General features: G+C 39.5%; 1 protein-coding gene across 1 annotated transcript; it reads right to left on the reverse strand.

Annotated features, from left to right (window-relative positions):
- Positions 1–10,850: 10,850 nt before the first annotated feature.
- Positions 10,851–50,456, reverse strand: LOC131900451 (zinc finger protein 431-like). Its single transcript, XM_059251661.1, has 4 exons — positions 50,331–50,456; positions 16,010–16,136; positions 15,744–15,804; positions 10,851–14,590 (listed from the first exon to the last, which is right to left on the reverse strand). Exons 1-4 carry the CDS (start codon positions 50,454–50,456, stop codon positions 12,757–12,759), a joined length of 2,148 nt encoding a protein of 715 aa, XP_059107644.1. The 3' UTR covers positions 10,851–12,756.
- Positions 50,457–72,089: the final 21,633 nt, after the last annotated feature.

A 72,089-nucleotide genomic window follows, 5' to 3' on the forward strand; every position in this document is an offset into this window, starting at 1 on the left:
CACTCAGACCCAACTGAGTAAACACACAGAGACTTATATTGCTTATAAACTGTATGGTTGTGGCAGGCTTCTTGCTATCTAGTTCTTCTATCTTAAATTAACCCATTTCTATTAATCTATGAGTTGCCACGTGGCTCGTGGCTTACCGGTGTCTTTACATGTTGCTTGTAATGGCGGCAGCTGGCAACGTCTCCCTGCCTCAGCCTTCCACTTCCCAGAATTCTCCTCTCTCCTTGTCCCACCTATACTTCCTGCCTGGCTATTGGCCAATCAGCATTTTATTTACTCAGAGCGATATCCACAGCATGTGACCATAACTGCTTGTAATATGTGAACAATGAATTCCCATTCTTACACAAGCACCTCTGCAACACCATGCCATACAAAAAAGTCTGGGCTGCACTAGAACACTCATTCCCCTGTTTCTTTTGCCTTCTCGCTGAGCAGACAAGCTCCAGCCTGGAATGACTGACACACTTGGCTTAGAGGCAGGAAATAGAAGTTGGAAATGATGTAATTATAATTCCCAAAATTATGTTAAGAAATTGAAACAGGCTTTATGGCCATGTGCTCCAGAGACTAGAGATTTGTATTATAGCACTGCAAGGACTACTTACACCTTTTCTTTCAGGTTAAACATCTTAAACTTGGGAAATAACAGTTTTGTTAGTCAGGATCACACCATTATATCCAGATCTTCTATTTTGGTTCAACTAAAATAACTGCAGTAATTTGGTTTCATGAAAGTTCAGTTCTTTAACCAGACTCTTGATTGCCTGGTTTGTGGGTTGTCAGGATACTTATTGATCATCTAACATTGATTACTTCAGTACTCATTGCTAATGTCATCTACTGTCATAGCAGGAAAGCTTTCACCCTTTTTCTTTCCCTTCCATTTCTGTGCTGTGTCTAAACCGGATTAAAGTTGGTCTGTGTACTCAATTATTACACAGGTCTCTCTTTACTTGTAAGTTCCCAATAAATGCCAGAGTTTGGAGGACACTCATTCACTGATTTATTTTTCCTTCTCACTGACCAGTCAAGACCCAGACTAGAAGGAATGGCAGGACTGTCTTCCAAGCCCTTGACAGCACAGTCAGGATTAAATGATCAAAGCAATCTCAATTACATTGTGTGAGGAAAGCCTGAGCTGCAGAAGAAAATGCTCTAAATAGAAATAAATAACCAACACCTGAGAAAAATGTGAAGCAATCCTTAATGACTGGGAAATAAAACAAACAACAGATTAGAGCAGTGATACAATTAAAGAAAAATCATATTTTAAAAGTGAAATATAATTGACATTTTAAAAAGATAAATATAATTGAAAAACATATAGCTATCCTGACTTTAAAAAGGAGCAGGCCATTTGCTGGTAGGAGACTGGCATTAATGAAGAACTGTTTCACCTTGCCACTATGTGCAATATTATCTGCTGAGCTTTGTAACCTGACACACATCTACAGCCAATGACCTGTTACTCAACCCTTTGAGCTGATTTAACAGAGCAAAACAGGATTGAACATATCTGCAAAGGAAAGCCCCCTAGTTGGAAATTCAGTATTCATTGGCTCAAGATAACCTCCCCAAATTGTACACCCACCAATCTGGCCTGCCTTCATTTATATAACATGAAATAATACATGATGGGAAATTACAAATCACTAACCCTGCCACAATCAGATCCTATTTCATAATGGTAACTCCAGCAGCTGATTGCCTATTCTATATCCCCCTGCGGCGCACATAAGAAATTATTCTTCCTATTCTGTTCTGAAGGCAGAAGCCATGTTTCACATGTAAATCTCTTATAATTACTGCAATAGACAATTAACTACATGACTCAAAAGGTAATTTTAAAACTCACTGGTGGTAGAGCCCTTTGTAGCTGTCCTACAATTAATGTCTTCCTAGAAATAAATCACTCCATATCCTTAAATGAATGATTTATAAACAAAAATTTATTTAGTGCCGGGTGGTGGCGGCGGCGGCGGCGGCGGCGGCGGCGGCGGCGGCGGCGGCGCACGCCTTTAATCCCAGCACTTGGGAGGCAGAGGCAGACGGATCTCTCTGAGTTCGAGGCCAGCCTGGGCTACCAAGTGAGTTCCAGGAAAAGGCACAAAGCTACACAGAGAAACCCTGTCTTGAAAAAACAAAAAAAAAATTTTTTTTCAGTAACAGCATGTATCCATCTCTGGCTAAGGCTACAAGAGCAGACTAGAACAGATTTTGCATTCTATATATGATATAATCCTTAAGTCTCTTTTAGGATCAGAACTCAGGTTATCATTTTGAACAATTTAAAGAGGGAAAGGAGACTGCAAGTCTAACCACTTAGACAGATGAGGACTTACAGAGAAAAAAATCTATCTTTTAGATCATAAGTTATAATTTACATTTAAAATATGTATCAATACATTAAAAAGATGCATTATTGTCTTTAATTCTCACACATACAAAGGGCAGAGAACACAAATACAAAAAAAAATCAAGGAAAAGTCAACAATCAGTACTGTGGATGCTATTTTTACATGAACTTTCCTGCTGAGCTATTCTAACCTCAGACTAAGGCTACTTTTTCTCTGAGCATGCTGCCTCAGAGGAGTCACATAGTTGCTTCCATGCAGGAACAGAAGGAGTTCATTTTAACTAGCCTTGCCTGCTGTCTGTCTCAGGGCTGTGAAATCACTGTAGAGAATTCTATATTTTTAAGATTTATTTTTATTTTATGAATATAGCTGTTTGCCTGCAAGTGTCTGTGTGCAATACCTGCAGAGGCCAAAAGAGGGCATCAGATCCCTCGGAACTGGTGTTACAAGAGATGGTTAGCTACCAGGTGATTTCTGGGAATGGAGGCTCTGTCCTCTCTAAAAGCACCCAGTGTTCTTCTAAGCCATCTCTCTAGCTGCTTTAAAAAATTTTTTTATTAAAATGTATTACATCATTTTCCCACTTCCATGTCCTCTCTCCATTCCTTAAAAAATTCTTCCTTGCTAATTTTTAAGCATGTGTGATTATGTATGCACAAATATATTAATAAGACCTGCTGATTCCATTTCTGTTGGTTGTGTTTATATGGTTTCAGAGCTGAACACACAGCATTGGATAAGCAATTAGAGAGTGCATCCCTGCCTGAGGCTAATTCTCTCACCTACAAGTGAATTCTACTCTTTTATGAGCATCAAGAGTTTGACCTCAAAGTGACCTAGGCTGCTTTAGTCAGGAAATATCGAGTAGAAAACCTGGGGTGTTAATATCTCAGCTGACACTTGCTGGAACTGTGGCCCTGAAATTCTGGAGCTGTAGGAGAGACTATGGACACTGTACTGGACCAGTAACAGCCTCCTTTGGTTCTGAGGGCCTTACCCCAAAACAAACTGACCACGTTCACCTTGGATGTCGTTGAAATCCTGAAATTTCTGCTTCCACTTTCTAAATACCATGATTACATGTCTGTGCCACCACACCTGGCCTGGGTGGCTTCAACTTCATTTAGTGAGAATGACAGGATGAGCAGTTACACTTACCCATATTCAAAATCAAATCTATGTGAGCCTGGGTTTCATTATCTGTAGAATAAGGACAAAATCCTACCCTTCTCACTTAATGATTTATGCAGAATCAATGATAAAGAAAAACAATATTGCTCAGAGTTGGAAGACAATGAACTTTAAGGCAGGGGGCTGCATTTGATGGGAGTCTTTTTCTGTTACTGTAGTTAGGACCAGAGCCTGTAAACAAAATTCTAAACAGCCTTAGTAAATAAGAAACACAGAGCCAAATACAGAGGTAATGGCCAAAGAGATCAGAGCAATAGCCACGACTAGCTTTAGTTTACCATCAGCAGTAGCTCCCCCAGAGAGAGAGCTTCTTCCTGCCTGACTTGTGTTTTTATTACCTTTCTGTTCTGCCTTCTCATTGGCTCTAAGCCCAGCCACATGACTTCCTCATCACTGCCTGTCTATATAGACCTCCAGGTCTCTATGGTTGGTGCTGGGATTAAAGGCTTGGGTCACCATTTGGCTGTGTCCTTGACCACACAGAGACTCTGTCTGGCATGTGATTGGATTAAGGGCGTGTGCTGCCACCCAACTTGGCCCCAGTTGCTGGCCAGTGGGCAGGGCTCCCACGGGAAGGTTCCCCTTCTCCAAGACCTCCCAGCAGACCCTGCAATCTACATGCCCTGCCCCCACACCAATCCGTCCAAGACCCCTCCACCAACTTCCTGAGAATTGGAGACCAGCCCCCAGCTCCCATCCGGACCAGAGCTCCCATCAGGACCAGAGGTGAGTGTCTGGGGTCATACTAACAATGCCTGCCCCTAGGTCCCATCCCTGGGCCCCAGCCGTTCCCAGGGAAGACCTACCCAACTTGGTCCCAGTTGCCAACCAGCAGGCGGGGCTCCTGCAAGAAGGTTCCCCTTCTTCAAGACCTCCCAGTGGACCCTGCAGTCTACACGCCCTGTCCCCACACCCATCTGCCCAAGACCCCTGCCACTTCCTGAGAATTGGAGACCAGCCCCCAGCTCCCATCTAGCCTAGAGCTCCCATCTGGCCTAGAGCTCCCATCTGGACAAGAGACCTCCCCAGCGGACCTTACAATCTACACATCCTGTCCCCACACCCATCCACCTGAGACCCCTGCCACTTCCTGAGAATTGGAGACCAGCCTCCAGCTCCCATCCGGCCCAGAGTTCCCATCTGGACCAGAGGTGAGTGTCTGGGGTCATACCCAGGGAGGCCTGCCCCTAAATCCCATCCCTGGGCCCCAGCCATTCCCAGGTAAGACCCTCCCAACTTGGCCCCAGTTGCCAGCCAGTGCGCAGGGCTTCCTCAGGAAGGTTCCCCTTCTCCAAGACCCCCCCAGCGGACCCTGCAATCTACACGCCCTGCCCCCACACCCATCCACCCAAGACTCCCGCCACTTCCTGAGACTTAGAGACCAGCCCCCAGCTCCAATGAGGCCCAGAGTGCCATCCTGGCCCAGAGAGAGCTCCAATCCAGCCCAGAGAGCTCCCATCCAGCCCAGAGAGCTCCCACCTGACCCATACAGCTCCTGTCCGGCCCAGAGAAAGAGAGAGATCTCATTGGACAAAGTGCTGTCATTGGACCAAGAGTAAACTCAGGAGACAGGGAATCTGCCAGCCCTGATTAGACCAAGAGTGTCAGGGACAAGGACAGAATCTCTAATTATTGGAAAAATATGGACCCCCGATAAGACAGGGAACTAGAACATCTTACGGTCAGGTTGCCTAGCAACAGGACATTGAGTCAGAGCCCTTGACCTTTTCACCCTGTCAACATCCTGCATAAATATTCTACACAAACATCCTGTTAGCTTGCCCCACCCTATGCAGATAACAGCTTCCTCCTCCCCCCACCCTGCAGGAACTATATAAACCCTCCTGGAGAAAAATAAAGTTGCACCTTGATCAGAATCTTGTCTTGGTGTATTCCTTTGTGTCTCCTGTCCCTATCATTCAGTCCTTAGGGTCGTCGTCGAGTTCCCATTGAAGCCCTGCTGGCCGGGGCACAAGAGTGGCTTTCTGAGAAGTAGAATCTGCCACCTCTCATTGGACCAAGAGAGGCTTCCTGAAACGCCGAATCTGTCAGCTCTGACTGGACCAAGAGCCCTGATAAGACCAAGAACGAATCCATGAGGAGATGGGCACACATCAAGGCAGAAGTACATACAACAACATAAAGAGCAATACAGCATCACCAGAACCTAGCCCTCCTCCAACAGCAAGACATGAACATCACAAAGTGGAAGAAGCAGAAGAAAGCAACCTTAAGAATAGCATCATGAAAATGCTAGAGGCCTTTAAAGAAAAAAATCAAAAATGAAATTGAGGAAAAGATAAACAAAAAAGTGGAGGAAATCAATAAAGAAAATGAAAAGTCAAACAAAAAATGTGAAGAATTGTATAAAAAACTAGAGCAAAAGACAAAGCAGAAGAAAACAATAAATCCCTAAAAGAAAACCATGAAAAAGCAATGAAACAGGTGAGGGAAACAGTCCAAGACTTGAAAAGGGAAATAGAAACAATGAAGAAGACACAAACAGAGGGAATGCTGGAAATAGAAAATCTGAGTAAACAAACAGGAAACACAGATGCAAGCATAACCAACAGAATACAAGAGATGGAAGAGAGGATATCTGGTGTAGAGGATACAGTAGAGGAAATGGATTCGTCAGTCAAAGAAAATACCAATGCCAAAAAATTATAACACAAATGTCCAAGATCTGATATTCTATGACAAATTAATGTTTAGAGTGAGTTCTAGGTCAACCAGGGATTCATAGTAAGACTATTCTTTAAAACAAAAAAGGAAGATAGATAGAAAGGAAGAGAGAAAGATTTGGAAAGAAAAAGAAAGCACATTATTAATGAACACTGAAAACATGATATTTATTCAATTGTATTAATTTGGAACAGTGATGGAATTATAAGGTAACTAATCCTTGGGGTCCTAAGAGGTTTAGATAGAAGGCAAAAGATAAGCAAAAATAAGTAATCTAATAAAGCTATATAATTAATTTTTCCCATCTCTAAAACCCTCCCCAATTTTCAACTTGGGTCTCTCTTGCTATGTGGTCAGATAAGGAGTAAATGTTTCTTCAGTAGAGACATTCTCATCCTGAAAACTCAAGTCTTTTTCTACCACGCGATTCCCAGTGAAATTGGAATATCATGGGTTCCACTATTTTGCTAGGTGTTAGCAAAGGAAATGATATAAATCTCTCTCTAGACTATCCTTATTTTTACCATGCAGGCATGTTACAGGAATACCAGTTTAGGAACTGAGGAGTCTTAAAGTACAAATAGGGGCCAAATGTGGGGGCTACAGGGTACTGTCATTTGACATAGCTGCCAAAAAAGGAAAGAGTGGAAGACTTGGACATGGCTAATCCACCAGAGATGAGTGGATATAGAGAGCACAGTAGGAGTCAGCTTGTTCCCAGGTACTCCTCAAGCATTGCTCTCTGAACATTTGATCTTTGGTTCTTACACCCAAAGCTCCCTCCCTAACAATTTCTTCATACTCCACAGCTCTTGGTAATTTCCTTAGTGCCCTACTGCTGTGGGATGTATGGCAAATGTGTTGCTAATTAATCAATAAAACACTGATTGGCCGTTGGCTAGGCAGGAAGTATAGGTGGGGCAAGGAGGAGAATAAAGCTGGGAAGTGGAAGGCTGAGTCAGAGAGACACTGCCAGCCACCAAGATGAGAAACAGCATGTGAAGATGCCGGTAAGCCACGAGCCATGTGGCAAGGTATAGATTAATGGAAATGGATTAATTTAAGCTATAAGAACAATTAGCAAGAAGCCTGCCACGGCCATACAGTATGAAAGCAATATAAGTCTCTGTGTGTGTTTACTTGGTCGGGTCTGAGAGGCTGTGGGACTGGCAGGTGAGAGAGATTTGTCCTGACTGTGGGCCAGGCAGGAAAACTCAAGCTACACCCTACCCTTGGAGTGACTTCTGTTTAAGTCTCAGGATTTCCTGAGAACCTGGATGTCATCTAGAGTCACCACAATTCTGGGCTCCTAACTGAAGGTTGTGCAGGCATCAGGGAAGCAGACTATCTCCGAAATGCTGGGATTACAGGCATCCAACTCTAAGATCAACTGAGGAATGTTTTTAAAATGACCTATCTTTGGATCAGAGAATTTAACAATTAAATAAGATTTTAAAAAGAACCATCAGTTTTTGATGAACAGTAATACTTCTTGAAATTCTATAATTAATAATTTAAACTGAAAACCTTTTTCATTTGTTCTCAATAACTAGGTAATTTTGTTTTGCTTTGTTACTTACATCCATGTAAAAGTGTTTGAACTGTTTGTGTGTGCATACCTTTGCCATGATGTGCTGCTGCTGGCCACAGGAGAACATAATGGAATTCAGCTACTATCACAAAAGCTACTACTTGGAAAAGTCAAGGATTTTTCTGAAGGTCAAGCCATGGCTTAAGAAGTCTTGATAAAGCTGGGCGGTGGTGCTGCATGCCTTTAATACTAGCACTCACGAGGCAGAGGCAGGCAGATCTTTGTGAGTTCAAGGCCAGCCTGGTTTACAGAGTGAGTTCCAGGAAAGGCACAAAGCTACAGACAAACCCTGTCTTGAAAATCCAAGCTCCCCCCACCAAAAAAAAGTCTTGGTGATATTTTGGCTTTTGTATTTATATTAGCTGGTTCCTAAAATGATTTTCTTGTGTGCTCCCAAGAACTCCTAACAGCATATTTACATAATGTACCTATCAAGCATCCAAGGCCAAATGAAACAACACCTGTCTCCTAGGTCAGGAAGGTAGCTTTGTTTCTTGTGCAATTTAGGGTGAGACCCTCCTTTCTTATACAACCATACAACTAGATCCCTAACTTCTTACCTAACCAGTTCTAGGAGTGCAGATTGAGTACATAGATCCCCTTTTTAATATACTAACTAGTCATTAGCACTCAGTTGACCTCCTCTTTTACCACTCCCATTTTGGGTTGTAAAACACAGCTTGATGGTCACTGCCTAAGGAAAATTCTTACCTGCCTTTATAACCCTGTAAGAATTCAAGCCTGATGACCTTACTCTGGCAAAGGATCACTATTGCTTGCAATTATTACTGAACACCTCAGAGACTTGAAAGGACTGAGGTATAAGAAGTTGAGGATGGAAAACTGAGAGGGATGTGGGAGCCCAGGTTCCTTGTGGCTTTACCCACCAGGTCCGCATAGAAAGGATGATTAGGACCATGGGCTTGAGTGCAGGTGTCTGAGAATGTCTGCAATTGTCTGTACTGGGGGGGGATCTTTTGCTCCACCCCTGCTGCAGGCCACAGGCCATAAGAACTCAGCTGGTTATGGCAAAGTCACTACCTGGAGGATCAGAGAATTCCTCCAGAGGAAGCCAAATCCCAAGGAGTTTTTGGTGTTACTTGGCTTGTTATATATCAGCTGTATTGTTATGAAAATCATGTGTGCCTTCATAGTTTTCCAAATTGACTTTTCCCTAAGAAGGGCTAACAGTGTGGACTGATCACTCTCTGGACATACACATTCCAGGTATTTGGAGAACAGCCTCAGGAAAGGCTTTCTCTGGAATCAGATTATCTCCCTTAGCCACTTTCAAGGACTACAGGAAACACCGCCCGGGGGGCATCCAATATTCAAGGACTAACAATGATAGCAGCCCACAGGCAAGTCTCCTGACTTAAGGTAAATTCCACAAGGAGACACCGCCTAGGAGAGGTGGGCGTTAAGTAATAGCTTTACACAATTTAGCTCGGACCCTCCCTATATATACCGGGACTTCCAGGGCAGAGGATGGAGAAGAGAAAAGAGAATGGAAGAACTAGATGGATAAGAACTTGAGAGGAACGAACTGAGATGGGGAAGAACTAGATTGAAGGACTAAAAGAGAGGACTAAAGGAACGAGATGGAAGATGAGGAAGAGCCAGATGGGGAAGAACAAGATGAGGAAGAGCTAGATGAGAGAGGAGACGGGAGAGGAGCTGATAGGGGAAAGAACCAGATAGATGAGAACCTAGAAGGGACAGAACTAGATGAAGGAATTAAGATAGAACCTAGAGGAGACAGTAGATAAATATAGAGAAATCAGGCAAGAAAGGAGCTAGACATGAGAGCAGAATAGAAGCTGTGTAGAGAAAGAACTATCACAGAACAATAAAGTGTATGAATTAAAGAGTTTCGTGTACATAGATTCATTTCTTTTCATCAAAGATTAATTATCAGCTGGTTGTAGATTCTTCCCGGACCCTGGGAGGGGACTATTGAGGGGCTGGGCCCCTTTAGTCCCCGATACACCTCTTGGTGTCTCTATAAATACCCTGAGGCAGAGACAGTCAGGGCCAATTGGAAAAGGTTCCAGGCCCTCTCGAGGCTATCCTTTATTTTCGATCTGTTTACCCCCACAATATTCTCTGCAATAAATCCTTCTATCTAATATTTCCTGCTACTCACACTCAAGAAAACTCTGGAGAGCTGTGGGGTTGGTGGGTAAACGCCCCACAGAGGGATAAGGATTTCAACCAGAGTGACCATGTGGACAAGATGGAGGATGAGGAAGAGCCAGATGGGGAAGTACTAGCTGGGTAAGAATGAGATCAAAAGGACCTAGATGAGGCAGAATTAAGATGAGAGAATTAAGATAGAACTTAGAACAGTAGATAAATATAGAGAGAAATCAGGCAAGAATGGGGCTAGTCATGAGAACAGAACTGAAGCTGTGCATATAGGATTTTATCTCAGAGGAATAAAGTAGATGGACAAAGAGCATGGTGTACTTAGATTCATTTCCTGAAAATAGTTCTCACCATTTGTACTTTCTCTTCTGAGCCCCTGGGAAATATATTATTAAGGCTGGTCCTTTTAATAATATACAGGAATGTGTATATGGCAATGACAGGACAACTTTTGGTGTCTATTATCTACTTATCCTATGTAGTTTCTGGAAATGAAAGCAGGGGAATCATTCAGCTGCAAGTGACCTCAATGACACTAATTTGGGTTTTTAAATTATTTAGGTATGTGCTAGTGTGGGAGTGTGCATATGCCACAACGTAAGTGTAGATATAAGAGAAAAATTTGTAGGAGTGATATGGGTTTCTTAAGAGGTTGAACTCAGATCATGAAGCTTAGCAGCAACCAACTTCACTCATGGAAACTATTCTCTGGCATTCATTTGTGGTTCTGAGAAAGTGTTATGAACTAGTATTTAGTCCTCATAATAAACTAACACATTCCATTCACAAAAAGGAAAAAGAAAACAAAAGAGATAGCAGTATATCATCTTCATTTGGAAATAGGATTTATTATTCAATTTCTCCTGTTTTTCACTATGCTTAAATGAAAATATTTCTACAATCCAAAAAGACAATATTTTACTGATGTAATGTTTCAACTAATCTTATCTGAGCATCAATGAGACAGCTCTGTTGGAAATGTCTGTCGTGTGCAAGACTGTAATCTCATCTTGATCGCCATATGAAGTTGAACAAAACCACAAAGTTGTCTTCTTTTCTCCACACGTCTGTCATGGCCTAAAAAATCCCATAGTTACACAAACATACAACAGAATTTTGTAAAAAATAAATCTCATTGCCATTACATTACCTGGCATCTCTGGATAATTTCCTTAGAAGGCAATACTTCAATATATTATGCCAAATGGATAACTGATGAGGACATGAAGATGTACGGAACTTCAAATAATATATACATATCCATAGTACATCAAGTTATATTGTGAAATATACAGTTGATTGCTGATTATCCTACTTTATTACATCACTTCCACATAAATGAAAATGTTACTTTGGATACACATGAGACATTCAATGTTTCTTATATTCTGGTCTATTTTTAATCATTTTAACATTAACATTCTTAATATGTGTTGACAAAACAGCAAACATTGGGAGTATATTATCTACCCTTAGACTTGTACTCTGGAGATTCACACATGAGGATCATGATTTCAATTTTATCTTTGACTAATTACTACCATCCAAGTGGGGCTGGATAACAAAAAACATTTCAAGGGAATTTGTGAAAAAATATGAAAAAATAAAATCAGGAATAGAAACCCATCACCCTTTCACAGACACACTTGCTTGAAAATATGATCACATACTGCCTAATATTTAAATAAAGATGTACCACTTAGATGATGGCCATCTCATTTTATACACTGTAGCAGAAAAATATCTCTCACTAACTGAAAGCACAATAGAAGAACAAAAGCCACAGAAGGAATATATGGACCACAAAATAAACTTCAATAAATGAGTATATTACACACAGAGTACAATAAAATATCTACCTCAAATGTTGCAAAGTAGAAGCCACAATGTCTTTAGTGAACTTTGTTAATAATTTACTTACTTCAAGGCTATGATGAAAAAGGTTTTTTTTCTTGAACCTGAAGACAAATGTGATGTCTAAAGTTTTTACCAAATTATTTATGTACACAGGGTTCTTTTGTATGAGTTCCTCCCTGTTTTCTGATATCAAGATGACATAAAAAAGCTTTAGAATATTTATAGGGCTAGAGACATGGCCAAGCCCTTAATAAAAGTCCATTCCCAGGACTAAGGTCAGGTTTTTGACAACTTCCAGTAATTCCTGCTATAAAAAGCTCCAAGGGTCTTCTTTATGAGAATCAGAATGCACATGTACCTACCCACACAAAGACACTGACATTGCATAACTGAAATTAAAACAAATATTTAAATGAATATTCACTCATAAATGTTTATCTCTTGTAATTCCTGTATCATAGGTATTGAGGCATCTGAAGGCTTACAGAGTTTTTCTCCATCATGAATTGGTTCATGTAACAGAAAGCAAGCATGTAGACCTAATGTCAGACACTTGTTTCTATGCCACTTTCATGGGTGATCCTGTATTGCTCTGGAACCATGGGCCAAATTAAACACTTTCATAAGTTCACATTGATATTATGTTATATCACAGCAATAGAAAAGGCAGTATTACACCTGGATTCATTATCTCATGTAATTAAAGAGAAGTATGAAATCTAAAAACCAAATACAGAGGGACACTATAATGCTTGAACAGATTGCTCATACCTGTGAGATTTTTTTCTCAAGAATAATCTTGTGTACTTGAATGTAAATGTGCTGGCTGAAGATCTTACCAAATCCTTTATTATCAGATTTTCTTTGGTATGTAGTTTTTCAGATCCTCAAAGTCTAATGTTATATTCAAAGGCTTTAACAAACCAATTCCACACTAACAGTATTACTCTTATAGGGTTCCTCTCCAGCATGTGTTTTTTTATGTATTTTAAGATGACTATGTTGTGAATAGGCTTTACCACACTGATTACATTCATATGGTTTCTCTCCAGTATGTGTTCTTCTATGCAATTGAAGACTACTAAGGCGAGGAAAGGCTTTACCACACTGATTACATTCATAGGGCTTCTCTCCAGTATGTGTTCTGTTGTGTCTTTGAAGATCACTATAACGGACAAAGGCTTTATTACACTGATTACATTCATAGGGTTTCTCTCCAGTATGTATTCTTTCATGTCTTTGAAGATCACTATGACGGCCAAAGTCTTTACCACACTGATTACATTCATAGGGCTTCCCTCCAGTATGCATTTTTCCATGTCTTTCAAGATGACCGTGACAGACAAAGGCTTTACCACACTGATTGCATTCATAGGGTTTCTCTCCAGTATGTGTTCTTTCATGTCTTTGACGATAACTGTTATGGGCAAAGGTTTTACCACATTGATTACATTCATAGGTTTTCTCTCTAGTATGTGTTCTTTTATGCAATTGAAGATCACCAAGACAAGCAAAGGCTTTATCACATTGATTACATTCATAGGGCTTCTCTCCAGTATGCATTCTTCCATGTCTTTGAAGATGGCTATGATGGACAAATGCTTTACCACATTGATTGCATTCATAGGGTTTCTCTCCAGTATGTCTTCTTTCATGTTTTTGACGATAACTGCTATGGGCAAAGGTTTTACCACATTGATAACATTCATAGGGTTTCTCTCCAGTATGTGTTATTTTATGCAATTGAAGATTACTAAGACGAGGAAAGGCTTTACCACATTGGTTACATTCATAGGGCTTCTCTCCAGTATGTGTTCTTTCATGTCTTTGAAGATCACTGTGACATGAGAAGGCTTTACCACACTGATTACATTCATAAGGTTTCTCTCCAGTATGTATTCTTTTATGCCTCTGAAGATGACTGTGTTGTGCAAAGGCTTTACCACATTGATTACATTTATAGGGTTTCTCTCCAGTATGTGTTCTTTTATGCAATTGAAGATCACCAAGACAAACAAAGGCTTTACCACACTGATTACATTCATAGGGCTTCTCTCCAGTATGCATTCTTTCATGTCTTTGAAGATGACTGTAACGGGGAAAGGCTTTACCACACTGATTGCATTCATAGGGTTTCTCTCCAGTATGTGTTCTTTCATGCATTCGAAGATGACTGTATTGCACAAAGGCTTTACCACATTGATTACATTCATAGGGTCTCTCTCCAGTATGTATTCTTTTATGCAATTTAAGATCACCAAGACGAGGAAAGGCTTTACCACAATGATTACATTCATAGGGTTTCTCACCAGTATGTCCTCTTTTATGCAATTGAAGAGAACTATGACAAGCAAAGGCTTTACCACATTGATTACATTCATAGGGTTTCTCTCCAGTATGTGTTCTTTCATGCATTCGAAGATGACTGTGTTGTGCAAAGGCTTTACCACACTGATTACATTCATAGGGTTTCTCTCCAGTATGTGTTCTTTCATGCATTTGAAGATGACTGGGACGGGCAAAGGCTTTACCACATTGCTTACATACATATGGTTTCCCTCTAGTATGCATTCCTTGATGTATTTGGAGACTACTATGACATGCAAAGTCTTCACTATAATGAATACCTTCATAGAGTTTCTTTCCAGTATGAATTCTTTCATACCTTTGAAGATGACTCTGATATGCAAATGCATTAACACATAGAGTCCATTCAGAAGATTGGTCTCCTGTATAACTTCTTTCATGCCTGCAAAAATAATTTGCAAATATGAAAGCTTTACTACATTCATTACACTGTTAAACTTTTATTTCTGTATAAATTAATTTTACAATTTGGTGTAAATGTAAAAAGGAGACAGATCTTAAGGTTTTATGACTTTGCTTACACTCATGTTTTCCCCCAAAAATTACGGATTATTTTGCTTTTTTGAAGATGACTGTGATAATATGAGCCTTGATTACACGCCTCACACTTATGGCTTTTTTTTTCCTCTATGAGGCTTTTAATATATTTGTAGAGAACTGGAAGAATTCAGAACTTTACCTGCTTAAATTCATTGACAGATTTTTCTATACTGTGAATCCTACTACATTTGCAAAGTGAACAGGGACAAACAGAAGTATTTACACACTCCTAGTGCTTTTCTTCAGTGTGTTTGTTGACATATTTCCAATGAAGTTGGAAAACTAATTACTTTTAAATTTGAATCACATTCAAGAAGTCTACTCAACATGGGGCTACTACATATCTTCTAATTGGTCTGAGATGAAGAGGGATACATTGCTTCTTTCCATATCCCTATGTTCATATGGCTTGTATCCAGAGTGACATATGATATATGTAGTAAAGGAAAAATAACAAATAAAAGGTTTCAACATTGCCTCCACACAGCTTAACTTTTTGTTTCTCACAGATATGTGGTATAGGGTTTAAGGTTTCTTCACAACAACCTCGCCTTAACTCTTGATTCTAACTACCCATCTCACTAAACTTAGCAGAGACAGAACAACTATATGAGTAACACTAGCTTTACTATAGACTATATGCTTATTAGAAGGTTTTGGACATACACTTATCACATACTCAATGTGTATACCTTTTGTAATATGAGTGGTATGAAACTAGATGGATTGGCAGTTCTACAGCATAGCTCTGATGGAGCTATGATTCAAATGCTGATATCTCTTAAGGCATTGATTCCTTGTCTTCCTTCTAAAAAGAATGACTTTCAAACACAATTCACTTACCTGCCTTTGAGGTATATGGGTTGTGAGTATTTAATGATCATGAATTCACTTTAAGCTATGATCATTTACACTGCTGTATTTCTTTAAAACTTCCAGATACATTAAAAATACATCCAGAGGCACATTTGTATCAGCTTGCACATGAAAATTACCTTCCATGTCTTTGAGAACTTTGACAATGCTCTTCAACTTTATGATCTTCCCAATTGTAGCCTAAAATATAGTATGAGGAAATGTATGAAATATTACTGGAAACTGTGCAAAATTTCAGTTACTATCTTCAGTGATCCTTAGAACCATGCCTAACTTAATCACCTCATTCTTTCTCTTTCTGAATCAGAATAACAGAAGAGCATCAATAGCCAAAAAATAGTTGTCCCCTTACTTTAAAATATGAAGGAAAATCTTACATTATTACCTATGGCACTGAGGTTCATATAGGTCTCCAGCATCACATTGTTGTAGAGATTCTTTTGTGAAGGATCCAGCAATGCCCACTCCTCCTGAGTGAAGTCGACATGCACATCATTATACGTCACTGCGTCCTAAAATATGCCATACATGAGTCTAAAACAAAAAGCATGATACTCACAACATTGTAAATGTGTGCTTCTTTGACAACAGTCACATAAATCTGGTGCTTTCTACATTTATTCTATAACCCAGAGATTATAATATAATCATCAAGTTACTTTAGAAGGAAACTGAAATAGGAGGTTTACTTCTATTATTTCTGAATGCTTTTAATGAGCTAACATCTTGCAAGAGAAATGCCTACTAGCAAACACAGAGACAAGCAAACATATCAACAGTACTGAGGACACATCAAAGAAATTGTATGAACAATTACTAACTACAAAAAGGATGAGTAAGCTGGATGTATTGGCTCATGCATTTAATCACAGCACTCAAAAGGCAAAAGCAGGAATATGTGCTTCTGAGTTGAAAGCTAGCCTAGTCTATGCATTCAGTTCAGGACAGTAAGAAGCAAATATTAAGAACCTGTCTGCACTGCAAACATCAATCAAACAAACTAAAAAGATAGGATGAACTCAGGCACTAACTTTAGTTCTATATTTATCTTCCAGAAACCTGAATTGCTCCAGTTTAAACTGTACTTTAATAAATCTTACTAAAGGGAACTGTGCATTTAAACAGTTACACATAGTCAGATGATAACATTAGCAATATCAATGTTGATTATAAATAAACAACACAGGGCAGGAGAGATGGCAGAGAAGTTAAGAGCTCTTGCTGGTCTTGTATATAGATGGGCTCAATTGCCAGTACTTACATAGGGGAATCCCACAACTGTTCACATACCAAGTTTATGGGTTCTAATACCATCTTTTGACTACTGTGAGTACCAGACATATATGTGATGGATATCCATGTATACAGGGAAAAAGAATCATATTCATAAATAAATCAAAACAAACAAAACAAGCAGGAAGAATGTCACACACATGTAATCTAATGACTCAAAAGGCCCAGGCAGTATTAATATCATGAATACTGCATCCTGGGAAAGAGAATGATATCTTAATTTCAAAATTCAAGCTGGGGGTAAAGCTCAGTAAAACAGCATATGCTTGACATGTACAAAACATATACTCTAGGCCCATCACCCAATAATAGATATGAAAAAACCTGGAATGTTGGTCAACCTTTAATCTCAGTATGTGGAATAAGGACTCAGGTGAATCTGAGTTCAAGGCCAGCCTGGTCTACAGAGCTACTTTTAGGACAGGATTATTCAGCCAAAGATTGTCTTGTTAGAAACAAAAAAAAAGACGAAATTTTAAAAAATCAGGCTAGCAAAATGGCTTAGCATTGGATATCAATTCCTTCAATTGTATCTTATGTGATTTAGTGATACCATCTATAATGGTGGTGAAGTCAAGACAGCACAAGAAGGAAGCTGGCTGGTTTGTTTCAACTACAACATAGTAGAAACATAGAAAAGGAAATGGGTTAAGGCTATAGAGACACTTATCACACCCCCCAGTGAGAAATTTCTTCCAGAGAGATTCCTCCTACTAAAGGTTCCACAAGCACCCCAAATAAGATGCCAAGGAGAGACACATGTTCAAATACCTCATCCTGTCTGGGAACTTCTCATTCAGTTGACTACATTCTGACCCAGGTTACTATAGGCTCATGATCATCCATGTAGAAAATGTACTTAGTCACCTCAATGATCCTAATAGTCTGCAACAGCCCCCTACACTGTCCAAATGTTCAAAGTATCTATTGATACTCAAGACAAATTCTTCACTGTGTCATCTTATAAAATCAGAAAACAAGTTAAATCTTTCCAACATACAAACAGCACAGAAAAACCATTCCCATTCCAAAGGAGAGGAATTGAGACATAGTGAAGAAAGGTTGGACAAAGGGAAGACTGAAACCCAGCAGGGCAACCATCAAATTTAGTAGTCAGCCAGGCGGTGGTGGCGCACGCCTTTAATCCCAGCACTCGGGAGGCAGAGCTAGGCGGATCTCTGTCCCAGCACTCGGGAGGCAGAGCTAGGCGGATCTCTGTGAGTTCGAGGCCAGCCTGGGCTACCAAGTGAGTTCCAGGAAAGGCGCAAAGCTACACAGAGAAACCCTGTCTCGAAAAACCAAAAAAAAAAAAATTAAACAAATTTAGTAGTCATGTGTCAGACACTTGGGGCTTCATTTTCAAAGGGCTTAGATGGCTCTCTCCCCACAATTTCCCATACATCTTTCTCTTTGGTTACTTCTACTACATATATGCAGCTTTCCATGGAAGATGTCTCATAGCTTAAGTATCTCAGCATCTTATGTTCTCAAAATACAACCCAGGCTTCATCCTCATAGCATCATGCAATAAACCCTCACAGTCTCCTCACTGGAGCTCTTACCATACCAAACACAGATGCCTACAACAGTGCTGGACTGAAAACACAGACTAAGAATGAATGATTTTAAATTTTGCAACATTCTGGTTTCCAGAACCAGTTCAACATCAATGATGTCCCCAAATTTGGCTTCTAAGATGTGAATGACTCCTGTCATGCTTGGACAAGAATTGCAGCAGGCTTTGTATGAAGTTGCTTCCTGGGACTGGAAATCACTTTGCCTAATCCTTCCATTAACTGAGGCATAGAAGGATGGTTTCTTCCACTTATGGCATCTTGCCAGGCTTCCAATGTAGAGTAAGGGCCTTCTTTTTAATGGTGATAATCTCCCTGAAAACTCCTGCCTCTGTTCAGCATTTGACTGCCATCTGAAAATACATAATGTTGTTTTTCTCTACAACCCATAGACTTTTCATTTATTTATGATCCACTTATTGATTTTTTTCCACTATAGTCTAAATAGCAGCTAGGGCTGAAAGAGAACTCCAGCTGCAGTTTCTCTTCTCCCTTTCCATGTCTCCTATAGATTCCAAAGACCATCCCCACCTACTCTTCCCTACTCACCCCATATCTGAGTCCTATCTCCCAACTGGGGTAGACTCTCCCTGCACAATTACTTGCCACACCTTCCAGAAGACTAGTTAGGATGTCTGCAGATCTACCACATTGTCTCTTACCCCAGACCTGATTTTAAAAGTTGCCCCTATCACTGGAGTAGAACACCAGAGGCAGCTTCCTCTCTTCCCTCTCCATGCCTCCTGAGGATCCCTAAGATCATCTCTCCCACCTTCCTCTTCCCCCAGTTTTCAACACCACCAAGCATTTGCCCTTGAACACACCAGGCAAGAAGGCCAGGAAAAAAGGCAACACTCACTCAACACATACTCTGAAACCCCAGAGAACAAAAAGAAACCAGAAAACAAAACTCCCATCCAACCAAGTTAAAGTCAGAAACCAGCACCTAGAACTAGCATCACCCCAAACCCAGATGCTGAGCATAGAAACATTATAACAGTCAGGGCAATATGTCACCCCCAGAGCTCAGCTATACTATCACAGCAGGCACTGAGTATTCTAACATAACTGAAATACAAGAAAAAGACCTTAAAACAAACTACATGGAGATGATAGAGGGCCTTAAAAAGAAAATGAATAAATCCCTTAAATAAATTCATGAAAGCACAAACAACTGGAGAGAATCAATAAATTCTTCCAAGAAAGTGAGGAAAACACAAATAATTGGAGTAAACCAATAAGCAATTTAAATAAAGCCAAGATAAAACCAGTAGTTGAAGGACACAAATAAAACTGTTTAAGACCTGAAAATAGAAATAGAAACAATAAAGAAAACAGAAACTGAGGGAATTCCAGAAATGAAAAATTTAGGACTACAAACAGGAAGTACAGTGGCAAGGCTCACCAATAGAATAGAGAGATGGAATAGAGAATCTCAGGTACAGGAGATATAATAGAAGAAATGATACATCAGTTAAGGAAAATGTTAAATATAAAAATTTCCTGATGCAAAACAACCAGGAAATCTGGAACATTATGCAGAGACCAAACCTATGAATGACAGGAATAGAGGAAAGAGAAAAAACCCAGCTCCAATATCCAGAAAATATTTTCAATAAAGTTATATAATAAATTTTTCCTAATTTAAAGGAGGTGCTGATGAAGGTACAAAGAAGCAAGCAAAACATCAAATAGATTGGCCCAGAAAAGAAAGTCCCCTTGTCACATAGTAATCAAATCACTAAACATACAGAAAAAGAAAGAATATTAAAAGCTGCAAAGGAAAAAGACTAAGTAACATATAAAGGCAGACCTGTGAGAATTACACCCCACTTCTTAATGGAGATTCTAAAAGCCATAAGGGCTTGGACACATGTAACCAAAGATGCCAGTCCAGATAACTATATCAGAAAATTTTCAATCACCATAAATGGGGAAAATAAGATATTCCACGATAAAGTCAAATTCAAATAGTATCTACATACAAATCCAGCCCTACAGAAGGTACTAGAAGGAATAATCCAACACAAGGAAGCTAACTACAAACATGAAAACACAGCAAATAAATAATATCACATCAGTAAAACCGAAAGAAGGGAAACACATGCACACAAACATACCCTCATACACATACCACCACCACCACTAATAACAACAACAAAATAATAGGAATTAATATTCATTATTCCTGATATCTCTCAATATCAATGGCCATAATTCCCCAATGAAGACACAAATTAACACTATGGATTCAAAAACAATATCCATCCTTCCTCTACATATAAAAAACACACTTCAACGTCAAGGATAAAGATTACCAAAAGGTGAAGGCTGGGAAAACACTTTTAAAGCAATTGGAACTAAGAAGCAGGCTTCTGTAGCCATTTTCTTATCTACAAAAATAGACTTCAAACAAAAATTAATCAAAACTGATGGGGAAGAACACTCTTTATTCTTCAAAGGAAAACTCCACCAATATGACATTTCAATTATTAATATCTATGTCCCAAATACAAGGTCACTCACATTTGTAAAAAAAAAATACTTCTACAGATTAAATGACACAATGAGTCTCACACAGTGTTTGATAGCGGTAGACTTCAATACCCCATCTTCACCAATGGACAGGTTATCCAGAAGAAAACCAAATGGAGAAATATTGGAGCTAACAGAATTGATAAGTCAAATGAACCGAAACAGATATTGCAGAACATTCCACCCAAAGAAAAAGAATACACTTTCTTCTCAGTACGACATGGAATTTTCTCCAAGGATGATGACACACTTGGACACAATTCAAGTCAACAGTTACAAGATAATTGAAATAAGTCCTTGCATCCTATCAGACCACCATGGATTATAGCTGGATATTAAAAAAAACAAAAACAAAAAAAAAAGAAAGCTTAAAAACTCATGGAAACTGAACAATATTCTACTGAAGAAAATGGGTCAAGGCAGAAATAAAGAAGGAAATTAAAAAATTTCTAGAATTCAATGAAAATAATTATACAACATATCCAAATTTAGAGGATACAACGAAAGGAGTGATATGAGGAAACTACATAGAGTTGAGTGTCTACATAAAAAAAGGGAAAAAAGCCAGGTGGCAGTGGTGCACACCTTTAATCCCAACACTTGGGAGGCAGAGCCAGGTGGATCTCTGAGTTTGAGGCCAGCCTGGTCTACAGAGCGAGATCCAGGACAGGAACGAACACTACACAGAGAAACCCTTTCTCAACCCCCCCCCCAAAAAAAACCCAGGAAAAAAATGAAAAGATCTCATACTAGCAACTTAACAGCCCACATGAAAGCATAGAACAAAAAGAAGTAAATATATCCCAGAAGAGGAGACAGAAAGAAACTATCAAGTTGAGGGCTATAATTAACAAAATAGAAACAAAGAAAAATAAAAGGAATCAATGAAAGAAAAACAGAGTCAGTTCTTTGAGAAAAATCAACAAGATAAGCAAACTCTTATCCAAACTACCTAAGAGACACAGAGAGAATATCCTAATTAATAAAATAAAAAATGAAAGGGAGTCCACAACAACAGAGAATGAGGAAAGTCAGAGAATCACAAGGAAATACTTTAAAAACCTGTACTCCACCAAATTGGAAATTTTAAAAGAAATGGATAAATTTCTTGGTAGGTACCACTTACCAAAGTGTTTAATCAACATCACACAAACAATTTAAATAAACCTATAGCACCTAGTAAAATAAAACAAGTCATTACAAGTCTCCCAACAACAACAAAAAACAAAACAAACAAACCAAACAAACAAACAAACAAACAAGCAAAAAACAAACCAAGGGCCAGATGGTTTTAGCACAAAATTTTACCAGACTTTCAAAGAAGAGTTGAAACCAATACTCTGCAAATTATTCCACAAAACTTAAACAGAAGGAACACTACCCTATTCATTTCATGATGCCACAGTTATACAGATATCCATAAATTCAGGCTCTTGTTTTTAAATGATCATAGATAATTTATATCAGATGCTATTACATCAGATATGTTGAATCTGAGACAGCAGACAGTGGAAAATTGGGTTTCTGGACTTGCCTTAACAATCTGGAGATTGCAAGACTATAGAGGTAGACAGACTCTGGGGATTCCAATTTGAGGTATTCAATGGATTGTAAATGGAGGTAGAGCTTTCTCTCTTGTCTACTTGATTATATTTAGCAGTCACTTCCCAAATTACCACACAGCAGCTTACATTAAATATAAATGCTTGGCTGATGGCTCAGGCTTATTACTTCCTAGCTCTTACATTTTAATTAACACATTTCTTTTGATCTATGTATTGCTATGTGGCTTGTGGCTTATCTGTTCTCTGGCATCTTGTTTCATGGGCAACTGGACAGAGTCTCCTGACTCTGTCCTTTCTTTTCCTTGTGTCTATATCTGTCTTTCCCACACAGCCTTATTCTACCTGGCTTTAGGCCAAATCATCTTTTATTATCAACCAATGAGAGCAACAAACATTTACAACATACAGAAAGATCCTCCCACAGCATTTCTCCTTTTCTGTCTAATCAAAGAGGAAGGTTTTTAATTTTAACATACTAAAATTACAAATAACAAAATAGTTACCAAATAAGAATTACAGTTACAATATCTACTCTATTTGTATTTTGACAAAATCAAAGAAAACATTTAATTATCTATCCTAGCTTGGTGAGTCTAAATTTTTGTCTAGTTTATTCTTTATCTCAATTAATGAAACTATAACTATCTTGTCTTCAACTCCATCAAAGACCTTAAAAGGAAATTATAATAGCTGAGTATGCAGGAAGTGCAAGTAAGTGACTTACAAATAATGTAAGAAATGACAGAGGCAGCTGGCTGCCTAGACAGTCACTCAAGTTTCCTTTGCAACATTGAGGCATCCAATTTTGGCCTACAGGCTTAGCATATCTGATAGACTTTTCTGTAAAGCACAGAATTTTTAAGGACTATCCTACCTTGTCTTGGCAAGGTTTGGTAGTCAGTTTTCTTGCATCCTGTTGCTCCAGTTTGGACAATAACTGTCAGTAACTGAAGCAAGAGAAATTTCTTTGCCCACATGGCTAGCTTTTGCCATAAAGAAAATGAACCTCATATGGAGTTTTTTCAATGTCCATCATCTTTTTGGAGTATATTGTTTCTGCCAGGAGCCAATGTGTCATGAAAAGCCTAAATTATTAAACATTATAAATGCCATATCTGTAGGTCTTTGAAGTGTCTGAAGATTACCTATGTGAAATATAACATTGTATATCTAGAAAATCTAACTAAAATGACTATAAGTCTGATTTATGACTATTAATCTGAATTTTTAATTATAGATTTAATTGAGATATATAAACATAATGCCTTAAACAAGAGTAGAAATATATAGACAGTATAACAAACATGACTTTAATTTGTATCAATAAACTAAAATCCATACCAATGTAAAATATTTTGAGATTAACAGTAGGTTTTTGGATTAAAGTAGATTCAACAATCTAACGTTTTTTTACATCATTTTTATATCATATCCCCCTTTTTCCTTAGAAAGAGATTGAGTATGACCAATAACAATTTAGAACCAACCACCCTTAAATGAAAACAAACATTCATAAACAATATTTTGGAAATTTGGGTATAGTTCTCTAGACCACTTCCTGCTCATTGTGTGTACTGGTAATCTTATGGGAACCCTGAGAAACTTTAGAAATAAGTCAAGTCCTGATTGGAGTATTTTGTGTGGTTGGTCCATCTCAAGCAGCAGCCTTGAAGCTGTTTTGTATGCAGAACTCAGAGGAAACTGTAACAGAGGTGTATTGAAATGCTGGATCATCTGGGCCATCCGTTTTTATTAGAGACTGGTCTCCTTGATCTGAAAATATATAAACCTTTAAAGGTAACATATATATCTGTATTAATATAAATATAAACTGTATTTATACAAGCCAGCCAAAGATAATTTTTTGTTTTATATTTGAGCAAGTAAAACATGTCACATGTCTTGTAGATACTTTAGGTTTATTTTCCCATGTGTGTATTCAGGATTTTCAGGGCATCTTCCTTGATCAAACCTGATTTTTCTTAAACCTGGAATGAATCCATAGCATCTCATTTTCTGTGGAAATAAAAGCAGAACCTCTTTCCCAAAGAAACATATCTAATTTAGCAGCTTTTATAACCAAATGTCTTTTAGCAGTTAGCTCATTACCAGTGAAAAATCCAAAGAAAATACAATAAAAAATAAAATCTAGACTCTGTGTATTTCCCATTTTTATGTAGTTTATTTTATTTTTTATTACTCTATTTCTCTTGTAAGGATTTTACCATTATTTACTTTATCCATTTTCTTCTCTTTCCCAAACCTACACATTTTTTAAATATATTGTAACTTGAACACATCAAAAGATCAAACTAAACAAGTAGGCTTCATCCCAGAGAGGCAGTGATGGTTCAACATACAAAAATCAGTAAATGTAATCCAATGCAAAAATAAGCTGTAAAAGAAACACAGTATCATCCTATTAGATGCTAAAAAAGTCTTTGACAAGATCATACATCATAAAAGTCTTGAAGAGTTTAGGGATACAAGGTACATACATAAACATAATAAAGGAAAAGTACAGCAAGCCTATAGCTAACAACAAATGAGATGGAGAGAATTTCACTAATATCTGGAACAAGATAAGGCTGTGAACTCTCTCTATATCTACCCAATATAGTACTTGAAGCTCTAGATAGACCAATAAAACACTGAAGGACATCAGTGGGATATAATTTGTAAAAGAAGAAGTCAAAGTATTGTTATTTGTAGATGATATGATCGTATACATAAGTGACTCTAAAAATTTGACAAGGAAAGTACAGATGATAAACATTTTCAGCAAAGTGGCTTGATACAAGAGGAACTCAAAAAATCAGTAGCCCTCCTATATAAAATGAGAAATAAATAAGGGAAACACCCTTCCCAGTAGCCTCAAATAATAAAAATATCTTCGAGTAACTCTAACATAGCAAATGAGATACTTGTGTGATTAAAAACTTTAAGTATTTGAAGAAAGAAATTGAAGATACCAGGACATGGAAAGATCTCTCATGCTCATAAATCAGTAAGATTAACACAGTAAAAAGGCCATCCAACCAACAGCAATCTAAAGATTCAGCACAATCCCTATCAAAATTCTAACACATTTGTTTGAAGACCTTGAAAGGATAGTGTGCAGTTTGATATGAATAACAGAAAAGAGGATAGATAAGCAACCATGAACAATAAAAGAACAGCTTGGCACTGACAGTAACACAGATACATTGAAAATGGAATCAAATTAAAGACCCAGAGATAAATCCAAACACATGTGGACAGCTGACTTCTGATAAGGAAATTCAGAAATGTAAATGGTAAAAAAGACAGCACCTTCAACAAATGGTGCCTGTTAATCTGAATTTCTGGATATAGAAGAATTCAAATAGATCCACATTCATCACCCTGCACAAAATGTCAACGACCCCAACATAAAACCAGACACATTGAAACTGATAAAAAACTAAGTGGGGGAAGGCTTTGATTGCACTGGCACAGGAGACAACTTTCTGAACAGAACACCAAGGGTGCAAGCACCAATTAAGGTCAACAATTAATAAATGGGACCTCGTGAAACTGTAAACCTTCTGTAAGGCAAAGGACACAGTCAATCAAAGAGGCTGCTTAAAGAATGCAGAAACATTTTTAACAATTTCACATCCTATAGAGGCTAAATATCCAAAATATATAAAGAACTCAAAAAACAAGATGTTGAATGTTGTGGAATAACCCTTCTGTACATGTGAATATATATTACTCTCATTGGTTAATTACAAACTGACTGGCCTAAAGCTGGGCAGGAAGAGATTGGGAGGGAGAACCAGATGAGAATTCTGGGAAAAAGAAGTTCAGAGACGGGAGTCACCAGACAGACAGAGAGGAATCAAGATGTGCCAGAAAGGTAAAAGCCACGTGCCTCGGGGCTGCACATAGATTAAGTCTGAGCTACTGTCTGAGCATTTCCAATTAATATAAGCATCAGTGTGTTTATTTGAAAGCTGCAGCCAGGAAAGATACATCCACTTACAGTTGAAAATCTAAATAATTCAAATAAAAAATGGGGTATGAATCTTAGCAGAGAATTCTCAACAGAGGAATCTCAAATAGCTGAGAAACACTTCAAGAAATGTTCAACATCCTTAGCCACCAGGGAAATCTGAATCAAAACTACTTTTAGATTCCATCTTATACCTGTCAGAATGGCTAATGTCAAAAACCCAAGTGACAATTCATGCTGGTGAGGAAGTGGAGCAAGGACAACACGCCTCCACTGTTTGTAGGAGTGCAAACACAGCCACCATGGAAATCAATATCATGGTTCCTGAGAAAACTGGGCATCTATCTACCTCAAGACCCAGCTATACCATTCTTGGGCATATACCATATGAACTCTTCTTGCTCAACTGTGTTCACTTTATTCATAATAGCCAGAAACTGGAAAATAGCCAAGATGTCCCTAAACTGAAGAATTATAAAGAAAGAATGTATAAAGAAAATGTGGGACATTTACACAACACAATATTACTCAACTGTCAAAGCAATAGCATCATGAAAAAATGGATACCTCACTACTCAATGCTAGTATCAACTACTGTTGAAGCAGGAAAGTAAAACTCCTTCTTGTTCCTCCCTTTCTGTGCTGTGAATAAATACGGCTTTACTGCTCATCAGTGAACTCAATTCTTACAAAGATCCCTCTTCATTTTAAGTTCCCAATAAAAGTCAGAGAGATTGGAGGACACTCATTCACTGTTTTATCCTTTGTTCTCACATACCAGTCTAGGCCCAGCCTGGGAGCAGTTGCAGGGCTGTCTTTCCAGGACTAGGCAGCAGAGTCAGCATTAAATTGTAAATCAATTCTCAACCATGTAGTGTGGTATAAGCCTGAGCTGCAAGAGACATTGATTTGAAGCAGTGGTTCTCAAGCTTTCTAATACTATCACCCTTTAATACATTCTTCACATTGTAGTGACCCCCTGACTATAAAATTCTTTTCACTACTACTTCATAAACTATAATTTTGCTACTGTTATTGTGAGACCAAAATGAGCCATCTTAGAAATAAGACCAAAATGCTTTCACCCTAAAATTAAGGCCTAAGATTTTTCCTTTTGGGAATAGGCCATTAGTTACTGAAACCAGTCAGTTCGGATTCCAGAAACCAGGAAGTGTAAAAGTACAGAGTCACAAGATAGTCATGAGGTAATGCCTGCCAGACTATGGAATGTCCTCTCCCTGGTTTCCAGGGTAACTGACCATAAAAATGCCCCCACCTGAGGGCAGCCAATGAGAAATGGTGGTGGGCAACCACTCCCTTAGAAGTAAGATTAAGCCATGATTTCTAGAAAGCCCCTAGAAGTGAGCCAATCAGAATTGTACCCATAGTAGCACCCCTAAAATGATGTAACCTTGTGATTTTTCCCTTTAAAAACTGAGCTTGCAGACAGGCGGGCACTTCCTCCAGCCTCCACTTCGTTGGATGTATTGGACGAAGTCCCTGCCTAGGCTTGTATTGCTTTTGGATATCCAGAATTAAACCTTGCTTTTGCATTCCAGCATGCTCATCTTTGGTGGTCTCTCTGGGGGTCGCAATCTGGGCACAACATTATGAATCATAATATAAATATCTGTGTTTTCTCATGGTCTTAGGCAACCCCTGTGATAGGTTTGTTTGACCCCCCTCCCAGAGGGAGCTATGACAGCATTCCTGCAGAGCTGTACCTGGCCTGGCTCCAGAGAGTGGCACCTAGCCCTAATCCATCTTCTGTTTAGCAGACACCTTTTGTTTCTCTTGTCCTATGTGAATCTTGTCTTAGAGTTTCCCAAGGATACAAAGGCTTATGCAAAACTTGGTTCAGGAAACCAGGAAAACCGAGGTACCTAACATATTGAGTAATTTGCACTTGGCATTGTATTGTTGGAAGCTCCTTTCAGGTTGTTTTGAGCATATGGAAATTAACTGGCTGAACTATAATGAAGAGAAATAAAGCCACCCGGGGTGAAGGGATAATGCTTCAGTTATTTGAGGCTGGACCACCTGCACCTATGAAAGGCTAAGATTCATTCTTAAGATGCCTCTGAGTCTTGATTCCAGGGATCTGCATGAACCCACACACCTGGGCCATGACACTCAATGACATTTGACGCCCAACATGGGGTTTGAAGAAGGAAAAGAATCCCCTGAGGAAGGACAGAGGAGCTGGCCATCTTAAGAAATGGAGGGAAGTGCTCTCAGGGTAAGAGGACTCCAGGATCAGTGGGGTCATGGAGAATTTAAACTCCCCATCTCAGGAGCAACAAAATGTACAGTTGCTAAAATGCTTGTCAAAACAAAAAGTGGTAACTGCACAATTTTTAAAGATAGAAATACAATGGATCCTGAGACAGGAAATAAAGGAAAAAGACCTTTATCAATAGAGAAAAAGGAAAGAAAATAAATGAAAAAAAAAAAAAGATCTTCCCAATAGAGAAGAGGGAAGGAAATTTCCTGATAAAAAAGGGTAAAAATTTTAATCAAGAAAAAAAGATTTTCCCAGTAAAAAGCAGAAAAGTATTAAAACTAGGCCTAAAAATTTAAAGACCTCATTAAAAATATATAAAAAAGCCTCTTCCCAATAAAAATAGAGGAAGACAAGGCTCTTTCCTATCTAAGAAATTTCAGGATAGCTAAAACTCTGAGTTCTTTCTGCCTGCCACCACAGAGCTGCAGCATCTGAATTACAAAGAATCAACAGGTGGGGCTCACTGCTGCTGGCTGAACAAGTAAACAAGCCCAGAGCTCAGAATTGTGTTGTTGGTTTGCTTAACTTTGGTTTAAATGTTTTTTATTTTTCCCTCAGAGTGGAATAATTCACTATTAAAGATCCCTTTGTGGGAAATGTTCTGTGTTTTTCCCTAATGGTGGGAATAACTCATTATTAATAGTTCCTCAAGGGAGAAAGAGGAAGTCTAAGTGGGCCCAACTTCTGGTGAAGAACGGTTTTGGTCAGGATATGGAATGCTAAGTCAATGCTGTTTGAACTTCCAGAGATATTAATCAATCAGTGTATAGAGGATGTTCTCTTCTTTTGATTGTCTATTAAATGTTTGGATCAATGCTTGATTTTCATGGTAGATAAACTAAAGGAACAGGGTTCATAATTTTGAACTATATATTAGGTATGCTCTTGTCTGTTGATCATTACTGAAAATTTGGCTATTCTTTAAGTTGCTTTCTAGAAATTCTTGGTTAAATCTATGGAAATGTAACACATGAAACAGGTCAGGTTGTTAGCTTATTAAATAATGTGATTGCTAGGATAAAAACTCATAACAAATAATATGTTACTAATAAAGAGGTTACAAAATTTTTTTCCAGTAAATAAAATACAGGTAAATTGTTTAATCCACATTGTTAATAATTGACGGTTTGCATTAATATGTTGCTTAGAATCTATAAAAAGATCCTCTTTTTAAGATTTTATTGTCTAAAGTTACCTCTTAAAATCTTATAGATTATATTTAATGCTTTTATAGATGGCATATGTAAAAAGGACCATAAAAATAAAAACTGATGATAAAATTGCTCGATTATTATTGCTTCCATATCTTAAATACAAAATGGCACCTATATGTAGAACTGGAGGCTTTGAATGTACAGGAGAAAAGGTGTTCTGGCAAACAGTTATCAATGATAAAAAGCCTAAATTAAAAATAAAATTAATTAAAATGAAGATTAAAGGATTATTGGATTCTGATGCTGGATGTATCTATTATTTCACAAGTATCCTGCAATCCCAACAAGCCCTTACAAGAAGTTTCCACTCAATTTGTAGACATTTAAACCTTATCTCAAGTAAGACAAAATATAAAATGGATTATATGTATAGAGTCTAAAGAACAGATAAAATGTTAAAGCCTTATATGGCTGATATAGCCACAAATTTATGGGAAAGATATTTGTTACAACAATGGGGAATCTCAAATTAATATTCCTACAATTTCAAAAACAACTAATAAATTGATGTTTAAATTGGGATATATTCCTGGAAAGAGCATTGAAAAAAATTGTAAGGATAGGTCACAGGCTATTCAGGTTGTACAAAGACAAAATAGGACAAGATCTGGCTATCCAAATTTAGAGTAGAGGCCACTACCAGTAGCCTAACTTTATGTCAATATTTTGTAAATCAACCACTGGAAATAACTCAAAAACAATTTATTTATGGATCCAATTATTATATGGATGATATTTTATTGGCTGCTTCTGATACAGATACCTTAGAAAAAAATGTTCAATGTAATACAGAAAAATTTACCCAGTTGGGGATTACAAATTTCTCCTGAAAAAATACAGAGGAGATTCTTTTAGCTATTTAGACTATAAATTTAAGTAAACCGAGAATTCAGCTGCAGAAGGTACAGATTAGGAGGGATCAACTACATACGCTTAATGATTTTCAAAAATTATTGGGTGATATTAACTGGTTGTGGCCTACTATTGGATTGTCTGCTCAAGAATTAACTAATTTGTTTCAGAATTTTGCAAGGTGACTCAGATTTAAACAGCCCAAGACAATGAATAGCTGCCTAAGGTGAAGGGATAGTGTTTCAGTCCTTTGAGGCTGGACCCCCTGCAGACATGAAAGACTAAGATTCATTCTTAAGATGCCTCTGAGTCTTCATTCCATAGATTCCCATGACCCACACCCCCCAGCTTACTAACCTCAGCTGACATTAATTAGCTAATTTATTAATTAACTTGCACTTAATGAAAAATAGAATGAAATTCTTGATGACTGGAAAATATTGAAAAATAGAAACAAATAGGTATTAGAGCAGTAATTCATTTAAAGGAAATGAATTTTATTTCTCTCTATTACTGTTCAGCCAGTTAATTTCCATATGCTCAAAACAACCTGAAAAAGGCTTCCAACAATACAATGCCAAGTGCAAATTCCTCAATTTATCAGGTACCATGGTTTTCCGGATTTCCTGAACCAAGTTTCACATAGGCCTTTGTATCCTTGGGAAACTCTGAGACAAGATTCACATAGGACAACAAGAGAAACAAAAGGTGTCTGCTAACCAAAAGATGGATTAGGGCTAGGTGCCACTCTGGAGCCAGGCCAGGTACAGCTCAGCAGGAATGCTGCCACACATCCCCCTTTTATTTAAAAAAATTCAACTATCTTGTAGGTTATGCAGCCTTACAGCAAATATAGCCTTCTTTCTATCTATTTGTCTTACAATCTTACACAAGTATAACAAAACATATTTTAAAGCCAATAAAGTTACTATTGTAAGAACAACGGCAACACCTGCTAGGATAAGAAGTCTATTAAAGTGATTTGGAGGATTGAATGAGGCTATAATATCTGCTAGATTTTCCATAATATCCATCTTGTCGTATCAGGTAACTTTTTTGCAAAAGTTACTTAAGGTGACTCAACAAATGCATCCTAACCTTATCTCAAACATACTTGTTTCATTAAATCTTAAGGGTGTGATACAATAACAAGAAATATTCCAATCACATTTTAATTTTATCTGCTCCTTCAAAATTTCTAACTGATCCCCTAACAATACAACAGCTTGCCTTAGTTAATTCATTTACATTTTTAACACATTAACCATTCCCCAAAGGTCCTAGCCCCCCACCTCTCCCAAGCATATTCCTGGATTTAGAGGAGGAGCTCTGTTTCTTATCTATACATCAGGGCCTTAGAGAAATCTCCCAAGGCCTAGGCACATTGCAAAACTCAAAGGCCTAATTTCTCAAGTATCTTCTAGAAGTTCTATACTTTGCATTTGATAATTAGGTTATCGATCCATTTGAAGCTAATTTGTGGAGGTTGCAAATAGCATCTCTTGTGTTGGGTAGCACTCCACTACTACACTGTGATGTACAAGAATAGAACTGGTGATATAAAGGATTTACCAATGCTTAGGAGATAGTAGGTCACAGAAAGTTTAACTAAAGACTAAGAAAATTGGTAACAACCCAAGGGATCACACTCTACAGACATTAGATGTAAGTCTACTTGAGGTGCTATTTAGATAACCAATATCACTGATATTTTCTTCATAAAATGATGTTGCACAGATGTGAGACATCAGACTTTGGTTCCAAATGACACCAAATACTTTTTCTTTCCCTATACAGAAGCCACATGGGAAGAGCATCATGCTGACTTTTGGCTGATGAAACAGCTATGAAGGGGTATGAAAGCTGATAGTGGCTTCATCACTCTGGAGACCAACACTAGAGGTCAAAGGGCAACATCTAACAGATGGGGGCTACTGTGATCCCATCAAGAATGTCTTATGTCAAAAACACTAATGACAGTCTATGTTGGAGAGGATGTGGAGCAAAGGGAATACTCTTTCACTGTTGGTGGGAGTGCAAACTTATACAACCACTGTGGAAATCAGTATCGTGGTTTCTCAGAAAATTGGGAATCAATCTACCTCAAGACCCAGCCATACCACTCTTGGGCATATACCCAAAGAATGCTCAATCATACCACAAAGATACATGCTCAACTATGTTCATAGCAGCACTATTCGTAATAGTCAGAACCTGGAAACAACCTAGATGCCTGTCAACTGAAGAATGGATTAAGAAAATGTGGTACATATACACAATGGAGTACTACTCAGCAGAGAAAAACAATGACAGCATGACATTTGCAGGCAAATGGATGGAACTAGAAAATATCATCCTGAGTAAGGTAACCCAAACCCAGAAGGACAAACATGGTATGTACTCACTCATAAATAGATTCTAGATATAAAGCAAAGAACAATCAGACTGCAACCCATAGAACCAGGGAGGCTACATAGTAGGGGGGACCCTAGGATGACTGTGGCTTATAATAGGTTTTGGTATTACTCAATCACTGGGCAAGCCTCAGTGAAACATTTCACTATTAAGATAAGAATTTGTACTGTATCAAGCTGATAATAGAATAAATAAATTTTAAAAAAAAGAATGTCTTATAGACTTTGGAAAGTTTAATTCTTTCTGGATTACCAGTAAAGGAATTCCTTTCCTGTGTACATCTGAGAGTTTGGACTTTACAAGAGGACCAATGGAAGGGTATCCCAATACAGCCACCTGGTAACCCAAATTCAACTGGAATAAGCCAGATCAATCATTGCTCCAATCCCATAATGTCAGTTAGTGTTACCTAAGCAGAGGGAGATGGGATAAGAACAGGAGGTAGAATTCAACTAGTCAGTTTAGGGTAAAAAGACCCCAAAGAAAATTAATTAGTTTTCTTGACTAAAAGCCAGAAGTGTCACTGGGACTCTGAGGAGTTCCAAGGGTTTGGGAGTTCTGATCTCTGATGCTAAGTGATCCTAAGGGCTAAGAAGAAGGACAGTTAAATGAAGGAAAGAAGGCCTGTTAGAGAAAAAGGCCCTTGGTCAAGAGAATAGAATCTCTGTCCTGGGTACAGACCTAACATTTCAATAGGGACATGTAAATATCCTGGTTAAAGAACCTGATCTATGGAGCCCAAGAAACAGCAACTTGGGACATTTATAGATCACTTATAAGTGATTAACTGATTGCATATTGGTAACACCAAATGTAGACAAAACTGAAAAATTTTAAGGCTTCTTCCAACCCCTCACTTACTGTACTGTAACCGGCTTGTAATGTGTGGACAACAAATGCACGTTCTCACACAAGAGCTTCTGCACAGTCACTCGCCACCAAAAGCCAGGGCTGCATAGCACATTCATTCCCCGTCTCTTTTTCTTTTTTAGTGACCAGTCAAGGCCCAGCCTGGAATGACTGACGCACTTGGACTTGGAGGCAGGAAAGAGAAGGTGGAAGTGATGCAATTATAATCCCCAAAAATTATGTTAAAAGTTGAAACAAGATTTATGACCCATGTGCTCAAGAGACTAGTGACTCCTATTAGAACACACTAAAGAATAATCACACCATTTCTTTTAGGCTGTACAAATCTTAAACATGGAAAATAACAGTCCTGTTAGGCAGGGCCACAATTTATCCAGATCTTCTATTTTGATTGAGTAAGTACACTAATTTGGTTTCATGAAAGTTCACTTCTTTACCAAGATTCTTGATTGCCCAGTCTGTGGCCACTCAGGACACTTATGCGTCTTCTAAGATTGATAAATTCAGTACTTATTGCTAATGTCAACTACTGTCACAACAGGAAAGCTTTCAACTCTTTCTTGCCCATCCCTTTCTGTGCTGTGACTATACCTGCTTTAAAGTTGGTCAGTGAACATAATTATTGCATGGGTCCCTCTTCATTTAAACATTCCCAATAAAAGCTAGAGAATTTGGAGGATTCTCATTCACAAGTATATTCACTTGTATATATTGTATATATTTGTGATTCCCAATTACAAAGTGTGAGGCAAGCCAGAGCCACAGGAGAAACTTCTCTAAACAGAAATAAGTAACCAACAGCATCTGAGAAAAACAGAAAAAAATTTTCAATAACTGGGAAACACCAGAGAATAAAACAAATAAGAGATTAGACAGTGATGCACTTGAAGAAAATTTTGAAAAGTGAAACCAATAATTGACATACTCTGGTAGAGCAAACTGCATTAATAAAATACTCTTTGACTTTGCCCCTATGTGAAACGTTAGCTGCTGAGATCTATAACCTGACACACACAGCTGCAGCCAATGACTTGTCTCAACCCTGACAGATCTGCAGATGAGAGCCACCTGTCTGGAAACTTAATGTTCATTAACCTACCAATTGTACATCTACCAGTCTGGTCTGCCTTCATTCCCATGACATGATTAATATCTGAAGGGAAATTAAAAAATCATTAACCCTGCCACAATCAGGTCATCTTCCATAACTGTAACTCCAGCAATGGATTGACTTACATTATTTATTCCATGCAGTATATACAATAAACTATTTGTCCTATTCTGGTCTGAAGGTAGAAGCCATGCTCCACACACAATTTTTTTTCCTGTGACTGTAATGAATAGTTGACCACAGGACTCACAAAAGTAATTTTAAACCAGTGGTGGAACAGCTGGTTTAATTTAAGAATTTAGTTGGTTTAATCAAGAGGAAAGTAAGGTCATTGCCCTGGAGAGCAGTAGGCTAGAATAAAAGCCACCTGAGTCAACATAGGAACGCTTGTATCAGAAACATTTTCTGAATGGCAGGATGTACAGCTGTTCTAGAATTCAAATGCTCTCCCACAGAGAATTTACTCCACACACTTAAATGACTAATAAACAAAAATCTGTTTAATAACAGCAGAATCAAACTTTGGCTAATGCTCAAAGAGGAGTTGGCCTAGAACAGAATTTGCTTTCCATATATGATATAATTGTTATGTCTCTTTTAGTAGCAGAACCCAGGTTATACTTTGAACAATTTAAATAGGGACAGGAGACTACAAGTCTAGCCACTTTGACCGATGAAGATTTACAGAGAAAATCTATCTTTTAGATCAGATATCATGATCTACAGTTAAAAGATGTATCAATACATTTAAAAGATATATCACACCTTTCATTCTCACACATACAAAGGGCAGAGAACAGGTACAAAATACATCAAGGAAAAGCCACATATCAGCACTGTGGATGCTGTTCTAAGGTGAGCTATATTAACCTCAACGTAAGGCTGCATTTTCCCTCTGATCATTCTGCCTCAAAGGAAGCAGACAATTGCTTCCATGCAGGACTGGAAAGAGTTCACTTTAGCCATACCTGCTGTCTGCCTAAGGGCTGTGACATCACTGTACAGAATTCCATTTTAAGCTTTATTTTATTCTATGTATATGGGTGTTTGCTTCCAGGCATCTGTGCTCAGTATCTGAAGAGGCCAGAAGAGGGTATCAGATCGCATGGAAGTGGAGTTACAGGAGATGGCTAGCTAACAGTGGTTTCTGGGAATGGAACCTGTGTCCTCTGTAACAACAACCAGTGCTCTTAACTGCTAAGCTATCACTCTACACAGCTTCTTTATTCAAAATTCCTTCCTTCCTCAGTTTCCCCCTTCCTTGTCCTCTCTCCATCCCTTCCAAAACTCTTCCCTTCTAATATCCTCCTTGTTAAGCATGTGTGAATATGTATGCACAAATATATAAATAAAAACTGCTGAGTCCATTTATGTTGGTTGTGTTTATAGGGTTTCAGGGCTGAACACATTGTATTGGATATGCAATAAAGGAGCTCATCCCTGCTGAGGTTAATTCTCCCACCTGCAGGAGAACTCTACTCTTTAATGAGCAACAGAAGTATAACCCCAAAGTGATCTAGGCTGCCTTGGACAGGAAACATTATCAAGAATAGAAAATATTATCAAGAATAGAAAACTTAGGGTGGTAAATACCTCAGCTAACAATTGCTGGTGCCATGGCTCTGAATTTCTGGGGCTGCAGGGAAGAGTATGGACCTTTTCCTGAGCAAATCACAGTCTTCCTTGGTTCTGTGGTCCTCTCACCATACACCATTGACGATTCTCATTTTGCATGACTTTGAAATCCTGAAATACCTACCTCCACATTCTAAGTAACATGATTACAGGCCTGTGCCACCATGCCTGTGTTAGGTGGCTTCAACTGCATTTAGTGAGGCATTAGAATGACAGATGAGTAACATGAGCAGTAAGTACACTTAACTATATTCAAAAACTATTTATCCCTGTGAGCCTGGTTTCACCATCTGCAGAATAAGGACAAAACTTTTCCTAGGTCCTTTGATGAGTTATAACAGACTCAATGATTAAAAAAAAATTGCTCATAGCTGGAAGACACTGAACATTAAGGCAGGAAAGCTGCATTTGATGGGAACCTTCATCTGTTACTAGAGTTAGGACCAGAACCTGTGCCCTGGCTACCCTAAATAGCCAGGCTCAGCCACTCATCCTTAGTAAGGCAATTAAGTGAACCAAGTCATCTAGCGAGTGACATGCACACCTATAATGCAGGCACTCTGGAGGCAAGGTGGACAGATCTCTCTGATGTCCTAGAACAGCCTAGTCTGTACTGTGAGTTCCAGGCCAGCCAGGGAGTCATAGTAATATTATTTTATTTTAAAAAAAGGAGAAAAGAAAATAGAAAAGGGAAAAAAGCAAATTATTAATGAAAAATTTAAACATGGTATTTATTCCATTTGACTAATTTGTAACAATTAAGAAAATATATGGTAACTAATCTATCATTGAGATCCTAACAGGTTTAGATAGAAGGAAAATGATATGAAAAGTAAGTGATCTGGTGAAGCCATATAATGAATTTTTCCCATCTCCTCTGCATTCTCAGCTTCTGTCTTTCCTACAAGGTGGTCAAATAAGGATGAAATGTTTCTTCAGTATAACATTCTCATCTAGAGGATTCAGTCTTTTCCCACAACGAGATTCCCAGGGAAATTAGAATTTCATGGGGTCTACTGCTTCACTAGTTGTTAGCCAAAGAAAGAGATAACTCCTTATAATATCTTTATTCCTACCAGGAATTTAGGTTACAGGGACTGACAGGGTGGGGACTGAGGAGCTTTAAGGCCCAAGTGAGGATCACAAAGTTGGGGCCTGCAGGAAATTGTCACTGACAGCTACATGTTGTTTTCAAAAACAGGAAAGAGTGCAAGACCTGGAGTGCACTGATTTACCAAGGCTGAGTGGATACAGAGAGCACAATAGAAGCCAGCTTCTCCTCAGGTAAACCCCAAGCATTCCTCTCTGGTCATTTGATCCTGGCCTTTCACACCCCAAATTCCCTTCCTTATAATTCCTCCATACTATGTAGCTCTTTGAAAAGGTCTGATTGCCCCAGCCTTAGAGGGACTTCTGTTTGTCTCAGGATTTCCTGACAACCCAGATGTTATTTGGAGTCACCACCATTCAGGGTTCCTAACTGAAAGTTTTACAAGCATCAAGAAAGCAGAATACCATCCCATTCAGACAAGTCAGTCTTCATGCCTGCTATTTCCTCTTCTCTCCTTACAGGAATTATTACTCCAGCATGGGTCCACCTGACAATTGTCCTGGCAGGCTTACACTGCTGCTCATTTTTTGGCATTGGAGATAAACTCAGTCTTGCGGCTTTGGTCAAGCCATCAGACACTTTAAAGACTTATCAGTGTCTCTCATGATCATTTTTTGTACTCTTCCCTCATTTTCTGGAGATTTGGGCTTGGGAACTTCTTTAAGAATCATGTCTAAGTTAGGTTTGGATGCTGTTAATCTTGTATTTCTTTTGGGTGATCAGGGCTGAGGTAAAGATGAAATCAGGTTCATCCATCACACCTTATTGCTATAATAACATGTTCATGGGGCTGAATAGATTGTTCAACACCAGAGAGCACTGGCTACTCATCCTCAGGGTCTGACTTTGATTCTTAGCATGAAGACGACAACTCACAATTATCTGTAACTAAATGGCACTGGGGATCAGACACTCCCTTGTGACATCCACTGTTACCTGGCATGCATTTGATATACACAATTGCAAAACTTTTACACCTAAATTAAATTTCATACATTTTGAAAATAAAGTATACATGAAGAAAACCTTTTTTAAAGTATGGAATCACATATATATCTGTCTTTTCACCATTGGTATGTCTGGTACCATAGAAGGCCAGAGGAATGCATTAGCTCTCTTGGACCTGGAAATACATGTAGTTCTGAGCCATCTGATGGCATGCATATTCAGTGTACTCTCTATCTTCCAAATATGTCATTAAAGTGTAGATGAAGGTGCACAATTACTCTTTCTGGCTCCTATCACTTGAAGGTGATGAAAGTTCCCTCTAGATGGTTGTCAAAGGATTCAATGGCTTTCTAGCCTCTCTGAATGGTCTCTCCACTATGCTTTTTATTTTCATTGTTAACACAATTCTCTTCATGTGAGTAAAGATAACAAAAGAAAACAAACCCAATTGGCTGGAACCAGTCAGGGTCCAGTCACATTATATAATGAAAAGATCCATAATTTGAGATATGTCTTTTTTGGAATTTTTTTTTTAGACAGGATACCTCTACATAGCCATGGCTGCCCTGGAACTCACTATGTGAACCAAGCTGACTTCAAACTCAGAGAGATCAGCCTGCCACTGTCTCCCAAGTGCTGGTGTTACAGGTGTGCACCTCTAAGCCCAGCTCAGATAGGTGATCTAACTTTTTTTTGTTTTTGTTTTTTTTTGTTTTTTCGAGACAGGGTTTCTCTGTGTAGCTTTGCGCCTTTCCTGGAACTCATTTGGTAGCCCAGGATGGCCTCGAACTCACAGAGATCCGCCTGGCTCTGCCTCCCGAGTGCTGGGATTAAAGGTGTGTGCCACCACCGACCGGTAGGTGATCTAACTTTGAATGAGAGAATTAAAGGATACAATAAGATTTTAAAGGAAACCATCAATGGTCTCCACATATCTGCCATGGCCTAAAAACCCATAGTCACATTACACACACTTAACGGAAATCAACTTTTTTTGCCTATTTGTTCTAATAAGTCTCACTGACATTACATCTCTGGCATCTCTGGATAATCTCCTTAGAAGGCAGTACTTCATGATGAAGTGCCAAATGGACAGCTAATGGGGTTATGAAGAAACATGGAACTTCAAATAAGACGTACATATCCTTAGCACATCAAACTATGTTGTGAAATACTGGTGTGGAAGGCATGGCCACCACTGCTGCTTGACAAAGTTGCAGCATTTTGACACTGCAGACCACACTTCTTCAGCACCATTTTACTTTTATTTTTAATGATTCTCTCTATTAATGCCTCTCCCTTTGGAAAAATGTGTACACTGGAAGCCTCTCTAAACAAAATAATTGTTTGGAAAAAATTCCTGCCACTGTGGAACCAGGAATTTCATTGTGACCTCCAAATTGCACCAAAAACAGGAAAATTAGAGATTCACTAGGCACACCTGATCCCAAGGATGAAATGCCTACTATTCAAAACCAGAGCCTGAGGCAATTAAGGGCAAGAGTTCACTTAATGAATATAGAGAAATTAGAATGGTGTGGTATAATGGGAAAAGAGTAAGACATCAGGACCTTCCCTTTGGGGAGCAAAATGAGGAGAACAGGCCCATATAGTAAGACTAAGAAATTGTAGTATAGTGTCTGCTCCCCAGAAGAAGTCATTTTCCCAAGGTCAGGCATTTGGATAAGGTTCTCCATTCCCTTGGGAGCTAGAGGAGAGTTCCAGCTTGCTAACACAGTCATTCTCCTTATCTCTGGCAGGAGGAACTTGTGTCCCTTTTATTAACATATGACTGGTGCCTGTTGTCAAGGTCAAGGCTATCTTCCTCAACCCATGACTTCAAGGCACACCCCAGCTCACATGCTGCCTTTTCTCCTGTTTAATCATCCATGGAACTACAGAGTATAAAAGGTGTGTCTTTTTTTCAATTAAACATGGCTGGTAGCCATCCATTTCACCCTCAGATCCTGTCAGTCTCCTCTTCTCTCACCTTTACCAACTCCACACATCATCTTTGGGACCTGAACCCCCTCCCCAAGCAGGTCTCTGGCAAAACATACAATTGATTTCTGGTTACCCTACATTACTACATCTCTACTAGACAGATGAATACGATGCTTTGGATATACACAGGGGTATTTAATGTTTCTAATATTTTCTTCTACTAAGCATTTTAACATTAACATTGTTGAAATGTGTTGGCAAAACAGTACACATTTAGAATAAATCATCTACCCTGGACGCTGACCCTGGATCATGTGTTCAAATGTATCCCTGACTAATTACTGATATCCATGCCAGGCAGAATAACAAACACCTTCTCAAGGGAATTTGTGAAATTATGAAAACTAAAACCAGGAACAATTGCTCACAAACATTGCAGTTTTTGGCTATGAATATAGTTGAGCAAGTATTCTTATTGTAGGATGGAGAAGCATATGCCCAAGAGTGGTACAGCTGGGTCTTGAGATAGATGAATTCTCAATTTTCTGAGGAACCACTGTATTGATTTCCACGTTGTACAAGTTTGCACTCCCACCAGCAATGGAAGAGTTACTCCACATCCTTGCCAACATGAGCTGTTACTTGTGTTATTGATCTTAGCCATTATGACATGTGTAAGATGAAGTCTCAAAGTATTTTTGATTTGCACATCTTTGATGGCTATGGGTTTGAACATTTTTAAGTGTTTTTCAGCCATTTTAGATTCCTCTGTTGAGAATCCTCTGTTTAGAACTGTACCTCATTTTTAGTGGATTATTTGGTTTGTTGATGTCTAGTTTATTGAGTTCTTTATTACCCTTAGTGAGGCAACCAAGAGCCACATAGAAAAACATATTTACTCACTTAATAGTAGATATTAGCTGTTAAGTAAAGAATAATCACAGTAAAATCCACATACCCAGAAAGACTAAGTAACAAGATCAGCTGGGGGGCCGGGAGGCGGTGGCACAGATTCATGCCCTAGGAAGAGGAAATAGATTTTGTGGATAGACTGGGGGCAGGAACAGGAATGATCAGGTAAGGAAGGTAAAGACAGAGGGAGAGAATACTGGGAGAGATTGGAATAGGGGATATTTTAGGGGGCAATGTGGAAACCTAGTGCAGTGGAAACCTAGAAGCTATGAGTGTGACAAAAGTGAGGAATCCAAGTAATTGAGAAAAGAGAATCTGAGCTGGCCAGCTTCGGTAACCACACACGGCTCCCAGTGGTGGGAATGGGACACCAAACCAGCCACAAAATATTTGACATACTGTCCTGTCTGCAAGATATATTGGGTCAATGGCAGTTCAGAGATTGTCTAGAGGCCAAAAAATGACTGGTCTAATTTGACGCCCCAGCCAAAAGAGGGAGCCCATGGCCAACACTGCCTGGATGAACAGGAACTAGAAGTTGAATGGCTCAGAGAATTAAGGTAGAAACAAATATAATCGAACAAAAAAAAAAGTCTATGAAATGATTCCTAACTATATACTACTATAATCAGAGAACAGTGCCTAGACCAATTGTCATCAGAGCAGCTTCTTCCAGCAGTTGATTGGAGCAGATGATCCTCATTAAACACTAGCTGGAGCTCTGGAAACCCTGATGAAGATGAGGGGAGGAGGAATTGTAGGGCCAGCAGGATCAAGGACACAAGGAAAATATAGCCCACAGATTCAACTAAGCAGGGATCATAGTGGCTCATGGAGCCTGAAGCAGGCATCATGAAGCCTCCATGGGTCTGTGCCAGGTCCTCTGCCTACATGTTATGGTTGTGAAGCTTGGTGTTTTTGTGGGATAGACTGGGGGCAGGAACAGGAATGATCAGGTAAGGAAGGTAAGGACAGAGGGAGAGAATACTGGGAGAGATTGGAATAGGGGATATTTTAGGGGGCAATGTGGAAACCTAGTGCAGCGGAAACCTAGAAGCTGAGTGTGACAAAAGTGAGGAATCCAAGTAATTGAGAAAAGAGAACCTGAGCTGGCCAGCTTCGGTAACCACACAAGGCCTAACAGTAGGAGTGGGAGTGTCTATGACCCCTTTGCCTACTCTTCAGACCCTTTTCCTCCTACTGCATTGCTTAATCCAGCCTTAACATGAGGGTTTGTGCTAGTCTTATTGTACCTTGTAATGGTGTGTTCAGTTGATATCCCTGAGAGACCTGCCCTTTCCTGAAAGGAAACAGAGGAGCAGTGGCTCTGGGTGAGTGTGAAGGTGGCAGGGAGGGTGGACTTGGAGTAGAGAGAAGGGAGGTTGTGGTCAGGATGTATTGTATGAGATAAGAATAAATAAAAAGATAACAATGAAATGAAAATGCATTTAGTCTAACTTCAACAATCCTCATAGCCTGTAACAGCCACAACACTGTTCAGATATCCAATGTCTCTTCTGAGACTCAGACAATCTTTTGACTGTGACATCTTGTAAAATCAAGAAACAAATTAAACCTTCCAACATAACAATAGCACAACATATGTAATCATCCAGATAGAGAGGAATATGACTATGTTCCAGCCTCCAGCCTATACAGAGACACCTCATGCTCATGTGTAGGCCACACCAGCTGGAAGTATAGGTAGGTCACCAGTCCATGGAACTTCCCCATTCCTTCAGTTCCCATAGACACAATTCCCCACCAACTCTCCAGCTACCATCCCCGTAGCCATGTCCCTGCCTCCAACTCACTGGACATCCTCTGCTTAAGTGCAGGACATAACAGCCAGAAGAACAGGTAGGAAAACTCAGGTAAAGACTCTCTGCTGGACTAGAGGCCATGGCAGCCATCAGAAATCCAGGTAGGTTGCTCACACACGGACCTCCTCCACTCCATCAGGACTCCCCAACACTATACCCAACCCCACTTCTTTCCTCCTCATAATGTCCTAGGCCCCAGTTTGTGCAGATAGGCCCTGCTGGAACAAAAGACACACCAGCTGCCAGAAGTCCATGTAGGTCACCTGCCCACAGACATTCCCCACTCTCAAAATGCCCCACTGCACAATCCAGTTTCTCCTCCCAACTTTGGCTCCTCTCAGCCCCCAACTTGGATGGAGACTCCCTGATAGAACAGAGGCCACACCTGCCACTAGATTTCTAATCCCCAATTTGGGGGTTGGGGAACCTCTGTTCAACCATAGGCCACACAGAGCAGAATATCAGAGAGCAAATATAAACCAAGGAACAAAGCACCCATTCAACAAACACAAACTGAGAAATAGGCACCTAGACCCATAATCACTACCAACCTAGATAGATATCTAGACATCAGCTTCAGAACACAATCAACAACAGCCAGGTTAACATGTCACCACCAGAGCTCACCTACCCTACTCTAGCAGACTCTGAATATTCCAATACAGCTTAAGCACAAGCAAAAGACCTTAATACCAATGTTATGAAAATGATAGAGGTTCTTAAAGAGGAAGCGAATAAATCCCTTAAAGAAATCAGAGAAAGAATAAACAATATAGTATAGGAAATGAATAAATCCCTTAAGGAAAGCCAAGAAAATAAAAACAACCAGTTGAAGAATGCTTCAAGAATTTGAAACTGGAAATGAAAGCAATAAAAAAAAAAAAGCACAAGCCAAAGGAATTCTGGAAATAAAGGCAACAGGAACTACAGAGGCAAGATTCACCAAAAGAATAAAAGAGATGGAAGAGAGAATCTCAGGAATTTAATATATGTTAGAAGAAATGGATAGGTTAGTGAAAGAAAATATTAAATCTAAAAATTCCTGAAACATAAAATCCAGGAATCCTGGAACACTATGAAAAGACCAATCCTAGGAATAAGAGGACTAGAAGGAAAAGAATCCCAGATTGTAGGCCCAGGAAATATTTGAAAAACAATCATGGTCAAAATTTTTCCTAACTGAAATAAGGACACCAGGAGAACACAGCCCATAGAATCAACCTGGCAGGGGTCATTGGGGCTCACTGAAGCAGGAATCATGGAGCCCCTATGGGTCCTGGCCAGGTCCTCTGCACATATGTTATGGTTGTGTAGCTTGGTGTTTTTTAGGACTCCCAACAGTGTGTATGAGGGAGTGTTCCTGAATCTTTTGCCTGATCTTGGGACCCTTTTCCTCTGACCGGGTTGCCTTATTCAGCCTTGATTATGATGGTCTGTGCCTAGTCTTATTGTAAGTTGTTATGTCATGTTTGGTTGATATCCTTGGAAAACCTGCTCTTTTCTGAAGGGAAATGAAGGAGTGGATCTGGTGGAGAAGGGAGCAGTGATGGGGACTAGGTGGCGTAGAGGGAGAGAAAACTTTATTATATGAGGGGATATATTATATGAAAGAATAATAAATTTTAAAAAAAGAAAAGAGGGGAATGTAGACACAGTGAGGGAAAATTGGACCAAGGCAAAAGAAAACTCAGCAGAGCAAACAGCAAATCCTATAGCTCTGCCTCAGACATGTGGGCCTTCATTTGCAAAGAGCTTAGCTGGCGCTATCCCTGAAAATTTTCATACATTTTTTCTCCTTTGCTTCCACTGCTATATTCAGTTATCCATGGCAGATGTCTCATAGCTTGTGCATCTTAATATCAAATGGTCTCAAAATACACACAGGTTTCATCTTCACATCTTCATGCAATGGACTCTCAAGAGTCTCCTCACTGGGTTTCTGACTGATGCTAAAGAGTGCTGAACTGAAACCACAGAGAAAGAATCCATGACCTTTACATTTTGCATCTTTTTTATTTAGAGAACAAGGACAAAAAGGGTGATCCCCTCAAACTCCCCCATTTGGCTCCTAAATTCTAAGTTGTGATGGATCCTACAATGCTTGGACCAAAGTTGCAGCAGGTTCTGTATGAAGTTTATTCCTGAGACTAGGAATTGCTTTGCTTACTCCTTCAACAAATTGAAGGTTTATATGGGAGGTGTCTTACCCTTAGGACACCTTTATAGGCTTCTATTGTAGATCAAGTGCTTCTCTTTATTGTTGACAATCTCCTAAAAAGTTCCTGCCTTTTTCAACATTGGACTGCCATCAGAATCTCCGTAGTGCTTTTCTCTACAAAACAGATTTCTTTTTTCATTTTTTTCTTGTTTGTTTTCACTGGAGACCTAAATGAGTAATCAGTAATAACCATCCAACAAAATCAATGTATTGTCTAAGAAATCAGCCCATTACCTTTTAATTCTGGCTTACTCAATCTCTCAGGGAATGGAGAAAGTAAGAATGATTTGGGGCCATTACACTATGACATCAGGCTAAATAAATTTCTCATGGAGTCTATTTCCTGCTGAAATCCTATGACCTTGAACTCCACTATCTGCATTATAAATGAACATAAACAAACAGGTTTATTTGCTGATATTGCTGTATCTCAACCCATCATTGTGAGAGCTTAGGATAAACTCAAGCTAGCAACTGAAGGCAAAATCCATGCAGAAACTTTATTACTGGCTTTTTTTCTTGCTTGGTCACTGTCTTGTGCTCAGTTAGCTTTCTTATCCAGCCCAGTCATACTTGCGTAGGGATACTGCCATGCTCAGTGGAAGAGCCTTCCCACATTAATCATCAATCAACACAATCTCTCACAGACATAGTAACAGGCAATTCTGAATTGAGCAAACCCTCAATTTATATTCCTTCATATGACTCTAGGCCACATCATGTTGACAGTTGAAGATAATTAAGACAAAGAGGCAATAATATATCAGAAGGTTTTAGAAACTCAAAAACAAAGTATTTACAACATCAATCACTTAAGCAGAAAAAAATAACACGAAGTAGCAACAATGGGAAAACACAGATATGTCCAGAATTAAGGACAGGCAAGCCTGTAAGATCAAGAAAAGAAATTTAAAACGGTCTCTCCACAGAAGCTTTCAAAACCAACAAAAACTCAAGGAACTCCTAACAAGAAATTTTCTGACTACAAAATTGGTGAAGGTTTATCATTTTCCAGAGAAACAACAATATAAAGAGATGGCAGTAAAACAAGCAACATTGATGGAACCACTGGAAAAAAAAACAAGACACAAAGACATATTTACAAATATATATCATGGTCCTTTAACAAGACCTACAAGATTATACCAAAGTCAAACTCCAAGAAATCACAGCCCATCACTCCTCCTGTGCACCCCAGTTCTCTCCTTTACTAATAATAGGAAAATGGGTTAGGTGAGGAGGGCTGTTCCACCAAAATTGGAGAGATTTGCTTGAAACCTTCTGATATTTTAACTTTTGGAAACAGTTTTGACTACTAAGAAGATCTCATTGTCTTATGATAAAGAAAAGGATATTTGCAGGGAGACACCAATTTAGTTCCTTTGATCGATGATTAGATGTAAGTCTGAATCAGCGAGGAAATGCAAACTTATCCAAACCAAATGCAAGGTAACAGACTTTTAAATAAACAGTGTATGATTTCTATTATACACTTCAAGTAAGTTGTTTTGCTCTAATTGCTTTATAAGTCACAAGAACTTTTGAAAACAAATTTATCCCCATGTTTATATGTATGCTTACATGTGAAAGAAAGAATATCTTCCAATCATGTACAGGTGACACACCAGAGAAGAGAATGTCAGACCCCTTGGATCTGGAGCAGCAGATGCTTATGAACCTCCCAACTTGGGTGTTATGATATGAACTCACATCATCCCCAAGAAGAATATGTGTTGAGTCCCTGGCCAAGCCCCATAGTACCTTTTAACTAATAGACTAAAAGTCTTTCACATATTAACAACAAGAACAACAAAACATAAATAAATACAGAAGTTAATAAATGATCTTTGGGAACATGATGCATCAATATTAAGATAATAGTATGTAAATTTGCAGCATGAATTGAATACAACCCAAAGAAAATTTCCAACAGTTTATAATAGGATACCTGATTCCAAAGCCACATGCAAAGTGGTAACTCTCAGAAAGCTCAATAGGATTATGAAAAAACAGTACACATATTGACAAATTGTGACTTCTGTACTTACCACAAACTTCAGCCATCAATAGAATGTACAATATTTGTGAAAGAATAAAGAGGATGGAGAGAAAATGCTAAGAACAAAAGCAGGAAAACAGGACTAACTTTTATTCAAAAGACCAAAGGAAACTCAGCTAAGAAAAAGTGTGCTCTTGACCAGTATCACCCAGCTACCTATGATTCTATGTGTACAGAGATTAAATGAACACTGATTTCACAACTCCAATAGATTAACTCAAAGTGACCCTTAAAACTGTTAACTTTCTGACCTTCCAGCTACGGAGATTTCTTCCAGATAGGCCCCAAGCTCCAGAGCCCACTCTGCAGACGGCGCTGATCTCCTCCAGAGCCCACTCTGCAGACGGTGCTGACCTCCTCCAGAGCCCACTCTGCAGATGGCGCTGACCTCCTCCAGAGCCCACTCTGCAGACGGCGCTGATCTCCTCCAGAGCCCACTCTGCAGACGGCGCTGATCTCCTCCAGAGTCTGCTATGGCCCCACAGCCCCTCAAGATGCTTGTGGTTTCCGGCAAACCCAGCCCCAGTGATTCCCAATCACAAAACAATGTTGAACAATAATTTAACGTAATGTCTGCTTCCTGCCACATAGATTATGTCACAAGATGTGTGGCATCTGCCCTATTCACCTGCCCAATATCTCGTAAACCTGAGATTCCTCTGTAGCATTTGTGCCCTGGAACTGAATTTCACAGAATCACACCTTGGTGGTTGGGAGTAGCAGAAAGTTGAATACATTCTAATCATGTATTGCTGAAGGATGATGCCCATCACCTCCTTTCTACCAGTAGTTCAAGCTATCCTCCCTAAACCGTACACCAACCAATTCTGTCTGTCTTCATTCACATGGAAGGAATTAATACATGCAGGGAAATTACAGAGAAAGTCACTCACCATGCCCCATGAGTCCTTTGTAAAGGAGACCCCTGCAGCTTACTGCCTTAAACATCACTCTCTGAGCTAGGTATTGACTAGTTTGTTTCCCCCTGAAGTGTACAAAGTACACTGTTCCTATTCTTCTGGTCAGAAGGGAGAAGCCATGCTGCACACACAAATCCTTTTTCTATTACTGATATGGACAGTTCACTATATGACTCAAACTTGTATTTTAGAGCTCTGTGGTATTGCTGGCCTGTAATCCAAGAATTTAGGATTGTTAGTCAGGGGCTATGTCCTATGGGGCTGCCGACAGGGTCCAAGTTCACCTCTGTCAATATGGAAGTTCTTGACTCAAAACTCCTTTTTAAAAGGCTGGAGATGCAGCTGTTGTAGAATTAATTATTATATCTTCATGGCACACGGGGATTTAATGTTGGTTGTGACCCTGTAATGGCCCCTTGAGCAGCATGTTAGAGCCCTTAGATGGGTAGGTGGGCCTTTTGGCTAGTTGTAAAACAGGGTTGTCTCATTTGTTACCAGAGTGTAGCTTAACAGATGATTAATCCCAGTGAACAAACATTTACATCTTATCACACTAATTTCTAACAGGCATGGTCAGCATACTACTTATCTTTGGGGTATTTGGGATCCAGTCCTCCCTTACATACATTCTACTTTGTGTGACTTAATGTCTCCTAAGAACTGGTAAATCCTTATACCATCAATTCTACTACCATCAATTCTACCCTTCTACATCACAGTTTAGCCGTGGAATGCTACTCTACACAGGAGATACCATTCACAAGATCCACAACATTAACTCCAGATGAATCCTAAGCCTAATAGTTAAGAAATAAAAGTTCAGAACTTCTGGAAGGTATTAGAGAGACCAGTATTCTCTGAGTTTGGCAAATCTGGTGATGTTTCTCCACATACAATATAAGCAACACAGGCACCAGAATTTCACAGTGATGTTAACAACAAAGAGAGTTCTAAGCACAGATCTGCTCCCAATGCTCTGTGAAGATACAGCCCTGGGAGTGAAGTTATTCAGAGGATGCCAATCCAGCCCAGGGACTTGCAAGGACCACATAGGACCAGGCTGGACCAGGCAGGAAAACGATGAACTCTGTCTTAGTTTTTTCGAGACAGGGTTTCTCTGTGTTGTTTTGGTGCCTGACCTGGATCTCACGCTGTAGCCCAGGCTGGCCTCAAACTCACAGAGATCCGCCTGGCTCTGCCTCCCGAGTGCTGGGATTAAAGGCGTGCGCCACCACCGCCCAGCTGAACTCTGTGTCTGCCTCCCACCCAGCTAAGGGAGGACCCACCAAACCAGCTCCTCAGCCTCAGTCGGCAGCTCCACCTAGTCTGCAGAAAGCGGCACCTCACTCACCAAGACCAGCCACTCCTCCCTGCATGGGGACAGCAGCCCCTCACTCATCTTGGCTCACTGCTTCTCCTCATATTTGGAGAGCAACCCCTCACTCACCATGGTGCTGCTGAGCTGACTTGCTCTCTTCACAGCGGAGGCCAAGGCACAGAACTCCTGGCAACTTCCGACTTCCTCTGGAGAAGAGCTGAGCCAGGAGCCTGGCTCCCGGAAGAACCCACCCATCTGACTGGCGGGTCTGTTGGAGGCTCTGATTGGCTAATGAGGTCTGAGTGACAGAACCAGGTGAACAGAAGGGACAAAGCACAGTGGTTCCCAGCCCTGGCTTCCAATCTAAGGACAGACCATTTCCAGATTGCCTGGAGATTTGTGCCAAATTCAACAGCAAGTCTCTTGTAGTGTAAATCAATGGATTCAGTTTTAAAAGGAAGTGTACAAAATTCAGAAGAAAGCTAATCAGACAACGTTGCACAAGAGGAACATGGGGTAACTGAAGAACATTATAAACAAAATCCATATTAGTGTTGGGACTGATAACCACAGACCCTTGTGTGGAAAGTGTTGGGTTCTGAGGATCTGAAGAAACCCTTTCAAAAGGCCCTTGCCCACATTATCACCAGCTCTTCCAAGCATATTCCTAGTATTGGAGATGGAGCTCAGTTTTTGCTCTATACATCAGGTTCTTAAAGAAACCTCTCAAAGCTCATGCCAGTTGCCAAACTCAGAGAGACCTAGTTTTAAGTATCTTCTTTCTTTCTTCCTTTCTTTCTTTTCTTTCCTTCTTTCTTTCTTATTAATGCCTCTTTTTTAAAATTTATTTATTATATATACAGTGTTTTGCCTGCATGCATATCTGCATGCCAGAAGAGGGCACAAGATCTCATTACAGATGATTGTGAGCCACCATGTAGTTGCTGGGAATTGAGCTCAGGATCTCTGGAAGAGCAGCTACTGCTTTTAACCTCTGAGCCATCTCTCCAGCCCTCAAATATCTTCTTGAAGTTCTACATTTTTCATTTGACATTTAGGTGTAAGATCCATTTAGAGTTAATTTGTGGAGGTTGTAAATGGCATCTCATGTACTGGGTAGCACTCCACTACTAAACTGCAATTGGTGATATAAAGGATTTACCAATGTTTAGGAAATAGTAATTCACACAAAGTAGAATTTGGCTAAGGGACAGTTGCCTCTAAAATATCCCAAAGATAAATAGTATGTTAACCAGGGCTGTTAGAGATTTGGATGCTAGGTTATAAATATTTATTCACCTTTTATGTATGGTCATATGGTTGCTCATCCACAGAGAGGATAAAGAGACCATCTGTGTAAAGATCTCTCTATAGTAAGCTGGGTCATCATATATATATATTTTTTTTTTTTTGGTTTTTCGAGACATTGTTTCTCTGTGTAGTTTTGTGCTTTTCCTGGAACTCACTCTATAGAGCAGGCTTGCTTCGAACTCCACCTGGCTCTGCCTCCCAAGTGCTGGGATTAAAGGCGTGTGCCACCACCGCCTGGCGGGTCATCATACTTTTAAGAGGAATTTCTTAGTTGTGTTGTACAGGATGCTGCAAACACCAATTTCATGATATTTTGTTATCTATTTGCTGTTTCTTAGTATCCACTACATACTTGTATTAAAATCCAAGAGCATGGCTATATTACTGATGCCATGTATTATATAAAGACTGTCTTGTGTCTTCTCTAAGGTTTAGTTTAACAGATTGTGCCTAAGAAATGTTAATTTATCACATTATCTTATACACAGTTTCTATTAAGCATCCTTTTATTTAATTGTTGTTGCTCAGCACTGTCTTGAGGCACACAATTGTAGCTAGAGTTTTCCTGCCTGGCCCACAGTCAGGGCAAATCTCTCTCACCTGCCAGTCCCACAGCCGCTCAGACCCAAACAAGTAAACACAGAGACTTATATTGGTTACAAACTGTATGACCGTACCAGGCTTCTTGCTAACTGTTCTTACAGCTTAAATTAATCCATTTCTATAAATCTATACCTTGACACATGGCTCGTGGCTTACCGGCATCTTCACATGCTGTTTGTCATCGTGGCGGCTGGCAGTGTCTCTCTGACTCAGCCTTCTACTTCCCAGCTTTATTCTCCTCCTTGTCCCGTCTATACTTCCAGCCTGGCCACTGGCTAATCAGTGATTTATTTATTGACCAATCAGCAACACATTTGACATACAGACCATCCCACAGCACACAATTCTCACCTTCCTATGATCAACTGTGCCTGCTTACAAAGGATGACCACCACCAGGTTTGGTGACTATTGCTATTCCATCATGGAAGGAGGGAGTCCCTCCTTCTGAGTATACAGCCTCTTTTTCAGGCAACTCTATGCAATGCATCCCTAATGACATGGGACCTTGTGGTTTTAGGGAGGAGCTAGAGTGCATAGCCTGGGAAAGTCTTGGGAGGAGGTAGATTCTGTATATGCACCTATGAGGAAGCCAAATTTAAAAGTGGGAATTTACCTTGAGTGCTATCAGGCTTACTTGCCATGTCCACTAAGAAATGTAATGTGATGGACAGTATATGGGCAGTGGAAGAGTAGAGAGAAGGTGAGCTCCACATTCGCAACTATGGGAGAGCCATTGTACATACTGGTGGAGACATTCCTGGGGTGGCGGCTTTTGGGTATTTACTTAGAGTTTCTATTGCTGTGAAGAGACACCATGACTACAGTAACACTTATAAAGGAAAACATTTCATTGGGGCTGGCTTACAGTTTAAGAGGGTTTAGTCCATTATCATCATGGCAGAAAACACAGCATCATGTAGGCAGACACAGTGCTAGAGAAAGAGCTGAAAGTTCTACATCTAGATCAGCAGGCATCAGAAAGTGACTGGGGCCAGCGGTGGTGGTGCACGCATTTAATCCAAGCACTCAGGAGGCAGAGGCAGGTGGATCTCTGTGAGTTCAAGGCTAGCCTGGTCTACAAAGCAAGTTCCAGGAAAGGTGCAAAGCTACACAGAGAAACCCTGTCTCGAAAAACCAAAAAGGAAAAAAAAAAAAAAAGAAAAGAAAAAGTGACTGTGACATACTTCCTCCAACAAGGCCCCACCTCTTTAGTGCTACTCCCTATGGGACTTTGGGAGCCATTTTGATTTAAACCACTACAGTATTAAAACTTTTGTAAGTACCTTTTCAACAATGTTCAGTAAGTAAGCTCAATAAACTCATTGGTTCCCTAGGATGGTGAAATTGTACTTTGCATCATCATTGGCACTTATAGGGATGGGATAGACATGGCTTCTTCCCCCTCCACAGGGGAGAAAATTCACACAACAGATTGTAAACATATTTTTTAATGTTCCTATGTCTCATGGTATTTTAAAAAAGAAGCAATACATAAAAGAAAATGTTAAAAGAATATAAATGTGGAAATGACCTTAGTAAAGAAGAATGTAGTTATATGAAGATGATAATGCATGGAAATCTCCAGCAAAAAGAAGACTGGAAAGGTTTTGCAAGTTATGAAGGTCTGAGCAAGTTGTTTAAGGTACATAAAGGATGAGATTTAGAGATAATGTATTTATTAAAGTTGGCAAGATCAGATATCAACTACTTCAAGGACTGGCTAAAAATGTCAAGCAAATTTTATTGTGTTATGTCTGGCTATTGAAATAATATGTAGTAGTTAAAAGTACCAAGCTGGTATAAACTGATCATCTAAGTGGTTTAATCATTCTTGGAGGCTATTCTAATGTGTTTAGATGGACAGAAGGGGAGAATATTCTCCCGTTTCCAGACAAGGTCAGTGAGGTCCCTGGGAACGAAAGCTGAAGAAAAAGGACAAATCATCCAAGAAAAAAAAATGTCCCAAAAAATAGAGTAAGTTGGCCTATTGGTATATCACATATCTAATAGGATAAAATTTCATAAGTTTTCCTACATGTTTGTTTCTGCTGTTCTCTACAGACACATACACAAATAAATGGTCTTTATGTAGTCCCAGTTCAATTAAAAGTTAAAGCTGGCTTTGTTGTTGGAGCATGGCTGTCTCCTTCCCTAAACCCAAGCATGCTTGTTAAAAGGAAAACCCAAAATCTCTGTATCATGTCAGAAGAGCCATCTGATATGGGACAGAAGAAAACCAAAATTTAGGGACTATTCTATTGCCACTAATCTCATAATTCTTTGGTTTCATTTTGACTCTTTAAAACTTTTCTTAAGGTATAAATTTTATATTAAAATTTATAAGATATATATATATATATATATATATATTTTAAACTTTGATAATGATATGACTAGTCATATAGAGTACTAACTAATCCTAGAAAAAAGGCTTCATCTAGCTGCCTGTACATGATTTCAGGTAGGAGTTTTTATCATTTTTCTACAGAGAACCATAACCACCCCTAACAGCAACAACTTTGAAGTCTCCAAAAAGATGATGGGGCCCCACAATGATGATCCTCTCAGGATGATGATAATACCACCAAGCCGAAAAACAACACCCAAAGATTGGCTGTGGAATACAAGCCACTCAGAACAATTTTGAGATGGCTAGCTGAGATGATCCAGCTTCACAGACTACTTGAGCAAGGACTTGAGACAAGCTCTGCACTTTCGAATTATGCATAGAATGGACAAAAAATGATACAGCTAACTCTCCCAAGACTTGAAAACTAACCCCAAATTTTTCTTTTCAGGATCCCCCAAAGATGCCGTCACCTCCAGAGAGCAGGAAGTACTTTTAAGAAAATGAAGCCCACATTCCCAAGAGGTGGAGTGGGTGGCTTTTTTGGTCATTCAATGGGTTGTGGATAATTGTTATTGTTTAGGGTATTTGATTACAAAGAAGAATAGATTAAGGTTCTTGTTTGAAAGAAAAGAAAAAAGAGGATATAGATGAGAGGTAGATTATTGAATCTACTCTGGAAAAAAAGATATAGAAATTATAAATTAAAAGAATAAATTGAATCTATTCTGAAAAGGAAAAAGGGGAAGATACAGATATAAGGTAAAAAGGTAGAACCTACATTTAATATGCAACTACTAGTTTTAAATATTTTACATTGGATTGTATTTTTGTATATTGCATACAAATTATATATATATTGATATAAATTTGAGATTGATTTTGTCAGAAAATACTAAACAAATATTTCTAATATTGTTCAAGGTATTGTGCCTATACAGTTCATTTAACAATATAATGCAATTTTCTAATCCTTGAAAGTTATTACCAACTATTTAGGATAATAAAGAAATGCAGGTTAGTAGTTAGTCATTACAATCAAACTTGTAGTCAGTCATATTAGGTATGTTTTCAAGGTCAAGCAGAGATATATTTTAGATAGACAGGTCATCTTCAAACATTTCAGAGATTGGCAGAATATGGCATTTAAGATGTTTTAATAACATGGATTTTTTTTTCTTTTTTTATGACAATGAGACATGTCTGTTCCTGGCAGCACCAATCTACTTCAGAGAAGATGATGGGCACCAAAGAAACTCCTTATGGAGTTAACTTTCACTGTGGTAAAAGTTAACCACTGGCCAAGAAAATGCCCTTGCTTTGACTGCTGACAGTATGCCATCCAAAATGGACAAGCAGGACAGAAAAGAAAGAACTGCTGATCCTTGCCAAGACAAAGTAGGAAAGCTCTTTAGAAAAATCCTGCTTTACAGATGAGTCTGTCAGATATGCTAAGCCTGTGGGCCAAAGATGGATGCCCCAACATTGCAGAGAAACCTCAGGGACTATCCAGGCAGCTAGCTGTTTCTGTCATAACTCACATTTTTTTAGAAGCTGCTTGTTTGCACTTCCTGTTTAACTAGGTAATATTATATATTTCCTTCTTAGGTCTCTGAGGGAGCTGAAGAGTAGAAGGGTATGGTTATACATTTCCTTGTTAACAAATTCAGAAAAGAAACGCACTAAAGAGGTATAAAGTTTATAAATTTGAAAGACATTGGGCTGGAGAGATGGCTTAGAGGTTAAGAACACTGGCTGTTCTTCCAGAGGTCCTGAGATCAATTCCCAGCAACCACTTGGTAACTCACAACCATCTATAATGAGATCTGGTGCCCTCTTCTAGCCTATAGGCAGAATATTATATATATAATAAATAAATACATCTTTTTTTAAAAAAGAAAGACAGCAAAAGATAGTTTTGGGTTGGTAATATAAATTAGGATAGAAAGTGAATTAGGTACATTTTGGACTCACCAAAATAGGATAGATAATGGAATATTTTCTCTGAATTTGTCAAATGCAAATAGACTAGACATTGTTGATGTATTTATTGCCTGTATATATTGTATATAGTTATTGTACTTATTGAATATAGTTTTTCTTATATTAGTTATAATTTTTTATTTTAGACAAAAAAGGGGAAATGTGGTGATATTTTATTTGTGCTCTAATATATAAAGCTTGCCTGGAGATCAGAAAATAAGCCAGCCACTACATTAAATATAGAGGTCAGGCAGTGGTAGCCCACACTTTTAATCCTAGCATTCAGGAGGCAGAGATCCATCTGGATGTCTGTGAGTTCAAGGCCACACTGGGAACAGAACTAGTCATGGTGGCACACACCTTTAATCTCAGCACTAGTTAACCATAGAGGTCTGGAGGTCTGTACATACAGACAGAAAGTGATAGAGCTGGGTGGAAAGAGGAAAGTGATGTAGCTAGGTGGAGAGAAAGTCTGATGGCAGAGCACAGAAAGGTATATAGGCATGAGTATACAGGAAGTAGCTCTCTCTTGGGCTGAAGATTTCCTAGCAGTAAGAACTTGCTGCTTGGCTTGTTCTATTCCTCTGATCTCTCAGTTTTCACCCCAATATCTGGCTCTGGGTTTGTTTTTTTATTAATAAGACATCTAGCAGTTTGTCTTACAAAAAGCCATAGATCATTTGTTTTATTGTTCATGGAGGCCATGGAGACCCCACTCAGTGAATTTGAAAACTTATCTAGTCTCCAAAAGGAGGGTCAATGTGGGAAGGATTTCCCCTAAGCTTCAAAGGAAGCCACAGCACATAAAGGAAAGCCTTTGACTTATCCTTATGTTGATGGACAACTGGTAGAAGAAGGAGTACATTTTGGACTCACCAAAATAGGCTAGATAATGGAATATTTCCTCTGAATTTGTCAAATGCAAATGGAGGTTCCTTTCAAACCTCAGTGACCCCTGAGGACTAGCTGTTTAACTGGCCTTGACACACAGAAAGAAAGATTAACTTTGGCCACCTGAATGATCTTCAGCACTAGGAAGAATTTTTAACCAAAGATTAAGAGAATTGATAACAACCCAAGGGCTCACACTCCACAGACATTAGATGTAAGTCTATATGGCATGTTATTTAGACAGCCAATCTCACTAACGTATTCTTCTTGATAAAAAGATGTTGCCCAGATGTGAGACTTCAGACCTTGGTTCCCTGAGCACTGGCCCACAGTCAAGGAAGACAGGCCCATGATAGTTTTAACCTACAAATTAAATGATGCTAAATACCTTTTCTCTCTCAATCAAGAAAGCAAAATGGGAAGGGCTTCATGCTGATTTTTGGCTGATGAAACAGCTATGAAAGGGTGTGAAACCTGGTTGTGGGTTCAATCACTCTGGAGACAAACTGTAGAGTTTAAAGGAAAACATCTCATAGATGGGGGCTATTGTCAGCCCATCAAGAATGTCTTATTATTAATCCTTCCCAGACACCAGTAACGGAATTCCTTTCCTGTCTACAATTGTGAGTTTGGTCTTGACACGTGGCCTTCTGGAAGAGTTTCCCAATACTTCCACCTGATAACTCAAATTCACTTGGAAGAAACCAGATCAGTGATTGCCCCAATTCCATAATGGCAGTAGGGATTACCCCTTCAGAGGGAGGTAGAATAAAAACTGGAGGTAAAAATCAACTAGACAATTTAAAGTAAAAAGAAACCTCAAAGAAACGAAAGCAGCTGCTTTTTAAACTAACAGCCAGAAGTGTCACTGGGACTCTGAGGAGTTTCATCTTTCACAGAGGCCAAAGTTGCCAAAAAAAGTGTTTTGGGATCTCAGATCTCTGATGCTAAGTGATTCTGGGGGCTTAGGAAGCAGGAAAGTTAAACGTGGTTATGAAGGCCTGTTACAAGAAATGGGCCCTTGGTCAAGAGAATAGAATCTCTGTTCTGGGTACAGAACAAACATTTCAGTGGAACAGGTTAATCTCCTGGCCAAGGAACTTAGTCTGTGGAGCCCAAGAAATGGCCACTCAGGACATTTATCAATCACCTATAATTGATTAATTGATTGCCCATTTGTAATCCCAACTGTAGACAAAACTGGAAAATTTTAAGGCTCTGTCCCACCCCTAACTTTCTGCACTGTGACCCTAACAGCTTATAATGTATGGGCAATGAACTCCCATTTTTCCACAAGCATATCTGCACTGCTACTCCCCAATAAAAGCATGGGCTGCATTAGGACGTTCATTCCCATCTATCCTTCTCACTGATCAGTCAAGGCCCAGCCTGGAATCACTGACACACTTGGACTTGGAGGCAGAAAAGAGATTGTTGAAATGATGTGATCATAATCCCAAAAATTATTCATAAAAGAAGAAACAGGCTTTATGACCATGTGCTCCAGAGACTAGGGATTTGTATGAGAGCACACCAAAGATTATTCACAACTTTTCTCTTAAGCTCTACATCTTAAACCTGGAAAATAAAAGTCCTGTTAGGCAGGGCCACATCATTTTACTCATATATTCTATTATGGTTGAACTAGATTAAATACAGTAATTTGGCTTCATGAAAATTCAATTCTTTATCCAGATTCTTGATTTCCTCATCTGTGGCCACTCAGGACACTTATTGCTCAGCTAAGATTGATTACTTCAATACTCATTGCTACTGTCAACTACTGTCACAGAAGGAAAGCTTTCACCCATTTCCCTGCCCATCCCTTTCTGTGCTATGACTGTACCTGATTAAAGTTGGTCAGTGAACTCAAGAACTGCACAGGTCCCTCTTCATTTGTACATTCCCAATAAAAACCAGAGAGACTGAAGAACACTCATAAACTGGTCTATTTTTCCTTCTCACTGACCAGTCAAGTCCCAGTCTGGAAGCTGTCACAGGACTGTCTTCCCAGCACTAGGCAACAGAGGCAAGATTGGGTGTTCAAAGAAATTCTCAATTGCATAGCATAAGGCAAGCCTGGGCTGCAGGAGACATTACTCTTAACATAAACAAATAACAAACAGCGCTTGAGAAAAAAAGGAGCCAAACTATTAATGACCTAGAAACATTGGAGAACAGACACAAATAGAGATAAGAGCTGTAATGCGTTTAAGCAAAATGAAATAAAAATGATACCAGTAATAGGCTTTTTAAAAGGATAAATATAATTGAAAACACACACAGCTATCCTGACCTTGAAAAAGAGCAGGCCATTCTCTGGTACAGAGAATGTTATAAATAATATATGGTTTGACCTTGCCACTGTGTGTAATGTTAGCTGCTGGGATCGGTAACCTGACACACACAGCTCCAGCCAATGTCCTGTGTCTCACTTCACTTAGCTGACTTAACTGTGCCAACCAGGATTGAACACATCTGCAAAGGTGTGAGTGCCCCAGTTTGGAAATTCAGTATTCATTGGCTCAAGCTAACCTTCCCAAATTGTGCACCAACCAATCTGGCCTGCCTTCATTCACATGACATGAATTAAGGTATGTTGGAAAATCATAAAACCATTAAAATTGTAACAATCAGGTCCTTTTTCATAATGGAGACTCCAGCAGCTGATTCCCTACTCTGCTCCCCATGCAGTGTGCACAGCAAACTTTCCTCCTAGTCTGGTCTGAAGGCCGAAGCCATGCTTCACACACAAATCCTTATCCTGTGACTGCAATGAGCAGTTGACTACATGACTCAGAGGGATAATTTTAAAACTCAGTCAGGCTACAGACCTTTAATTTAAGAATTTTGTTGTTTTAATCAAGAGGGCAGTAAGGACATTGCCCTGGGGAACAACAGATTGGGATCAAGGCCAGCTGAGTCAGCATAAGAGAGCTTGTTCCAGAAATAGTTTCCAAAAAGCAGGAGGTACAGCTGTTCTAGAATTAATATGTCTTTATAGGGATAAATTACTCCATACAGTTAAGAGATTAATAAACAAAAATCTGTTTAATAAGAGCATGCATCCAACTCTGGCTAATGCTAAAAGAGGAGCCAACTTAGAACCGATTTTCCATTACATTTATGATGTCATCCTTAAATTTCTTTTAGGATTAGGCCCCAGGATATACTTTGAACAATTTAAATAGGGACAGGAGACTTCAAGTATTGTCACTTACACACATGAAGATTTACAGAGAAAAATCTATCTTTTAGATCATACACTAGAATCTATATTTAAAAGATGTATCAATACTTTTAAAAGATGTATCATTGTCTTTAATTCTCACACATACAGAATTATGAGAGCACAAATACAGAAAATATCAGGGAAAAGTCATGTATCAGCAGTGTGGATGCTGTTCTTAGATGAACAATCCTGCTGAGATATTCAAACCTCAGAATAAGGCTGCTTTTGCCTCTGAGCATGTTGCCTCAGAGAAAGTAGACAGTTGCTTCCATGTAGGACCAGAAGGAGTTCATTTTAACCGGCTTTGCCTGCTTTCTGTCTCAGGGCTGTGACATCATGATAGAGAATTCCATTATTTATTTATTTATTTAAATTTTATAATTAATTTAATTTTACATATCAGCCACGGATTCCCCCATCCTCCCTCTTCCTGCCCTCTCCCCGCCCTCCTCCCAATCTATACCCCATTCCCACCTTCTCCAGAGCAAGGACTCCCCTAGGGATTCAGATCAGCCTGGTAGATTCAGTTGAGGCAGGTCCAGTCCCCTCCTCCCTTCACCCAGGCTGAGCAAAGTGTCTCAGCATAGGCCCAAGGCTCCAAAAAGCCAGCTCATGCACTAAAGAGAGGTCCCGGTCCCACTTACTGGCGGCCTCCCAAACAGTTCAAGCTAATTGACTGTCTCACTTATCTAGAAGGCCTGATCCAGTTCCATGGGGTCTCCTCAGCTATTGGTTCATAGTTCATGTGTTTACACTAATTTGGCTATTTGTCCCTTTGCTTTTTCCAATCATGGTCTCAACATCTCTCACTCATACAATCCTTCCTCTCTCTCACCAATTGGACTCCCAGAGCTCCACCTGGGGCCTGGCTATGGATCTCTGCATCTGCTTCCATCAGTCATTGGATGAGAGTTCTACCATGACAGTTAGGGTGTTCAGCCATCCAATCACCAGAGTAGGTCAGTTTGGGCTTTCTCTCAACCATTGCCAGTAGTCTATTGTGGAGGTATATTTGTGGATTTCTGGGGGACCTCTCTAGCACTTTGCTTCTTCCTATTCACAGGGAGTCTTCATTTATCATGGTATCTCTTTCCTTGTTCTCTCTCTGTGTTCTTGATCCAGCTGGGATATCCCACTCCCCTAAGCTCTCTTTCCCTTGACCCTTGCCCTTTATTACCCCCCCATCATGTCCACTTTGCTCATATAGATCTTATCTATTTCTCTGTCATTGGGCTATCACTGTGTCTTTCTTAGGGTCCTCTTTACTAGGTAGCCTCCCTGGAGTTGTGAGTAGCAGTCTAGTCATCCTTTGCTTTACATCTAGTATCCACCTATGAGTGAGTACATACCATGTTTGTCTTCCTGAGTCTGGATTACGTCACTCAGGATGATTTTTTCTAGATCCAACCATTCGCCTACAAACCTCATGATGTCATTGTTTTTCTCTGCTGTGCAGTACTCCATTCTGTATATGTACCACATTTTATTTATCCATTCTTCAGTTGAAGGGCATCTAGGTTGTTTCCAGGTTCTGGCTATTACAAACAATGCTGCTATGAACATAGCTGAGCATATGCCCTTGTGGTATGATTGATTATTCCTTGGGTATATGCCCAAGAGTGGTATAGCTGGGTTTGGGGGACATTGATTCCCAGTTTTCTAAGAAAGCACCATATTGATTTCCAAAGTGGCTGTACAAGCTTGCATTCCCCAATGGTGCTGGCATAACTGGATGTCAACATGTAGAAGGCTACAAATAGATCCATATCTGTCACCGTGCACAAAACTTAAGTCCAAGTGCATCAAAGACCTCAACATAAATCCAGTTACTCTGAACCTGATAGAAGAGAAAGTAGGAAGTAGTTTTGAACACATTGGCATAAGAGATCACTTCCTAAATGTAATACCAGTAGCACAGACACTGAGAGAAACAATCAATCAATGGGACCTCTTGAAACTGAGAAGCTTTAGTAGAGTAAAGAACACAGTCAACAAGACAAAGCGACAGTCTACAGAATGAGAAAAGATCTTCACCAACCCCACATCTGACAGAGGGCTGATATCCAGAATATATAAAGAACTCAAGAAATTAGACATCAAAATGCCCAACAGTCCAATTAAGAAATGGGCTATAGAGCTAAACAGAGAATTCTCAACAGAGGAAGCTCAAATGGCTAAAAGACATTTAAGGAATTGCTCAACATCCCTAATCATCAGGGAAATGCAAATCAAAATGACTCTGAGATACCACCTGACACCCATCAGAATGGCTAAGATCAAAAACACTGAAGACAGCTTATGCTGGAGAGGATGTGTTGCAAGGGGAACTCTCCTCCATTTTTGGTGGGAATGCAAGGGGAAAATTTTTATACAGAGTATATATTTGAAACTTAGAGGCCCATGGTCCTAGTAGTTGGAGGAGAGGAGTCCCAAAACCGACAGGGGGGAGAGAGAGAAGAGAGAGAGAGAGAGAGAGAGAGAGAGAGAGAGAGAGAGAGAGAGAATCCCATCTTCAGGAATAGGCAGATTGTGAATGTGAACATTCGGACTTTGGTTAGAAAAGCTGTTGAATGCTTTAAGTGTTGCTTCTTGGGCCATTCTAGTGGGAGCTTCGAAGACAATGGTGCTGAGGGTGATTTGGACTATGGGTGAATTACTCAAGAGGTTCAGAGAAGAACATTAATATGTGGTCTAGAGAGCATTCTAGAGAATAGCTTGAAAAGAGACCCTTATGATGAGCAGTTTTAGTATCTAATAGAATATAAGCCCATATTACCTTTAATAGGAATACTAATGTAAAAGTGTCCTAGGCAAATGGGAAGAGATTTGACTCCAAAGGAAAAATTGAATACATTCCCTTCTTCAGATTGATGAGTCCATTATTGTCCCAAAGTCCAGTCATAAACACAGAGACATTAGTAAAGAACAGGAGCTGGACCTATTCAACCTACAAATTGAAATAGAGGAGGATGAGGAATGAAAGACCAATACACATGATCAGAGGCACTCACCACAGACACACAGGTCAAAGCAGGTCATATTACCAGAAAAAGATTCTCAAGTAACATAAGGCTCAGTGTATTTCATAGAGTAACTACTACTCCCTTGCTGTACAGGGCCTTAACTTGGCCCCTGGTGGGCAGACATGAATGCTGATGATACGCTCCATATCTGCTTTTACCCTTTAGCTGGAGGTTTGCTATCTTTCTGGTGACTCTCACTATCTCCTTACCCTCTGTCATCGTCCTTGATGGCCAGGAGCCAGAGGAGCTAAAGAGGAATCTGTAATGATTCAGTGGATAAACTGGTAATGACAGATGCATCCCCTTCCCAATTTTCTTCAGCCAACTGGGATTCCAGGTCTCAAACTGTTTAAACTACACAGGCCAATTTAAAGGCAGTTCAGAATGCTCTGTAGAGAAATGATTTTTAGCTCTCAAACATACATCATCAGGAGGTGAATTTTAAAAATTGAGAGTAAATCAGTGCAAGAATACCCTTTGGTGCTCCTTTTTTTATTTTATTTTTTTATTTCATTTTTCAGATTTTTTGAGACAGGGTTTCCTCTATGTAACTCTGGCTGTTCTGGAACTTGCTCTGCAGACCAGGCTGGCCTCTGCCTCCTGAGTGCTGGGACTAAAGGCATAGACCACCACCTCTTAGCCCCCATTTTATTTTTAATAATTGTTGTTTTAATGTTCTATGTGCTCTTTCAATTACATCCTGGCCTTGAGGATTACAAGGAATGCTGGTAATATGATTAACATTTCATTCCTTACAGAAGTTCTATACCCTGGTCCACTGTTAAGATTTTATAGAAGTAGGCACTCCTGCCACAGCAAAAGTTTTTATAAGAGTGAAATGCAGAAACATTCTCTGAGGACTGGGGAACTGCCAAGAAACAGGTAACGCTGTATGCAGGTTTGAGGCACAAGAGGAAAGTGGATGACGTCCATATGCCTTAATTCATTAGTATTTTTAACTCTGGGAATAACTGAATTTAGCTACATGGCCATGACAGTGTAAGAGAGAACAAATAGGACATTCCTGCACAATTTGCCTCATTTGTTTAAGCATGATGTGGCACCATATGTGAGGTCAATTAGTATTAGTGTGTAGGTGTTGATGTTCCTGTTCTGGAGAAGTAAAAATCAGGCAGGTTAATACATAAACTTGCTTATTTCTCTCTGCAACAAAAACAGGAAGGTTAAAGTGTGCATGAGTATGATTAATAAACAAGGGATGTGTAGAGATGTGAACCTGATGTAGTTCCTGTAGTGATGGGAGCATAAGAGGATGTGAAGACAAAACTAAAGCAGTTTCTACTACAGGAAACAATCCAACTACATAAGAGAATCTGAAACAGTAATTAAGGGTTAATGAATTAACCATAACTGATGAATCAAAACATCAGTTTTACCTGTTGAGATCAGCAAAAGAAGTATTAATAAACTGATGAGTATCAGGACCATGAATCCCTCCTATATCATTAGATATTTCTGCCTGTGGAATGGGAGAAAGTGGACAATTTTTGTAGTCACAAATTCAGTTATTAGGAGAAAATCTAATTGCTGGCCAGATGGATAATGATTTCCTACCCTTCATGGTAATCTACAAATAAAATTTGAAAATCCATAGAATTGTATAACACTCTCAAACACCAAAGGTTAGAGGTAATATAACACAGCAAAAGAGTAAGGAAAGCACTTCGTATTTTCTGACCATTATGGTGTAAATATTTTCATTCCAGAGGTTTATTTTCTGGTGTTTATAATAACTATAAGGAGACAAGTTAGTGAGAAAAAATAAATAAGTTCAATGGCAGTGTATTAGGGTTTCTATTGCTGCAATGAAACACCATGACCAAAGAGCAAGTTGGGGAGGAAAGGGCTTATTAAGCTTATACTTCAGCATTGCTGTTCATCATTGAAGGAAGTCAGGACATGATCTCAAAACAGGGTAAGATCCTAGGAGCAGGTGCTGATGCAGAGCCATGGAGGGGTGCTGTTTACTGGCTTGTTTCCCCTGGCTTCCTCAGCCCACCTTCTCATAGAACCCAGGACCACCTGCCTAGGGATGGCACCACCCGGCATGGGCTGGGTCCTCCCCCATTGATCACTAAATGAGAGAATGCTTTACAGCTGGATCTTGAGACATTTCCTTGACTGAGGCTCCTTCCTCCCTGATGACTCTAGCTTGTGTCAGGTTGACAGGAAACCAGTCAGTATAGGCAGCGAAGATTCGCATGACACAAAAATGCCTCTTCTACTCTGGATTCAAACAGCTGTAGTTGTTTTCTTGCCTCAGGAGAATATGTGAGGATTGTGCAAGGAAACCTTCCAGAGTTTTTTGTTTGTTTGTTTCTTTCTTTCTTTCTCAAGAGAGGGTTTCTCTGTGTAGCTTTTGGAGTCTATCCTGGAACTCGCTCTGTAGACCAGGCTGGCCTGGAACTCACCAAGATCCATCTGCCTCTGCCTCCTGAGTGCTGGGATTAAAGGCGTGCACCACCACCACTGGTCCTTCTAGAACTTTAAATAGTATTGTTAGTGCATAATTGGACATTCCTGAAGCAGGATGTATCCAATTAAATATCCCCTAATAATTTATAAAAGTTAACTTTATTTTTTAAATTGTCTTGTCTATGGACTTTTTTTGTGTGTGTGGTTTAAAAGTTGTTCTAGCAACCAGTTTTTCCAAACATTGCACACTTTGTACCTTTTTAGTGTAATAATGAGCCCATTTTAAAATAGCATGTCCCGAGTCATGTCTTATATGAATTGTAGCTCTTCCTCTTTGGAAGTGAGTAACAGGTTATTATCCATATTGAATAATAGAAGCCTGAAAGAAATTTTTTTTTCTAGTTCATGTTCCTTTTCAATATTATTTTGGACTCTGTCCCATAATTCATCTAAAGTTCCTTTTTCTGAAGCTAGAGATTATAATCATTATAAGCAACTTGCAGGCAGTTGAATAGTTGTGATACTACTGCTTGTGCTTCTCTTTTCTTTAAAAAATGATTCACAAGGGCTGGAGAGATGGCTCAGTGGTTACGAGCACTGACTGCTCTTGCAGAGAACCTGGGTTCAATTCCCAACACCCAAATGGAAGTTCACAACTGTCTACAAGTAACTCCAGTTCCAAGGGACCAAACACCCATGACAAAACACCAATTACATTAAATAATTCACAAACTTGAGAAAATAAAAGCCTTCCCTGGTTTCTCCCCTATTGTCACCTCCTTATGTGAGGGTCCCCACTCTCTTCTTTTGTAGATGACCTAGTCCCTGCTCAGGTACAACGTCACCATTCTAGAGGGGGATCTGGAAGAACACAGCTGATAAATGAGGCAGACAAAAGTCACACATCATAGACAACTTTATTCATGGCCCAACACTTTAAACTCTGAGGGTTAACAAGGTCATATTTATAAGGTTTTCATGACTTCAAGCTGTATAAAATGACAAAGACAAGCCAGACAGAGAAAACATGTTTTTTCATACAGGTGTATAACGAATAGTTTAAACATTTAACTGAATAACAACAGCAAGCAATAATGAGTTATCTGAAGTAAACTCACTCTCATCTGCTGCACCTGGGAGGAACATAAAAATTTTTCTAAGAACTATTTTGTGTTTGGAGGAAAGTGTGAAAACAAGACTCTTGTATTCTTGGGAGTGTTCTCCCAAACATTCAGAAATCTCCTTACATGATTCCATTCCAGGACCATGTTCTGACAATATACCTAAATTAAATTATTTTTATTTAAATTTGTAAAAAAAATACATAAGACAGCCTTTTTTATAATATGTAGTCTCTTTCTCTCTCAAACACACATGTATTTAAACTATATATATATATATAGTTTATATATATATAGTTTAAATACATATATATACATATAACATATATACATATACATATAAACCATATATATGACTCCATGTTTTTAAAAGGGCTTTCAAGTTTTTATTTTTATAATTGAAAAATTTATTATATAAAAATATATAAAATGTTTATGTCTTTACACCATTTGCACATCTGGCATGCAAGGAAGCCAGACAAAGGCATCAGATCTCCTAGAGCTGGAATACAAGTAGTTCTGTGCCATCTGATGTGGGTGCTAGGAACTAAACATGGGTATCTTACAGCAGAAGTACTGAGGCAACTGTCCATTACTCAAATATGTCATTATAATTCAGAAGATGAAGATGTCCCATGACTCCTTCTATCTTCTCTCACTTGGAGGTGATGAAAATCCCTGCTACATGGTCATTGAAAGACTCAATGGATTTCTTTCCCTCTGTGAATGGACTCTGCACATTGCTTCTAAATGCCATTCTTAACATAGTTCTCTTGATGTGAGTGAAGACAATGAAGGGTTTAGATGAGTAGAGATGAAGCCAAATTAAGTTAGGAAAAATTCCATAATGTGCCCCTCATTGATTTTTCCTGCCTGGCCCACAGTCAGGACAAATCTCTATCACCTGCCAGGCCCACAGCCACTCAGACCCGAACAAGTAAACACAGAGACTTATATTGATTACAAACTGTATGGCCATGGCAGGCTTCTTGCTAACTGTTCTTACAGCTTAAATTAATCCATTTCTATTAATCTATACCTTGACACATGGCTCATGGCTTACCGGCATCTTCACATGCTGTTTCTCATCGTGGTGGCTGGCAGTGTTTCTCTGACTCAGCCTTCCACTTCCCAGCTTTATTCTCCTCCTTGTCTCACCTACACTTCCTGCCTAGCCAATGGCCAATCAGTGTTTTATTTATTTACTAATTAGCAACACATTTGCCATACAGAACATCCCACAGCACTTCCCCCCCCTTTTTTTTTTTCAAAAAGTAAGGTTTTAACCTTTACAAAGTAAAATTACATATAATTTGGGAATTTGGGCGTAGCTTCTCTTACTACTTCCTGCTGGAGGGGGGCGCTGTATCTTATGAGGATACAAAGAAAATTTTAGAATTATGGAATAGTCCATGAGGGTGTATCGTCTGAGCGAGTTGCCTTCAAATCGTTCTGGATGTTGGATCATCTGGGCCATGGTGTCATCGGAGACCTTTCAGGGGGTCTTGGCTGGTCAAACCTGATATATCTTAATCTTGAACAAATCCATAGCCTCTGGCTTTCTGTGGGAACAAAAGAGACTCTTTTCCAAAGCAACATATCCTTATATCCAAATTTTGAAGCCAAGGTATCTTTAAAATATACATTTTGACATAACTCAGCAGCTTTTACAATCAAATGTTTTTCTGCAGTTAAAAATCCCAAAGACAACACAATCCAGATTCTCTGTGTAATATCCATTTTTACATGGCTTATTTTTTATACTACCTTTACTGTCTCTTTAAAGACTTTATTTTTAAAAACTATTAATTTATATAACTATATATTCCTTTTTCTCTCTCTTTCAAGCCTACGTACATTTTTACACACATTGTAAACTATTACATCTGAATCTGTCTTATTGTGAATCTATTGCTTTAAACTGCAGCAGCTGTGGCTGTTGGCTCCACCCACCTCAGCTTCCCAACATGGCTACGTTTACCACCAGCTCTGGGAGCTATCGTGGGTCTATGCTTTTATCCAAGCAGCGTGTAGTCCAGAAACCTCTTTTTGTTTTGTATTAGCAAAGGCTAAATCCACCACGCAGCTTAATGTGCCACTTGCAGAGGCCTCATTCCTGCCATATTGCAGGTCGAGCACACACTCCAGGAACCCACCAGTAGCTCAAACCGGCAGCTGCCGCTCATTTGAGAGAGACAATTAGGAAGCTGTTTTTAGCTCCGTTTTAAAATCTTTTTTCTCAGTTTTTAGGTGGAAACTCTTGCCACCACATTGGACGCCATTTGTAGCTAGAGATTTGTCCTGACTGTGGGCCAGGCAGGAAAACTCTAGCTACAGATATATGCTACAGTTACTTAAATTTTCTTTTCTTTTCTTATTTTTTTTTTGAGACAGGATCTCTCTGCATGGCAATAAGTATCCAGGACCTCACTGTGTGGACCATGATAACCTCAAACTCAGTAAGATCCATTTGCCTCTCTCCAAAATGCACCAGTACACCCAGCTGAGATGTTTATAAAATGACCTATTTTTGAATCAGACACAAATAATGTAAGACTTAATCATGAACTGTCTATTTTATTGAAGAGTGACATATCATGGAATACAATAATTGCAGCAGTCCGCTGGCTCAAACGCCATTACAAGATGGCGCTGGTTTCCTGTTTATCCCGAATGCTAACGTGTCGCTCTCCCCGCCCGATAGTACTGACCAATCAGCTTACCGCCCAAGCTCCTCCCCCAGAACCTGCATATAAGCCAGCTTGCCCCGGCGCCCGGGGCCCTCCTCCCGTACCAGCTCTCCCGAGAAGCCATAACCGAGCAGCGTTCAATAAAACCGTGATAGAGGAAGAATCTTGGAGTCGTGTCTTGCTTCCCCGCTGGTCGGGGCGCGCCGCAACTGGTGCCGAAACCCGGGAAACTTCGGACCTTGCGAACGACTCGGAGGAGGGCCGAAGATTCAGAACCTCACACGGGAACGGTGAGTACTCATAAGGTATGACTGACGCCTATGACACCAATCTTGCCTTTTTGCTGGACTTTTTCCCGTTGATAATTTTTGAGTGGGTTATCTTGGTGATTGGGTGCTGCTTTTGGCTGCGCTGCCACCGCGCGGAGGAAACTTGTTTGTGTTGCTGTGAGCGAAACGAAAGTAAAGTTTGTGTTGCTGCGAGCGAAACGAAAGTAAAGCTCCTTAGTGGGGACTGCCGGAGATAAGATAGTCTTTCGTTAGCTCGTTGTTTTCTTTGAGTAAACCCGGTGTAGATAAATCAGTTTCAAAGATGGGGAACTTTGACTCACATATTGAGTTTTTTGTCAAACCTGTGAAGGAATTACTGGGTGCAAGGGATATTAATGTTTCCTCCGGTTCTATAAAAAGGGCGCTTAAAGAGATAGATCAACATGCGCCATGGTTCGCGGTATCCGGTGATCTCACGATGAGTTCCTGGGAAAAGCTAGGAAAAGATTTAGAAAAACACAAACAAGATCTAGGAAAAGCCACCTTGCCTTTTTGGAGATTGGTGAAATCTTGTCTGGATGAGGAAAAGGCACAGGAAGCAGTAGCAAAGGGGAGAAAGGCTATGGCAGAATGGCAGGATAGTCAGTCCGAAACCGGTAAGGAAACAGAAGCTAGCAAAGAAAATTCTAAACATAAAGAAAATAAAAGAGAAAAGAAAAAACAAAAATTACAACATACAGAAAGGGAACCTTCAGCACCAGCGTACCTATGGTCGGAGCTGGCCGCTATTAATTTGTCTGATTCTGACTCAGAGTTAGATACTGAGGATGAGATAGACCTAGAAAGGGAGGCTGCGGGGTATGAGCGTGAAAGCTATGGCCCAGGGCCCGGAGCCGAGCTATCACGACCACCGCCCTTCGCTCCTAACTCACAAGTGAGTACAGGAAGCTGCGCAGGAAGTCATCGCATTCCTCCCAAAACCTGGACTAAACTAGCAAATGCTTTCCCGGTGTTCGAGGACCCAAACACACAGGTCAGGTCTCATGAGCCTGTATCTTACAAGATGTTAAAAGATCTAGTACAAGCAGTTCAGACCTATGGCCCAACTGCCCATTATCCTCTGTCTATTTTAGACAGAATAGCTAAGGATGTTTTGACTCCGGCAGACTATCAGGAAGTTGGAAGGGCAGCTTTACCCCCTGGTACTTATCTAGAATGGAGGTCTCTGGTCACAGACCATGCCCAAATTCAGGCCCGGCGTAATGCACAAAATGGCCAGCCAGCCTGGACGGCGGATATGTTGTTGGGTCAAGGACAATGGGTAAATAACCAGATAAACTTCCCCATTGAAATTTACAATCAAGTGAAAGAGATACACGTATCCGCCTGGAAAAAACTGGTCAGAAAAGGAGAAGTGAGTGGAAACCTTACTAAGATCATTCAAGGACCAAATGAGCCTTTTGCTGATTTCGTAGCCCGGATGCTTGATGCTGCGGGAAAAATTTTTGGGGATATGGAAACAGCTCTCCCCTTAACGCAGCAACTTATTTATGAACAATGTACAAAGGAGTGCAGACGGGCTATCACGCCCTGGAAACAGAAGGGGCTTGAGGCTTGGTTGAAAGCATGTAGGGAGATAGGGGGCCCTCTCACCAATGCTGGCCTCGCTGCAGCAGTTATGACAGCTGTCAACCGAGGAAGTGGCTCTAAAGGAAAATGTTATAATTGCGGAAAGCCAGGACATCTAAAGAAAGAGTGTCGGTCTCCTTCAGGAGGAAACCAACAGAGGATGCCAGGCACCTGTCCCCGATGCAAAAAGGGAAAACATTGGGCAAATGAATGTAGATCAGTGAAAGATGTTAATGGGCAGCCCCTCCAGCCGATGTTCCCTGCGGTCTCAAAAAACGGATCACGGGGCCCGCGACCCCGGGGCCCGAAAGTGTTCGGGGCTATTCAGAACGAGGCATCGGGGGAATTCCC

The sequence above is a fragment of the Peromyscus eremicus genome, unplaced genomic scaffold, assembly GCF_949786415.1.
Source record: "Peromyscus eremicus unplaced genomic scaffold, PerEre_H2_v1 PerEre#2#chr22_unloc_1, whole genome shotgun sequence".
Classification (NCBI taxonomy): Eukaryota; Metazoa; Chordata; class Mammalia; order Rodentia; family Cricetidae; genus Peromyscus; species Peromyscus eremicus.

What these genes read in the sequence shown, in the direction of transcription:
- LOC131900451 (XM_059251661.1), bottom strand. Translation starts at nt 50,456, where the DNA reads ATGGGTGGGTTCTTCCGGGAGCCAGGCTCCTGGCTCAGCTCTTCTCCA. An exon ending in GTCAGCTCAGCAGCACCATG is followed by an intron (nt 16,137 to 50,330) that starts GTGAGTGAGGGG and finishes GGCATATTTTAG; the next exon opens with GACGCAGTGACGTATAATGA. An exon ending in AGTTCTCAAAGACATGGAAG is followed by an intron (nt 14,591 to 15,743) that starts GTAATTTTCATG and finishes TTATTTTTGCAG; the next exon opens with GCATGAAAGAAGTTATACAG.